This window comes from Ambystoma mexicanum, chromosome 6p, assembly GCF_040938575.1.
Source record: "Ambystoma mexicanum isolate Mex_15411 chromosome 6p, UKY_AmexF1_1, whole genome shotgun sequence".
In the NCBI taxonomy this organism is placed as follows: domain Eukaryota; kingdom Metazoa; phylum Chordata; class Amphibia; order Caudata; family Ambystomatidae; genus Ambystoma; species Ambystoma mexicanum.
The window spans coordinates 66,568,171-66,640,259 of NC_090935.1; the positions used below are offsets into that span (position 1 = coordinate 66,568,171).

At 47.8% G+C, this 72,089-nt stretch overlaps 1 long non-coding RNA gene across 1 annotated transcript; it reads left to right on the forward strand.

Moving 5' to 3' along the window:
- The first annotated feature begins 19,812 nt into the window (after positions 1–19,812).
- Positions 19,813–40,101, forward strand: LOC138510874 (uncharacterized). Its single transcript, XR_011280440.1, has 4 exons — positions 19,813–19,906; positions 20,389–20,521; positions 39,450–39,683; positions 40,019–40,101. It is a non-coding gene; the product is annotated as an uncharacterized lncRNA (long non-coding RNA).
- The last annotated feature ends 31,988 nt before the right edge of the window (positions 40,102–72,089 follow it).

Here is a 72,089-nt window from a genome sequence, read left to right on the forward strand (position 1 = left end):
AGTTTCCGTGCCTCGGCCAAGGACAATTTTATGGAATCAAATGCTTCCTGGCACTCGGCGGTCCAGGCGAAGATCATGTCCTTTTGGAGCAGTTTCCGGAGGGGTTCCGTGATGGTGGCATAGTGGGGGATATATCGGGCGCAGTATCCGGCCATGCCCAGGAACGAGCGGACGTCGGCAATCTGTTTTGGAGCTTGCAGATCAAAGATGGTGGCCACTTTGTCGGGGTCCGGCGTCAACCCGTCAGCCGAGAAGATGTGACCGAAGAACTTTAACTTGCTTTTGCTGAATCTGCATTTCTCCACATTCAACGTGAGCCCTGCATCCTGAATGGCTTTGCACGTGGCTCGCAGGGCGGTGTCGTGCTCTTCTCGAGTGCGGCCAAACACTAGAATGTCATCGCTGTAGTTCAACGTGCCCTTGATTGGGCGTATGACCTGTCTGATGGCTTCGTGAAAAATTTCCGCCGCCGACGAAATGCCGAAATTTAGGCGTCTGTATCTGAATAGGCCATCATGGGTGGCAAACGTGGTGATTCCTCTGGATTCTGGGTGGAGTACCATTTGGTGGTAGCCTTGGTTCAAGTCCAATTTCGAGAAGAGGGTGGACTTATTCAGTTGCACTATCATATCTTCGATGCGTGGCCCGGGGTGTCTTTCGCGCTGAATTGCTGTATTGGCCACGCGCATGTCAACGCAGAGTCTCAGGCGCCCACCTTCTTTAGGTACTATGACCAGTGGGGATACCCACGGGGTCGGGCCCGTGGCAGGTTCAATTATGCCATCGGTCAGGAGTTGGTTGAGTTCTGCTGACACTGCCTCTTGCAGATGGAAGCCGACCCTTCTCGGGTGTTGAGGGACCGGTCGAATCGTGGGATCAATGTGGAGTTTCACCGGCGGACCTTTCAGTTGGCCCAGACCCTTGCAGATGAGAGGAAATTCTTTTTGGATGGTAGCACTCGACATCATTTCAGGTTTGGTGAGTGTCGAGGAGAGGAACAGTATTGAGTCCCTCGTTTCTGATGCCGGGTCGGTCGAGCGTATTCTGTCCCTTTCGCCGACATGTATGTCAATGAGTCCTAGGCATGACGCCGTCCTGTAGCTGAGTAGGCATCTGCCTTTGGTGGGGCTGCGAATGACATGTATGTCTGTCGTCGTGGACTGGTTGTCACGTATGAGCCGGCGGCTGAAAAATCCGATCGACTGTAGGGGGTTTGCAGCGCCCCATTGGTAGATCTTGGAGGCCGAAGGTGTGAGGAGCGGTCTATTGGTGATCTGGTTGAACTCTTTTTCGCCCATTATGTTGACGGTGGCTCCCGAGTCTATAAGGAAGCAGAACTGCTGGCCTTCTATGTCGACGGGTATTTTGGGAGCTTCACGTGCCTCGCTTTCGTCCATGATGAGATTCACGTATTCGTCGTGTGCATTCAGGTGAAATTGATCCAGTTCCTGTGGATATCCTTGTGAGTCCCCTTCATAATGAGAGAGATGATCCGGAGGTCCGTCATACTCGTCTCTGATGTGGGATACTTGCTCTTCGCCTTCATGCTCTTGCCCTTCGTCCACGGGATATCCTTCTTCGACCACTCTCACGTATCTCCGTGGGTTTTGGGCGTATGTGCGTGGTTGGTACGTCTGGAATGGGGGGTTCCTGACGGGCGCTTTGAATTGTGCGGCGATGGGGAACTTTTGCGTCGGAAATGGTCTGCCTTCTCTACAGACCGACTGGAAGTGTCCTTCCCTGCCACAGTTGCCACATCTCTGTGATATGGCGGGGCAGGCTCCTGCATGTGGGAAGGCCATGCCGCAGCGGTAGCATTGGCGTTGTGTCCTCGGCGTCATGGCGTAGTTGGGATTGGCGCCTTTGTCCCCTTGTCTGGTGTGTATCGCTGCGACGATTTCTGCCCTCTCCTGTCTCGTCGACGCTGTGTTCGAGATTTGGGTTGCCTGCTTCTCCACTCTCTCTAGAATTCTGGCCATCTGGCTCACTTCTTCTATGGAAATAGGCTTTTTTAGAAGTTGCTTTTTTAAGGTTTGAGACAGACATCCTTCCATGACCCTCAGCCGGATGGCTTCGTCAAGGGAGAAGGCTTCGAATTGACAATAGGCCCCTTTTATGCGTAGTCGGGTAATGAATTCGTCGACGGTTTCATCAACTCGCTGTGTACACAGGTTGAATATGTAACGTTCATAGTCCCTGTTCGGTTCAATGACCAACCTCCTGTTTATGGCCGCAATCAGTGTCGGAAAGTCAGCTTGTTCTGCGGGAGGAATGGTCTTGGTGAGGACTTTTATGTCGTTGCCCGCCAGATTTAGGAACATACTCCGCAGCCGAGGGGACTTGTCTTCCCCCGCTGCATCAATGAACGTGTTAAAGTCTTCAAGCCACTCAACCCACCGTGGGCCTTTGTCAGCCTGTGGCATCATCGAAAATGGGGGCGGCATGCGCCATGCCGTCGTTGCTGTGCCGCTTGCAGGGGCGTTCGGCGGCTGTTGGGCCTGAGGCCGCTGGGCTTGTGGCGAACTCATTTCGTGGCTGTAGGGCGCGGTCTGCGCGGTGCGGGTGCGTATTGGGCAAACCCACCTCTAGAGTCTCGCGGGCCTCGTACAGCACTCCTGCTCGGAGAGGGCGAAGGGCGGGCTCCGGATGATGTTCGGTGCCGTCTCGTGGCTGCTCGAGGTGTGGAATGTGCTGGGAGGCGTAGGCCTGGTAGTTCGCTGGAAAATCGAGCCGGTCGATGTGTAGAGGAGGAATCGGGCCTGGGATCAGGCGCGTGCTGGACAGCGTGGCCGGATGGCTCGCTGAAAATCAAGTCGCGGAGGTGCGATCGACGTGTACAGGAGGAGTCGGGCCTGGGATCAGGCACGTGCGCTGGGCCGGAAGGTGCCCGCGGCGCTGGATTGGAGCAGGACCGATAAGCCAAGGAGGAGGAGTCGGTGGTCTGGTAAGTCGCCTCGTCGCCAGATGTTAGGCCCGGACTGGGCCTGTGAAAGGAGGACAGACACACCGAGTGGAAGGTAACTCTTTCTTTATTCAAATGCATACATGGACTGCCTTGCTTCTATCCCTTCCCCCTTTATAACGTCCCTGCTCCCGTGACGTGTTCCCACGTGGTACGGGCTTCACCTCTTAAAGGGGACGCGGTCCCTGTAGCGGTGTTGGACCGTAACACCTAATTACAAATCTTATTACATTCTTATTATTTACATTAACATTAAAAACATGATTAAAATACATCTTCTAATACCTCTTGTCTATTTATAGCACCATTCACGTTCCATTCCTGTACATACATCAATATTAAAAGCCTCCTAAAAACATAAAAAACCATCACTGGCGAGCATTCGCCTACTTCTGCAGGAGTCCTCCTGATACATTCTGGTATCACCAGCACCGTCTTGTGGCCAATGCTGGATTTGACTTTTATGGACTTATTTGATTCATGGGGTGTCACTCTTTTTCAACTCTCATGCTGGATTTCCATTGCATCTTGTACTCATGGTGGCCCTGAATCATGCTGTTCCCATCTTCATCTTGTATCCTGGCTTGCAACATTATGTGTTACTTCTGACTTCTGCAATTGTATTCGCTCTCCCCCTGCTACTCTACTGTTTTTGACTGCTTACTCTCTGGTCTCTCCTCCTCTCCCTTTCTCCCTTTTCCTATCTCCTCCCCTTGTCCCCTTACTTTCTTCTATTCACTTACTCTATCAAAATTGTCCCTGGACCTAGTATGATAGCAACCTCGTATGTCTTCTCCCCCTCCTCTTACTTGTTGGCCCCCAAAACTATCTGAAATGTCATCAGGCCTAGTACGATTGTCGCTTGTTTTGTTCCTCCCCTCCCTTTCTACAACCCTCTTCCTCACCTTTTGTTTTTCTCCGGCTCTACAAGAAATGTCATCAGGTCTAGAACGGTAGTCGCCTGTCTGTTTCCATTTCCTTCCCACTCTCACCCTCCCTTCCTTATCTATGTCTTAGCTCTTGCACTATCTGAAATGTCGTCAGGCTGACTACGATAGTTAATTTCACATCCTAACCGTTCATGGCCTGTAAGAATGTCATTAGGCCTCTTTACAAGTTTGCCGATTCGGTAACTATGGTACCAGTAAGCTTGCCGGTCCCGTAGTTACCGGACTGGCAAACTACGAGTTCTGCTCACGGGTGCCTTTTCTCCCGCCAGGTCTGACCTGGCAGGTGGAATGCCACCCGTGAGCAGAGCATGTCGGATGCACCGGCACCATTCTGCATGGTGCCGGTGCATTCGATCTCCCCATTACCATTGAGTCCTAGGAGCATTTAATTCCGGCGCCCACGAATGGGCAGTTGCCGTATCCGGCTGGGCCGTAATGACCCGGTAATTGCCCATTCACGGGTGCCTGAAAAAATTGCAAGTTTGACGGCAGCCTGACGGTTTTACCGGCAAGGCTACTGCCAAACTTGTAATGAGGCCCATTGGATTTTCCCTTGTTCCCTGCCTTGCCTTGAAGTGCTTTGAAACACATTGGGCCTCATTAGAAGTACAGTGATAGCGGTGCCGGTAAAAACGGCAGGCTGCCGCTGAACTTGCAATATTTTTCAGGCGCCTGGCAATGGGGAATCATCGGGGCATTACAGCCCCGGCGGTCCCGGTAACAAGGCGCCGGAAAAGGTCACTCCCCATTCCCATTCGAGTCCCACACGACTCAATGGGAATGGGGAGGACGGATGCACCGGCACTGTGTGCAACAGTGCCGGTGCATCCGTCAAATTGTGTCGGCGGGTGCCGTTCCGCCGCCAGGTCAGACCTGGCGGGTGGGAAGGCACCCGCTCAAAGCACTCGGAGTATGCCGGTCCGGTAAGCTACCGACACTGTTGTTACCGGACCGCAGGGTCGTAAATCCCCCCATTGTGATTAGGCGCTATATAAATAAACTATCATATCATTCTTAGTCATGCCAGTACCTTCCGGTAGATGTTAAGCAACAACTGGAATCCTTTCACATACATGAGAGGAGATAACATGATGTGCTGTATGTGGATATTGCCATTAGTACACTAATATAACTTAACACTTGATGCGAAAATGATAGACACCAATTGTTCATCAATGCTTCCCACTTCCTAAATCGAATCTCATTATTCTCAATTTAGAAACAAAGGGCCTCTTTATTGCAATGAAAACCAGAAACTCCTTCTTTGAACTGTTGTGACCTGAAGTCCTTGCTAGTACTAGTGGAGTGTCACCTGGTAGGAGCATGTCCTTCACGTATGCACCAGTAATACTTGCATCATTTTACAGCAAGAGATAGTAGAACCTTTATTTTTACAAAGTATGATGGCCTCAGTTAAGACACAGAGACCTTCCAAAAATTAATATTTTAGCGGAATATCACAGCCACCCAAAGTGCAGTGAACATCCGTCTAAAAAAATAACTCGTAAATTAAGTGAGGGTGTTCTTCTTCTTCTTAATTATCGGATGCATGGGCGGACCCACGCAGGCGCTTCCCCATCCTAAGTGCACCAGACCCACCAATCAATACTTAGCTTACATAAACTTACAACTCCTCCCACCGCCCCGTTTGCCTCACAAAATCCAACATCACACTATTCCTCCTCGTGCCTCTCTCCCCGTCACCTCCCAGCAAAATCTTCCCACTCAGCTCAGCCACACCCAGCGCAGACAATCGAACCCTCATCAATTCTTTCTCCTTAACATGTCTCTCACACCTAAGCAGAAAATGTCCCACAGTCTCAGGCACCCCACACACCGCATAATCCCTCGAGTCACGCTTCCCCACTTGAAACAGACAATCATTCAGTCCCGCATGCCCTATCCTCAACGGATTCAGCATCACCTCCTCCCCTCTCCTCCATTCCAGACTCCCCGCATCCACCTTCACTGACACTTTCCTACGAACACCAAACATCCACCTGCCCTTCACCCCACTCACCCACCTCTCCTGCCACTCATCCATGACCCGTCTCACCACTACCGCCTTCACCTCATCTACACTCAAAGGTAATCTCACATCAACTGCTCCCCTTCTCATACCCTCACCCACCACCAGATCCACTAACTCATTACCCAAAATGCCACTGTCACTGGGGACCCACGCCAACTCCAAATCCATTCCCCCGTGCACGCACCGATCAATCTTCCTCCTGATGTCCAAATCACGTCCTTCCTATCACCATCCCCCGCCACAATCGCCTGCAATCCACTCAATGAATCTGAAAATATCACCACCTTCTCTAACCCCAACTCGCACACCCTATCAATCGCCAATGCAATCGCCACCAACTCAGCCGTACAAATTGACACATCATTCGTCAATCGTCCCACTTTATACTCCCCAGTGCTTTCCAGATAATACGCCATACCCACTCTCCCAGACACAGGATCCTTCGAACCATCCGTAAACACCTTGCATCCTTCCTTTCCTGCCACATACGCCTGACCCAGAGCTTTGAACTCGCCTCGCAATCCTCACTTCTTCGACACCACATTTGCTAACTCCAAACACGCCTTTGGAGACCCCATCATCCATCTCGGCCATCTCTCCAAATCCGTATCCATCACAGTCATCAAATCGCCCACACCCCACTGCACTCCCTTTTCCCACATGTGAAACCCAAAAGTGCCCCCCTTCCTCCTCCACCGGTCCCTATAATAATCAAACCTCCAATTATACTTCAAACATTCACACAACGGATGAGCCACACTTTTTGCACTGCACTTCACCCATCATCTCATATTCAAGGCATCTCCCCCACAAGCACAAGCACCTGAACCGCATTCGCTGGAGAGGTCCTCATCACACCCTCAATGCCCTTGCCTGAACCCTGTCCAACCGCAACTTCTGACATGGGTGAAACCCACTGACACCTGACATCCTGTGTTGCCTGGAAAGGTTGGACAGAGCAATTGCAACCTCTGAAAATAGGACCACTTTCATACTTTATACTCTCAATAGAAAACCGACTTAGAACGTCTGGGTATATGGAAAGTGGAGTTAATTTATTTACTTCTTTGAAAATAATATTTCTATATTTGAGTAACAGATGGTATTCATGCAGAATTTTGCTATGGATTATGGGTTGAAGGATATCCTGAAGGAAAGACTGTACATATGCTCCAGTGATTGGTCGGCCTCCTGGCAGCCTCTTCTTAGAGGAGCCTGACTCTCATACTCTGTATTTCAGGATCTCACAGCAGGGAGCACAGAGCAGGGCCCCAGACTTTATTAGTAATATATCTGAGTAAACTCGGTATGCTGAGATCTAGCCAGGGTTTGGTGAGTTGCTTTATTTAAGACAAGTAATACCATCTCCAGGGATCTAGAAAACAAATGTGATGCATGTGTTTTTGGGTTGTATTTCTTGACCCTGAAGAAGCAGCAGAGAAACAGCACTAATGCACTAGGGAAGGCAGCGGCTCAATAGGCGATGGGCAGGGGTGAAAGTGGAAAAAAGGAACCAGTGGTGCTCCGGGTGCTTCCAAAAAGGCAATGGTGGGATGGTGGGATAGATGGACCGGACTGCAGAGGGTGGTAGTGTCAAGTAGGGATTGGGGGCGGGGTAGGGTTGGGGAACAGAGAAACAGCACTAATGCACTAGGGAAGGCAGCCGGTGTAACGTCTGAAAATGCTTTCCCTGCTTACTGCGCATGTATGGTGTGTCTGCGCATGGGTAGTGTGTGCAACTTTCCCTACGTTCTCACCCTTTCTCTTTTATCTTCCTCGTGTCTAATCTTGCTTCAGTCGCTACACTATGTTCTGTCCAGACTTCTATTCCACATGTATGTTCACCCATGACATACTCATGTGCAGGGCAGCATGTCCTGCCATGTATATGCCTGCATTCAGGCCCGTTTCTTGGCCCGGGCAAGGCAGGAGGGGTTCACATGTTTGGGTTTGTCGGGTGGCGATTGCAGCGGGTCGAGAGTTCGGCAGCGCCGTAGTAGGTGCTGGCGCTGCCTCTTCTGACTGTAATGTCACATAGTATGCAAGTACTACGTGACAACATGGAAGTCAGAGCAGGCTCCCTCTGAGCACTTGACTTTCGTGCCACGTGGGGTGGAGGTGGGCTGGGGTGGGGGCATGAAAGGGTGCCTTTCCTGATGGCTGTCCACCTTTGCTGCTGCCTGTATCCTGTGCTCGATGTGGCGTTGCCCCTTTAAGGGTACGCACGCGACGGAGTGACGTCAACTCCGTCGCGTGCCAGTTTAAATAAACGGGGCGGCTCCTGGTGACGTCAGTTCACCGGGGAGCCCACACCGACAACATCTCCGTCTCTGTGTCTGATTACCACAGGGGGTGGGGGGCTCACGGAGGCGGCCCATCGGAGACCGCCAACAGTGGCGACGAGACCGGGATCGCTTCCTGGGACACGCGGGGGGAGTTTCGCCGCAGCGCAGATGATCGTGTGTGAGCGCGCGACGAACTCCGACCGCAGAGAAGGGAGCGACGCACGCGGCTGGCGGCCATTTTGATGAACAGGCCTCGGAGACTCACGGCTTCATAACGAAGCGTCGGTGAGCCATCCGGGCTTAATTTTTGGAAACTTCAGCGGCGGATGGTCGCTGAACACAGCACATGTCAATTTCATGAGGAAACTTTGACAATTTCCACCATTATCGTCGAGCAGAGGCAGGGGAACTCCATGGGGAGCCTGCTGTTGCACTAGGAGTCTGTCCCTTCCTCTACTCAATTTTTGGACACATCATTGTCTGCATGCTGGCTGGAGTGACACCTTCACGAAGATCACGGCTAGTGGTGAGTTGCGGCCCCTTTCTTGCCAATCTTGTGGGGTGCCTGTGCGCTTTCCACCATGAACCAGGATGCTGCTGCTGCTGCTGCTCCTGCTGCTGTGGGTCCAGTACCGCCTGTGCTTCCACCTGCCCCTCCGCCGAAACCACCGGGGTCCCTACAGCCAATGCCTGAGTTTGATATCTCGGGTGCTCCATCGGGCCTGGGACAGAGGTGGAAGATGTGGATGGATAGGCTGGAGATGTATTTCAGGGCCACAATGGAAACAACGGACGACGGCAAGCTGGCCACCCTCCTGTACTCGGCTGGTCCGGCGGTGCATGAGGTATTTATGTCCCTGCAGCCGGTGGACGGATCGTTTGCTGCGGCAAAGGAGGCACTCCATAACCATTTTCTGCCAATGGCCAATGCGGACTATGAACGTTTTCTTATGGGAACGGCTCGCCAAAAAGATGATGAGACTCTGGATGTATTCGTTGGGCGGCTGCGGCGTCTGGCAGCACCGTGTGCTTGGAATGACCCCGAGGTCATGATTAGGAACCAACTCATTCAGGGGTGCAGCTCTGGGAAACTGAGACGCCAGATCCTGCGGGAGCCGGGCATCACCCTCCCTCGCATCCTAGAACTGGGGAGATGCCACGAGGTCGCTGAACTGCGTGCGACCAGGATGGAAGCGGGTGTTCGCCCAGCCAAGGTGGAGGAGATCTGTGCGGTCGGAAGAGGCCGCGGGTTAAGGCGCCCTATGAACAATCAGAGCCAGCGCGCGCAGGGGTCGAATATCTCCTGCCCGAAGTGTGGCTATGATCTCCCGCACCCCGCGGAGTGCCCGGCAACGGGAGTCAAGTGTGGCAGATGCGGAGGCCCTGACCACTTCGCCAGAATGTGTAAGTCTGCCGCCCCCAAAATTGTGCCGAGGGGACCAGTTCGAGCCGGCTTCTTCCGGCCCCAGAGGGCCTCCAACGTTGCCCAGCTGGACCAGGGTGACGAAGGAGCCCCTCAGGAGGAGGAGGAGGAGGACGAGGATGAGGAGAACGTGTTTTTCGTGTCCAGTGTGAGCGTGCTCAAGTCCCGCTCCAAAAGACAACCCAGGTGTAACGTGCTGGTTAATGGAAACTCTGTGCCGATGCTAGTGGACACTGGCGCTTCTGTAAATGTAATGGCCCGCCAGCATTACAAGACCATGCTGGCCCCGCCCGTGCTGGCTGCGCCGAGGGCACGCATATTCACCTTCGGCGGGGACCGGCCTTTGCCTCTAGACGGTGTGTTCGTGGCCGATGTGCAGTATGGGGACTCACACATACGGGCTCGATTCTACGTTACACCGGTGAGCGACAACACCCTGCTCTGCTGTGCCGCGGCGGAGGCACTGGGCATCGTCACGTTCGCATACGCAGTATACTTAGAGGATATCCAGGTCCTCCTGGCCAAACATGGATCCCTGTTTGAGGGCATTGGACAGCTGGTGGGTGAGCCAGTCCGGCTCCATATCGATGAATCCATACAACCAGTGGCGCTGAAGCACCGACGGGTCCCTTTCCATCTCAGGGATCTGGTGGATCGTGAACTTGACAACCTCGTGGGGTTGGACATAATTGAAAAGGTTGAAGGACCCACCCCCTGGGTGTCACCCATTGTCATCGCCCGCAAGCCCAAGCAACCCGATGCTGTGAGAATTTGTGTGGACATGCGGCTGCCTAATAAGGCCATAAAGAGGGAGCGACACCTCACCCCCACCATCGATGACATTATTGCGGAGCTGCAGGGTGCAAGGTTTTTCTCTAAGCTCGATCTGAGATCGGGCTATCATCAGGTGGTCTTGCACCCCGAGTCCAGGTACATTACTACCTTTACCACACATCGGGGTCTTTATCGATATAAAAGACTAAGCTTTGGGGTGTCCTCGGCAGCGGAGGTTTTTCAAAACATAATAAGAGGTGCACTGGCGGATCTGGAGGGCGTCCTTAATATCAGCGACGATATCCTGGTGTACGCCAAATCGGAAACGGAGCATCTGTCACGCCTGTCCAAGACTTTTGAACGGCTACGTCTGCTGGGCCTCACGTTACACAAGGACAAATGCGAATTTCTGAAGACGGAGATCGAATTCTTTGGGTTCGTATTCAAGGCGGATGGGGTGTCACCAGATCCCCGCAAAGTGAGAGACATCAAGGAGGCGCGCCCGCCCGAAAATGTCGCGGAGGTGAGGAGTTTTCTGGGGATGGTCACTTACTGCGGCCGTTTCATCAGAAATCTCGCATCCCGCTCTGAGCCCCTGAGGTCGCTCACCAAGAAGGACACCACCTGGCAGTGGGGCCCTCTGGAACAGGCGGCATTTGACGATATTCGAGGGGCGTTGGCGGCGCATGATACCATGGCATTCTTTGACCCGAGCCTGCAGACGGAGATCGTGGTGGACGCCAGCCCATATGGGCTAGGGGCAGTGCTCACGCAAGTGGGAAAAGATCAGGAGGTCCGGCCAATAGCATATGCCAGCAAGGCCCTGTCTGACACTGAGCAACGTTACTCTCAAATCGAGAGGGAGGCCCTGGCGGTGCTGTGGGGCTGTCGGCACTTCCGCCTCTACATTCTGGGGCGTCCTGTGACCGTGGTCACTGACCACAAGCCGCTGTTGCCGATCATGGCGGGCTCGTCATCTCGCCCGCCAGTGAGGATTGAGCGTTGGATGCTCGCCCTGCTGGAGTATGGGGTGTCATTGACCTATCGTCCCGGTGCCAACAATGCGGCGGACTACCTATCGCGACACCCCAGGAACGACTCGCAGGTGTCGACGTCGGCGGAGGAAGCCGACGAACACGTCTGCCAGGTCATAGAGACTGCAACACCGAACTCCATGCAGGTGGAGGAACTTGAGGCGGCTTCGAAAGGCGACGAGTGTTTCTCCATCCTGAAGGAGGCCATGCAGAAGGGTGCCTGGAAGACAGTGCTGGAGGCGGTGGAGCGAAGAACATGTGAGGCCAGGGTCACTCTCGAGCAGTTGTGGAGAGTGAGAGAGGAACTAACGTTCTCCGAGTCGGGGCTACTGCTAAGAGGGGAAAGGATCGTAGTGCCCCAGGCCAAAGTGGCACAGGTCATCGCGCTGGCGCACCAAGGGCATCAAGGGGCCCCCAAAACCAAAGCTTGCCTCCGTCAGAAGGTGTGGTTTCCTGAGTTGGAGCGGAAGGTGGAGGCGTTCGTGGCCTCTTGTGTGTGGTGTCAGGCGGCGGCCCCGGCCCAGAAAGAACCATCCATTGAAGCAATGCCCCGCGGGACTCGACCATGGGAAGTGGTGCACGCCGACTCCGGGTCCACATCCAGAGGCACGCATTTTCTAGTGGTGGTAGACGAGTGGTCGAGGTACCCGGAAGTTGAGTTTATAGACTCAGTGGCGTTTGAGAACGTGGTGGTGGCGCTAGAGAAGATCTTTGCCACTCATGGCCTCCCCTCGGTGCTGTGCTCGGACAACGGAGCCCCATTCCAGGGGGAGAGTTTCGCAGAACTCATGAAAGAGTATGGAATTCAACACCGGCGGGTCACCCCACTGTGGCCCCGCGCCAACGGGGAGGCCGAGCGGATGATGCGCACCCTCAATAAGGTGTTCCGCATTGCCCATGGAAGAGGGGAGTGTTTGCAGAGGGCTCTGTACGTATTCCTACGAGGGTACCGCACCACCCCTCATTCGTCTACGGGGGTGGCTCCGGCAGAAGCACTATTCCAGCGGTGCCCGAGAGATGTCATACCGGAGGTGGGGGACAGAGACCCCGCCGTCATCGACAATGAGCAGGTGGAAGAGGACAGACAGGTCAGGACACAGATGGAGAACATCCGGAGGGGGCTCAGACCCCCACACATCGCGCTGGGGGATGAGGTGCTGGTAAGAAATCGTCACCCTCATGGAAAACTGTCTCTCACGTATGAACCCGCCCCCCTGGACGTGGTGGCCGTAAAAGGGTCAATGGTGACTGCATCGGATGGAACTTCATCGGTAACCAGGAATGCGTCGTTCTTCAGGAAGATTGGTGACCCCAGAGTGGACAACCCGGACAACCGAGAAGGGGAAGGCGCTCTGGATGAAGGTGGGGGAGAACGCGCCGTAGTGGAATCACCCGCTCGAGGCGGACCCGGTCCAGGAACACCAGCCAGGGACGGTGGCAGGAGGTACCCCCTGAGATCAGGGCGTGGGAAACCTGCCCGTCTCAGTGACTATGTTACGGACTGAGCTGGGAGGCTGACCGGGGACTAATGGTCAGGCCATGACAGGTACACACGGGGGATCCGGGGTGGCTGTCAATAAATGGGGGTTTTTGTTGAAACTTATAGAGTGATATGTGTCATAGATGTGTGCTAGTTAAGTACTCCTATTTCCAATTTGTTGTTATGGAAAAGGAGGAGTGTGGCGTTGCCCCTTTAAGGGTACGCACGCGACGGAGTGACGTCAACTCCGTCGCGTGCCAGTTTAAATAAACGGGGCGGCTCCTGGTGACGTCAGTTCACCGGGGAGCCCACACCGACAACATCTCCGTCTCTGTGTCTGATTACCACAGGGGGTGGGGGGCTCACGGAGGCGGCCCATCGGAGACCGCCAACACTCGAGACGGCTGCTTTCCTTTCAGCGTTCCTGGCAGAAACATTTCTCTGCATCTTAGACTCATTTGTGTCCAGTGTGCACCGCTTCATCAGAAAGAAGATAGGTGCCATGTTACTTTTATTATGCCTTTGTTTGTGTTTTCCTTGTCAGAGCCGTGCTATGCATGATTGCTCTCGTCTGAATGTTTGTTCGTGTCAACGTGAAAGTATGAGAGTGTGTGCTTTCACTGGTCCTCTTTTCCCACTGTCGTGCCTCCACTGGTCCCCGTGTCCCAATGTGTGCCCACACTGTGTCCCTGTCTCCCACTCTTGTGCCCCCTCTGGTCCCTGTGTCCCACTGTTGTGCCTCCACTGGTCCCCTTTTCCCACTGTTGTGTCCCTGTGTCCTAATGTGTGCCCCCACTGGTCCCCGTGTCCCAATGTGTGCCCCCACTGGTCCCCGTGTCTTACTTGGTTCTATATACTGCATCCTGTGCCATATTCATGGTTTCTTGGTGTGCCCAGTCCTCATTATCTGCAGCCTAAGTGGGACTGTGGCATACAATTGTCTTGGGCAACAATGAAAAAGTGGCCCACCATTGGAAATGGCAATTAATTCCTTGTGTGACGGACTGTTTGACTTTGGGTAGGGGTCCCTTAACGGTGTAGTTTAGGGGTGGCGCGTGCGGTTGGGAGTGGCGCTTTGGGCGCGGTGGGAATGTTGCATGGGGTGCGGTGGTAGTGGCGCACAGGGTGAGGTGGCGTTCCTAGTGTTTTGCCCTGGGCACCAAATGGACTAGAAACTGCCCTGCCTGTATTATCTTCTCAAACTCGGTGTGAGCTCATCCTGCACGAGCAGATGTGATAACGCACCTGTTGCAGAGATCTTTATGTCACGTGCAGGTGACAACGTTGAATTCCATTAATCTCCCAACCTTCTGAAATCATCAATTGAGCACCAACAATGTTTGGCAATCGAAGCCCAGTTACAAATTTTGTAGAGCACACGTTGGATAATTGGAAACGAAAAATGACCACAGACGCCAAAAGCATTTACTCTGAATTGGTAATGACCACGTGGTATGTTTCCTCTGCAGGGGGGTTGACTGTCGCTTCTGTCGCTTTGTCATTCATTTGTTCAATGAACGTTTAACGACCATCAGACTTCATAAGAGTGAGATTCAATCCTTTGCCTAGTCTGTAGACCTGTTCTCTTTTCTGCCCACTGCTCCCATGTAATTCATGCCACTTTATTCTTCCCTGGCTTTACAGTCAACCACACTTTGCATCCTGGGACTCGTAGTTTTCATTTTTATATTTTTGGAATGGACCTATGAGTCCCCACGTGCAAAAAGCACCTGGAAAAAAATGCCACTACGAGTTCAAGGTATCATGCATAACACGGGGCGCCTTTTCAGCTGTTCCAAAATGCATTAAGGGGCGTATTCATTGGAACGACCTTAAAATCCTTGGTCGGCTGGCGTGTGACTAGAAAGACTTTCGCTCTGCCCCTATTGGGCCTGGGCTTCTTCAGGGCGGCAAGTGTGTTGTGCAAGCTTGTTTCTACCAACACTACACCAGGCATTGCTGTACAGCAACACTCGCAACGTCTGCCAATATGGTTTCTATTGGCCCAAAGGATCATTTTTTGCAGATAAATTGATGTTTGATTTTTGTGATCAATGTTCAGGGATGTTAGTAGCACCTAGAAACTAGGATGTGTTGTTTTTGTGCTGTCAAGTATGCACTCCATTGCCCTAAATTGAAATCTGAAAAGAAAGCATTCTTTTATCAGAAGAAAAAAAACGATCAAGTGTCTCTGCTCACAGTCAGCTCGTGTAGTGGAACCCTCAGTAGGAGGTTGTCTGGGCCAGATTGTGCTCTGCTTACAATAAAGCACTTCTTACTGAGATGTACATGGTGGCTGCCAGTCCCCCGCCTGAATGCATAGCTTAATGCTCCAGGTAAACTGTGCGCTCAGAAGTCTAGTTTCCTCCCTCCCTGGTGGAGGTTGGAGGAACCCACACGCACCCGCCCAACACCACACGTGTATACAGACGCACGCATACACCCCCCCACACACCATGCGAGTGCATACACACCCCCAGCACTATACGTGGGCGCACACATCTCACCATCAGCACCACGGACACTTAGATTACAACCACTCTTAGGAGCGAATTGTAAGACACGTACCTGCTATTAGGTTGGTCTCGTAGCACCCGGTAATGTCTAGCATACAAATGTGCACTGGCCTAGGTTTCTGGTGGAATGTGGTCTGACACTGCATAACAAAGGGCATTTCATATAGACATTGCAGGTACTCATTTTTAGCAAGTATGTGCATGGTGTACACAAGTGTACATTAGACATTGCATGACCGTTTGATAGCATGGCAGCATGCACGTCTATCCTTTAACCCAGAACAGTAGTGCTGAAGGTTGCAGTGTGCAGGGTTGTGCATAGTTTCAGATTGCTGTTGCTAGTTCTGGATGCACTTGTAGCTTAGTAGTGCTATGACCTACTGGCAGGTTGTGGGCTGCTACTGTTTAAGTGTGTATGTGAATTGTGGGCAATGGCAGGGAGGCCTTCATCCAACTGAGTGTAACTGTGTGCCTAGCATTTGTGAAGGTAGATATAATAATTTCCACACTTTTTCACTGCAGAGGCTGACTGTTCCTCTCTGTCGGAAGCGGCTGCGTGTGTGTGTCTGCGGTAGTGCAGCTTGACGGCGAGGCGATATTTCGTTTCATCCTTTCCTATAATTTTGTACTCAAATCTAGCTGTGTTTAGTATTGTACTCATATTGCATAATTAGGCGTAGGCCTCACTCCCACTATACCGAATTCTGAAACCTAGCTGTGTCTAGTATTGTACTCCAATCTAGCTGTGTTTAGTCCTGTACTCATTTTGCCTTTTTAGGCGTAGGCCCCTCTCCCGCTGAGCAGGATTCTCAAACCTAGCTGTGTTTAATATTGTACTGAAATCTAGCTGTGTTTAGTACTGTACTCATTTTGTGTTGTTAGATGTAGGCCTCTCCCACCATACAGGATTCTCAAATTTAGCTGTGTTTAGTCTTGTACCCATTTTGCATTATTAGGCTTAGGCCTCTCCCCCAATATACAAGATTCTCAAACCTAGCTGTGTGTGGTACTGTACTCAAATCTAGCTGTGTTTAGTCTTGTACTCAGCAATAACTCCACCCATAGGAATACAATGTTAAATGGAACAAGATGTACTAGAACCAGGATACAGACCCCACTAACCCAACTTTCAAATCCCTGCATACATAACCCTCCCGAAAACTCACACAACAATGTCCTGCCCAGCAAACCGCATGCACTTTACCACAAGATCAACAACAACCACATAAACAGCACCAACAGCACACAAGGTCTCACTCAGTCCGATCCTCACACCAAAGCTCAGCTCACAGTGTATACTGAACTGAAGCTGCCAACAGCACACCACTTCTCCCACTCTCCTACTCCCCCTCCACCTGACTAACCCTACCCACCCTCCTCTTCTTTACAGATCCTCCTGAGCACCTGGGGACCTACTCGGTTGGTGACCGTGCGCTATATAAATACCTTTAACATTAACATGTGTCATGTAAGTCTCTCCTAACATTGCCCTCCTACAAACTTCTACAAACTATTGTGTTGATCCATAGTGCTCTCCAGATTGCCGCACTCTTTAGCCGTTCATCGTCGCAAGATCTACAGTGTTATCCTGTTTTAAATGCTGTACACTTTTCAAAAGTATAATGATCGACTCATCCTAATGTTTTGAGATTTCAATGTTGTTACCAAGACTTGCACGCAATTCTGTATCTGTTATCCTATGTTCCAGTAAGCGTGCCAGCCTCAGGCCTGTATGTCTTCTTTTTAGCAATTGCTTCCATGCCACCCATTATAGCGCCAATATACAGCTCCAATTACCTGGCACAACCTTCCTGCTCTATCTGTGCTTTTCAGAAGCAGATCCCTGCAACTAGTGGCAAGCAGCTCTACTTTGTATTGTCCCTCACTTACCAGAACTGATGTATGCATTTTAGCCGCAGCTCCCTGTAACAAGAGGCGGGTTCTCCCTACTCTGTATACACCTCTACCTATCATGCCTTATGTAAGCATCGTAGATGCAGTCCCCCGCAACAAAAAGGAGAGCTTTCCTACTATGTATATGCCCTCCTCATTCATGTCTTATGTATGCATTGTAGACGTAGCTCCCAGTAACAAGAGGCAAGCTGTGTCTACGCTGTATATGTGCCTACTTATCTTGTCCACTGCTTACAAGTTAGATGCAGTTCTCATAAGGACTGCTTCCTCTGGACTGTATGCACTTTGGATGTATGTTATACCGGTAATCTCTGTAAACTGTTCTAACATGCACTTATCTGTAACCAAATTCTTAAGCTATAGCGCCTAGATGCCTTCGGGCTTTGTGCGCTTTATAACTGTCAAAATAAAAACGTGTTTGTAAGAGTAGAGGGGGCATGGGAGACTTCTCATTATCACAGCAATCCTTAAGTGGGTGCTTTCAGTGGTAACTGGAAAACCTAACTACTTTTAACATTGAAGCTTCACTAGAATAGTGTCATTGGAATGTGTAAAGAAGTTAGATGCCCCCACAGAAGTACGTTTGCCCCTGCACCTCATTCTCTGAAGTTAGCGCCTCCACCATTATTTGAAGGGTTAGCCTTCAAATAAGGCTGCTACTTTCATGACATCCATAGCCCATCTGCCTCAGAAAAATCAAATGCTCAAATCAGCCATTGCCCCACGGATGTGAGCCAACATATAACCATATAATGTGTACTTTCACATCCAAGGGTAGGGGCTTATGTTCGCACTTGTTTTTTTCTTCAGCATATGTGCTATGTGGCTAGAATAGCATTTTGGTGCAGTCAGGCTAGTCACGTATTACTGTGGCATGGCATAATAGGTACAAGTGTCATGGTGTACAATCTGTTTCTTTTTCTCAAGAATATTTTTCAAAGGTTGCTGTCCATGGCATCAAAGGTAACTTAATGTGTATGTTGCCCCTGACAGGCTGACTCTCAACAGCTGTGACTTCCACGTTACATATAACCCTCTGCCAAGCTACCCTGAAAGGCTAACCTGCTTCCTTTCTGACCCTCTGCCAAGCTACCTACCCTGACAGGCAAACCTGCAACCTTTTTGAACCTCAGCCAAGCTACGTTGACAGGCTAATCCACTGCCGTCTGACCCTCTGCCATCCTAGCCCACTGCCAGGGTGACCCTGACCCAGTCTTGGACTGGCCTGTAGGGCAATGCCCAGTCCGAACATCAAATGCAAAATGCTGGCGTGTCTCACTTTTTTGTCCAATGTCGGCCAGTATGATAAGTTGCTTCATTATGCAGCTCGTAGTTTTGACGAGTGTAGCAGAAGAAATATTGTTTTAAATCTACAATTACCATCACATTTTATCAAGGCTCCCCCATGGGTACTATTCAAACAGTGTGTCACAAAAGGAATGAATTGCCCATTGCATCCGTGGCCAACCTTTTCATTGGTGACTGAGACAATTGTATACCCCAGTCCGACCCTGGCCTCAACAGCTGTGGCTTCCATGTTACATATAACCATCTGACAGGCTAACCTGCAACCTTTCTGAATCTCTGCCAGTCTGTGCTACCCCTCTACCACTCTTTATTGCTGTGAACCCCTTGTCAGCCTAGCACCGTGCCAGACTGACTCTGAACACCTGTGGGCTCTGTTAAATATAACCATCTGGCAAGCTATCCTCCAATGTTTATGACCCTCTGCCACTCCTTATTGCTATGTTAACCCTCTGCTAGCCAAGTCCTCTGCCATTTTCTATTGCTATGCTAAATCTGCCAGCCTAGCCCCATTGCCATGTTAACCATGCCTAGATATCTTCTGCAAGGCTATCCGCTAGTTGCTTGTCCCATCAGCTGCATTACCCTGTCTAGATTAGCGAAGGGTAGGAACACAGGAAACCATAGGGCAAATAATAACTGAAAGAGGATGGCAAGAGGAAACAGTGAGGGATGAATAAACAGTGGCAGATAAACAAAGGGAGGAAAATGGATCAAAAGCAGCAATAAAGAACATATATTGCCATCAGGAGGGAACACAGGCCTGGGCAGGGGCTACTCAGCTTTGATCAGGGCAAGGGAGGAGCTCTTCACAGTGAAGATAAAATGAATTATTTTAAGTGTTTTAAGCAATCTTTTCAGATGGACAGTTATTTTATTCCGTTGGCAGTCGTTTAATTGCACTAAGAACACCCCTTCTGTTAAGATGACCACATTCTCAGTTATGAGCCTTGGGTATTTCCATGTTCAGTATGCCCAAAAAAGCACCAGAGACCACATAACGGGACAGGACTTTTGACAGTGTGAATTTAAGTTTTAACTTGCTCTGGTGCTGCACTGTTGTCTTTTGTACTTTGTGTTAATCCAAGTATTTTCACAGTTCAACAGAGGGAACGAGTGGACGCCAAGAAGAAATCGCAAGAAGCGAGATTGTTCCTGTATTCATCTTTTGCAAGGATGTCCTTTTAGCAATGCGGAATACAGGGAAGCTCGGATCATAATGACACTGCTAGTAAGCTTTCCCACACTGTCTGAACAGGCTGCTAAATGCACTGATATTTAATTATGTTTTCATTTAGCTGGATGGGAGCGCTAATGATCAGTGCCAGACGTGTGAGCGAAGCTACTGCTTTAAGCAGTGTTCATGTTCTTTTATGTTTAAGAAATACACACCTGCCATGTAATTGGGTGTGGTGAGTGTGGATGAATGCGAGTCATTACTATGAGGTGGAATTAATGTTATGTGCGTTACAGGGATCCGGCAGGCGAGGGAATTAAACCAGTTTGTCTGGGAGAGGGGATGAGGGGACATTGGCAATCCAAATGTTGCTGCCCCTTGCACCCTCGCTGCAGCGGGTGCCAAGCTCTCCAACCTGACACTGGGCTTGACACATATTGTGTTGTTAAATGGCTTCATTAATTTCAACAACTATGCAAATGGTCTTGTTAGGACTGAAAGTGTTAACACCACTCATCATTCATGTATTCTTATAGACCAGGGGAGTATCCAAAATGTCTGTGCCAGTTCAGAGAATGATCTGCAGCCTCAGCTCTCTATCCCGACCCTGGAAGACACCCAGCCAGCTCCCGGAGCAAGATGCCAGAACGTAGAGACCTTACAGCCGAGGTATGACTTGACAGCACAGATTTAATACACTAATGCAATAGATAGCGCACACAGAGAGTAAACCAGCTATATATAGGGCAATGAGAGAACAGGGAACATTTACTAATAATCTATTATTGAATTAATTAGTGAAATGTTCCTAATTCTGCAATACTTTCATGTTCTGAGGGCTTCAAAGGCCGCTAATGGCCTGGTGGTGCAACTTACATTGCCGAGTGAACCAAGGGCCTCAACATCGTACCCCTGTGCCGTTGATGGGCTGGTGAAGCCTGCAGAACTCATTATGTTATGCTTTTAGCAACTTTATCTACAAAAAGAAAGTCCGGAATTCAACAGGTGTCGCTAAACACTCTTCCCACACAAAAAGTGGAAACTCAATATCACAAAACTTTATTAAGATTCAATATATTTCATCATAAAAATGATGATAGTACATAAACCATATACATTATGTTAAAACCACACAAGTAGAATACACCGTAGGTGAGTGCTATTGTAATAACTTCCTTCGGATCATACACTGTGTGTACATATCACACTCTGATTCCTATGCCACACCACTCATGGCCTATTTCTTATAGGTGCAATACCAACAACCCGACTTGTACAAGTTTCTGTCCTTGATATACAATAATGTAGGACATTCTTCAGGGGAAAATCGACTTGTGCTGTGCTAAAAAAATCTTCTTTAGGGGAGAACCCTCTCTTCCCACTAATGAATCGTGGGCCTGTTCTGTTATTTGCTGCAGATTCACAATTTCTTCAGGAATTCTTGCGTTTCCTATTCCTCTCTTCTCTATCGTAAAGCAGGATAAAGATGTAGTCTGGCTAAAACATCTCTCTGTCCCATGTCAAATGTTCCAAAGGGAACTTCTCTTATGTGCAGATTAGCGTCAACTTCACTATCCTATATGGGTCGCAGTTTGTAGGTGTTTCTATTTTCTGCCATTCACGATTTCACCGCTGTATGGTCACTAGCCGGATTCCAAATCTTTATCCTGCTTTACGATAGAGAAGAGAGGAAAAGGAAACGCAAGAATTCCTGAAGAAATTGGGAATCTGCAGCAAATAACAGAACAGGCCCACGATTCATTTTCATATCTTTTTGTAGATAAAAGTGTATGCTCACAGAGAAAGAAGTCTGTTTGATCCCTACCTGTGACTCAGAACCATTTTGAGAATAGAATGCTTTAGCACCGTCAGGCTTCGCCTTAAGGTACTAATAGCAATTTAGACAAATACCCCAGCTGCGGATTGTTTTTCTGAACTATTTTCATTGCTGTGATGGCATTGTTTAGCTGTATGCAGTCATTTTTTTACATTGATGTTACACCCGGGCAATTGTTTTTCAGCTTTGTAAACTTTGAAGCAAAATTATGAGACGTTTTCAACTTCCTTAGTCGCACAGTCTTTCCAGATGGGTCTGCAGGTGCACAAAGGTTAAACCTGAGACATTATGGATCAAATATTTTTCTAGAAGGCGGGTATATTTGCATGTTTAATGTGTGACAATCACAATTCATTATGTACAATCAATGAATAGTACAATCAACAATGAATCAGTACAAACAACATATTATAGCACAATTCGATTTCTCCCCTCTACTCCTCCCCTCATACCCAAGGGGCAGGCCCAGTAAGTCTGTCCCACCTTTTGCTTGAGAGAATAGCACTGCCAGTTTGGCTTTGTGGAGCATGTTCTCAGTGAGAGATCTTTTCTTTGTGGAGTTTAGCCCCTTCACGTTCAACGTTGCTACCTTCCAATTAACAATTGTCCCATCATGGAAGCCTCCTGTTAAGCGGCTTCACTTCAACACTACAGCTAAATCAATGCCTAGTCTGGGATGCTGAGGGAAACCCTTATTGATATATTTTTAGGTCCAGTTCATGTACTCTGGATGACAACCCTTATATAACACCCCTCTCTTAGAATCCCCCTGACCCCACTGAGCCAAGAAGTAGGTTTGTTTTGCAAATTAAAAGGTTTTTTTGAAAAATTAAACAATATATATATATATCAGACTTCTATAAATAAATTGATAATGGATATTACACTTGTGACTATGAGCAGTAATCAGCAAGAGGTAACTTATGAAGAGGAACAGAAGAAAAAGGTGGGAAAGAATGCTTTATATGGTTCAAGGAAACGCAATGATGAATGAAATGCAGTACAGAAAATAACTTGATATGACTTCAACAAAAGACAATGTAATCACTTTTCCCCTGGTGGCAATTCACCCCCCCTATATGCAATGCAAGGAGATGGAAGTAACACACACAGTCTTCAGGAATACAATCAAATACAATACGGAATTCAGTTCCCCCCAGCAAGCTTAGAGGAAACAGGCAGAAGTTTGAAACACAGGCCCAAAATGCTTTTAAATGTGATGGCAATGGATGGGAAAATGTGCTAACTGATTTTAATTCCCTCTAGAGATTCAGGGTGAGTGAGAGATGCTTGTTGGTATTAGTTTAGGCTCACTTTAGCAATGCTCTATGAGTTATTACCAGGTTGCAAACGGATTTTAACAAAGGAAAGAATGGAGCTGCTATTTTGACAAGTGGAGAAATTGAGCCAAAATCGCAAATCGCGGTAAATATCGCGAGTGCGTAAATCGCGATTGCGGAAAAAGTATAGGGAGTAGGAAGTCGGTTCTAGGTTCGTTGGAAAGTCTAGAATCACAGCTTTAAAATGAAAGCTTTCGTTCCTAGCCCAAACAGTTCCAGAGATACGGACAATTTAATAAAGGTAGATTTTCAGATTTAAAGTAAAACTCAAAATGACTGGTGACAGCTTGCAGCTGCAGAATTGACAGGTGACAGTTGTGCAGCTTTACAAATGACAGATGACACGATTTCTAGGAGGCTGTTCTAATTAGGTTAAAATAGTTTGGATTAGATTATTTTAACTAAGAGATTGGGTTCTGCACAGTTCTGGCGGATACTCACTCCTAATTTTGAAATGAATGGGCCTCGTCACGGATCTGGTCAACACATCCAGCGGCGGTTCTCTCTGCTCGGCGGGTCAATCAGGCACCGGTTATGCTCACAGCGATCCGGATCTCTGGTTCTGCTCACAGCGGTCTGGGTCTGGTCTGTGGTTCCGGCAAAAGTTCTTGGCACAGAATTCAAACAGCTCGCCCGGCTGTGAAATAGTTTGCAGATGATTTTAAGGATGCTGAGGCCTGCTGAGAAGAGTTCTCAGTTTGTGGGTTTGGGCCCTTGCTTTAAGTTCTGAAGTAAAGTTCTGGTCTTTGGAGAATGATGGATTTGAAGTCTGGAGTCTCCCGGCAGAGCGTCCCGCAGAAAATGGAATTGAATGTCTCTACCTGTCCCAGCAGTCTCTTTTTATGTGTTTTGGAAGTGGGTGTGTGCGTGGCATAACTAAGCCTGCCCCTCTCTACTTGTCATTGGCCCAATTCTCCCCTCTCCCATGATTGGGGGAAGGAAATAGATTGTCATCATGATGAGGTCTGTTTATGGGTCAGGGGATCCTCCCCTGGTCAATTTGCCCACAAATCTATATTTGATTCAAATACATATTTCCCAGATACACAATTTGTTGAAATTACATGTACACATTATATATTCCTTATGGTCCATGCTTGTCCGCCTATGATCTTCCTGGGGGCTTGCATTCAAAAATGACAACATTTTGCGCTTTTTGACTGGTTTACCAATATCGGACATTTACAAAAAATGACACACATGTGCGCAAGGAGTATGGACATTAATTGATAAAGTGTCAGATTTTTAACATGCAGACATTTGGAGTAAGACCCTATTTTCCGCTAGCAACCCCCCAGAATACACCACAGGGTCCTAACGCCTCTTAAAACGTGCACAGAAAAATCACAAGAATAATGATATTACTTATATAATTTTGACCAGTCCGCACTATGAGTTATATATCTTTTTAACTTATGCCCTGGTCAAAAAGGGGTGTGGCTTCCCACATCACATGGGGTTTATCCACTTCCCCCAAGCTCAGCTGGCTCTCACAGGCACTTCTCCTCCCACTTCTCCCAAGAGGAAGCCACATTACGGCCCCCCCAATATAACATTTGCCTGAGTCCATTGTTCAGTTTCCTGCAGTGCCCCTCCCCTAATCTAATCAGAGAGGTGTCAACTCCTTTTGGTGGGGAAGCAGGATGCAGCTAGGCCTGGGAAGAGTGGCTGAGCAGGTTTCTCCTGTCGGGGGTAGTTGTCAGGCAGAATTCAGCTAAATGTCACTTTAGTTCCCAGTTTAAATCAAACTTACAATTTTTACCTATACATTAAATAATTACTTCCTTCAAGTCATTTCAGAATATAGTTTTACATTGTATCCACCTCTTAGCAAGTCTTTCCTTGGTCTGGTTTGGGTTCCTCTGTTCAGTTTTACACAAAAGTCTGGTGGTTTTAAAACGTCGGCTTTCTGATAGTGGTAAGTTTCAGGCTACTGTGTGTGTAGCCCAATGGTGGTTTTAGGCAGTGCCCTCCTGTGCTCACAACATAAGCAAAAATGGGTGGCAGCCTATTCTTCATGTTTTCCCTGTGCACTCTCTGGGGAATTCTGGCCATCATGATGTTTTCCATGCCAGTACTGCACAGTTTTATGGTAGGGCTTGGATGCATGGGTAAAAACATCCCACAAGCCCCCCCTCTTGCGATGGCCATTCTGTCCTATCACTGATGGAACTCGCAAGATCTGGGATGTTTGCCTCCTCTTCTTCCAATTCCATTGATGGCACAGTTCAGCATCTTTTCCTTCCTCCAGTCGAGCAATCAGTTCTCCTTGCTGGTCCTGATGGGAGGATTGGGCGGTACCTCGGGCCCCTCGGATCTTCGCTCCCGGTCCCCAGGTCGCCTTCCGTGGTCAGTCTCCATGTTTTCTTTCTCCTAGGACGACAAAGGAAAGCGGCAATACCTATTCATAGACATTTCTCCCCCACTATTGATATAGTGGGGCGACATATACATTTTATACTTTAATAGACATAGCATTCCAATTTTTAAAAACAAGATATAATTCAGAGACAGTGGCTTACAAGCGTCATAATATTTTAGAGACTATATATGGGATATTTTAGGGTTGGAACTGAATTACTCTGGAGCGGCCCCCTCTGGTATTGCAGAGGACTCCTCCAGTTGCTGCAGAGTGTGCCTGGGATGGCAACACTTCAGCTGATTAATATGGACCCACTTGTCTTCCCCTTCCGCCAGACTACCTTTGGGGATGCAGAATTTGTAGGCAACAGGGGCGATCTTGTCTATAATTTCAAACGGTCCCTTCCATGTGGGGAAAAATGTTCGCTGTTTGGCCTGGTTCCTTTGGAAATTGTATAGATAGACCCGGTCTCCCACATCATATTCCTTCCTGGTGGTTTTCAAATCATAGTGCGTTTTCATACTCTCAGCTGATCTTTCTAGATTCCGCTGAGCATAGGCAAAAGCATGTTGGAGGTGTTTCCTTAAATTCTACACATACTCATGAGTTGTGGAGGCATTTATCAGTGTCTGCTCTTGGGTCCTGTAGAGCAAATGCTGGGGAAGCACCATCTTGCGTCCGGTCATCAACTGAAATGGTGACATTTAGTTGCAGATGAAGGGGTAGATCTGATGGCCATTAGGACCAGAGGTAATCGGATATCCCAACTTGGCCCAGAATCTGCCACAAACTTTTTTAATATGCTCACAATGGTTCGGTTGTATCTCTCCACTGCTCCAGAAGAAGCTGGCCTGTAAGCAATGTGTAGCTTCCTTTTAACCCCCAGTATCTCCCACATCTTTGTCATTACTTCACTGGTGAAGTGGCTACCTCTGTCTGACTCAATCCTTTGAGGTAGACCAAAACGGGAAAAGATGTGGTTAATCATCAGGGCAGCTGCTGTTTCTGCCTTGCAGTTTGGGGCCAGGAGACATTCCACCCACTTGGTAAACAAGCATGTAACGGTCAACATGTACTTGTTTCCTCTAGACGAGCGAATTACAGGGCCTACAAAGTCGATTTGCAAATCTGACCATGGCAGTGTCATCCCCCTCTTTTGGAGAGGCACACGGTGTGTGAGGGATGATGGCTGAAATTGTGCACACACAAGACACCCCTTCAAGTATTGGTCGAGGTCCTGCCCCATGTGTGGCCAGTATGCAACCTCTCTTAAGATTTCCAGTGTTGTGTGAAACCCCCTATGACCGGCTGTGGCCGCATCATGGGCGTGACTTAACATCAGGCTTCGGAATGAGGTAGGAACCACCCACTGATCATGGCCAGCTTGGGATTTCCTTACCAACAGCCCGTCTTGGATACGGAACATCTTTGGACATTTCATCAATAATCTTAGGTCCTCTTTCCCAATGTAATCGGTATCCGTCAGGGGAAAGTTCTCAGGGTCCTCAATGTGTTGTAAAACTTACCAATTATTGGATCCCCCTTTTGAGCCGTAATCAAATCAGCATCAGGGGTCTCCTTACTCCATTGTGCAATTGAAAGATCATTGTGAGCATTTGTCTGGGACCTAGTGATAGTAGTGACCTGGATTTCCCTCAACAGGGACTCTATTTGAATTAGATCCCCTTGGATGGCCCCGGTTTTGGCCAGCTGATCAGCTAAGTCATTTCCAGTTTTGTCTGGTCCCTCTACTTTGGAATCACGCTTGATCTTCTTCCAGTAGATGGTCATCCCATTCGAGGGGACCAGGTCATCAATGTTTTGGATTAACCTCCCATGTTTCAGGGGTTTGTTATTAGCACATAACATGCCTCTGGTTTTCCAATTAACCAGGTGCTCCACAAACCCGTTCCGTACATAATCCGAATATGTGATTATGACCAGTTCGTGGAGTTGATGTTGGACAGCAGTGAGGATGGCCTGATGCACAGCCATCAATTCTGCCACCTGACTACTTCGGGGACCAATTTTGTATCCAGCGGAGGGTTCAGGGGACTCATTCACCCATGCATTCCCTACGCCGGCCACCAGTTCTTTCTCCCCGTTGTTGTCAACATGGTACGAGCATCCATCCACATAGACAGTGGGCATTCCCTCACACTTGTCTTCTTCAAAGACTTTGTGGGGGGAATTAAGGTATGCTTCCATGTTGTCCTTGATTTTTAGACTTTTGTCCTCGAGACCGTTTTCTCTGGCACAATCATGCAAGTCAGCAAGACCTTGCGCGAGGGGACTCTTCTTGTTTTGGCCATATCTGACCTCCACAGGAAAGCCTTGCATTGACAGAATCCAGGAAGTAATTCGGTAATTACTCACATTTCCAGCCCGGATTCTGTCACTTTGGAGATATTGCAGAGGCTGGTGTGGAGTCTCCACTATGATGTGTTCCCCCTGGATGAACGGGTGATAATTCTTCAATGCCCACACCGTGGCCAGGAGTGCCTTCTCACAATCGTTGAATTTTTCCTTCACAGAGGATAAAGTTTTGCTCGCGTATGAGATTACTTTATTGACCTTGTCATGCTTTAGGTATAATACTGCCGTCAAGCACGTATTAGAAAACCCTGTCTCCAGGAAGAACTCCTTGTTTCTGACAGGGTAAGCTAGGCAAGGCGCTTGTGAGAGGCTTCTCTTGAGTTGTCTTACTGCCTCGGATTGTTCTGGACCCCATTCCCACTTGACCCCCCCCTTCAAGAGATGAATCAGTGGTCTAGTGATCTCGGCGTAGCCCTCAATGAACTTTCTGCTGTAATTAGTCAGTCCAAGGAGGCTCCTTAGTTCCCGCAGAGTTGTGGGGTCTTTCAGTTTCTGAAGTGCTTCCACTTTCTTTTCCTGGGGACAGAGACCCTGAGGAGTAATCTCATGCCCCAAGAAATTAACACGGGTTCTACAGCACTGTGCTTTCTGAAAGGAAAGTTTTGCTCCGGCGGCCCTCAACTGTGTCAGAAGATAACGGTTCTCCGCTGTGTGTTCCTCCACAGTTGAAATTTTGATGAGGACATCATCTACATAAGCTAGGTCACCCCTCGCACCCAGGTCGGGCATGGCCTTGTGTAGGAATATGTTGAATTCATTGCCGGAGTTGAGGTATCCGAAGGGAGTCCGGGTCCATGTGTACTGCTGGCCCCCAAAGGTAAAAGCCAGTTTGTATTGGTCCTCCCTACCAACAGGCACGGTCCAGTATCCATTGGTCAGGTCTATTGCAGTGAATACTTGTGACCCTTGAATCTGGGCCAGCCCTTGGTCAATGTAGGGCAGAGGCCATCGGGAAGTATGGACCTGTTTGTTGAGCTCCCTAAGGTCGGCACAGAGTCTCCACTGGCCGTTTGGCTTCAATATTCCCTGCACCGGATTATTGAAGGTGCTGTGTACTGGATGGATTATTCCCCGGGACTCAAGGTTCTTAATTATTTCAGTAAGGGACTCCATGGATGCGAGAGGCAAACGATATTGCTTCACAAACACTGGAGTCATTCCAGGGTCCGTGGGAATTGTTGTGGTGTGGATGTCGGTGCGACCACAGTCATATGAGTCTACCGCAAAGAGATCTTGGAAATACAAGAAAACTTGTTTCAACTTTTGCTTCTTTTCCAGAGTCACGCAGGCATCAGCTAGGTTGACCCTCTCTTCCACCATCTGCCTGAAGCCGGGAAAGACTTCTGGTTTGGCTATCTCAGCGGCCTCCTCCAGCTGGGTGGAGAAGTCCCTGGTCAGAGTGCTGATTTGGACTGGAGGCTTCAGGTGGGGAAGGCAGCCCTCATGGACCTGGAAAATCACCTCAACCCTCCTGAAGTCACAAGTCACATCTTCCTTACCATAAGGGCAAGCAGTGTACACCAGGAAGTTCCCCCCATGCCGGGTGAACATCCTGTCTGGTGTTGTATTGTCCTCACTGTCACTGTCAAAACAGTCCTTAGGGATCGGTCCTAACAGTTCATTTCCTAAATCAATGGAAAAATGTCGGTCATCAACCGCCATTCCAATAATGGTGGCCGCGGCTAGAGTAATACTCTTTAAGTAGATGTTATCCACCTCTATTGGAATGGTGTCATGTTCTATGTTGACTAATGGTGTTGGGTTTACCCCTAACCCTTGCTGTTGGAGAGAAGCATTTAGATGTATATAAGCATCAGGGTTTTTCAATTTTTGTCCTCTTTTAACCTTCACTTCCAGGGAGAATTGTCGGGTCCTTTCTGGGATGGTGACTTCCTCTTTGAGCTGAATTTCAACTGCATAAGGTAGCAATTGAGCTGACCTAAATGCTTTTTCCGGATCATCAAAGCCCATGGGATTATCCGCTAATCGGGACCAAGCTTTGAAGTTTATTAGGTCCAAACTAATGGCAAAGCGATTGAGAATGTCACTGCCTAAGTAAAAGGCTGCAGTGACGTCTCACACGACCCAACAATTATGGACTATGCTCTTGTTGGCAATGGAGATTTTGAGCATACACCTGCTTGGCAGGAGATGTTTGGAATTAGGTGCTTCCAGGTCCATTTCCCATTTGTCTATCAGTTTGAATGTGGGAATGGCGGGATCTTTTGGGAGTTGGCGGAACATGGCTTCGCTGATGAAGCTCTTACCGTTGTTCACACACACTCGAGCGAGAACAGAGTCCTTCCCATCATTTAACTGAACAGGGATGAACAACTGCTCTCCAATTTGCTGAATATCAGCCAGGCTCTGAGCTGATTTCACCTCTTTCTGGACTATAGGAGTGGGCGTGTCTGATTGTGTTTCCTTCCAGTGTGGAATACCACCTTAAACTGGAAGGAAGGTTGATTTTCAGAAATAGAGAGGACCCCCCATCACCAGTCTGTTGTCCTACTGCTATTACTGTCACATCTGGAATCTGGTTGTTCTGGAAGTGAAATTCTACTTGGTCAGATTTTTGTTCAACCATGTGGGTGGCAGACGTTCAGGGGCAAGAGATTTTGTTTCCGGTTCCTGGATTTCCAGGGGCTGTTTACAAGTTGGGAAGGAAGCTTCCTCCAAGGCTTTACACCCCCCTTCCCCTTGTGCCTCCTCTCTGGGAACTGGTGGGTTATCGGGGTGCTGCCCCCGTCATTGTTCTGGAGCACCAGGTCCAGGGTTTGGGGCATTCTGCGGTGGCATGCTCATCTGAGGGTTCTGTTGAGCCCTCAGTATGTGACCCAGATCCCGTGCCATATTTTGGACCTTGCGCTCCAACTGGGAAACCCGCTCAGGCTGATACGGGGCTCTATTTTCTCCCCTGGGCTGATCCCGGGAAGGGTAGCTATCCCTTCTCTGGTAATACCCCGGATTGGGAAGATTTGGGTAACCCTCCACCCTTGGCCTCCCTTCTCCTGGATTAGGTTGTCTGGGCTCAGGGAATTGGGGAAAGAAGGATGGATGATTTTGGGGCTGGAAATTGGGTGGATACCTGGGGAAAAAGTTCTGCCCAGGATTTGGTGAATTTCTGCCCCCCTGGGGGACGTTAGGAGGGAGGTTCCCTGGGTCAGGTGCTTGGCTGGATCCCCCCCTTGAGCTGGAGGAGTCCACACATAACCCAGGATGGGTTGGTTTCCCTTGTAGCGGGGACTTACATAGTCAGGGGAGCGGGGGACCCCATTTGTGGGACTACCTCCTCGACTCCCTGTCTGTGACTGGCCCGAGGGCCTTCTGGGCTGTGAATTATTTGGTGCAGGCAGGTTTTTAGGCCCCCCCCATCTCCAAATCTAAAACGGGGGCAACCTTTACCTCCGCCACCTTGGCAGCAGCAGGGGTGCTGTTGGTTTTGGGGTTTTTCTGCGCATTATTTTTATTTTCGATGGGCTTCTGCACCTCATAGATCCGGGTAGCCTGTTCAATGACCCAGTCTAGTGACCTCTTCTCATGAAAATCTCTCACTATCTGGGTCATGATGTATTTGGGCAAGGCATGAAAAAAAGTATTGACAAATTCTCTGCTGTCCGTGCGCACCCTTCTGGTGGTCTGCGCAAAGGCACGCTTCAATTCTTGTACGAATTCTTGTGGGGCCTGATCCTCTCCACATTGTAAATTTTAGGCTGCCTTGCGGGCCTCTTGAGGATTTCTGTGCACAGAAAAATGTTTCAAGATGGCCGCCCTGTATGTGGACCACCTTGAATGGTTTTGATCCTCCAGCCCTGCAAAGAAACTGGAGTATTCTGGTGAGAAGGTCCATTTGACGTACTGGATGCAGCTACTGCTGTCCTTCAAATGGAAAGTCTCCATCATTTGCTCGTAGAGCTCCAAGTGTTCCCAAACAGAATACTTGGCGTTCTTATGATAAGGCGTGATGACACTCCTTATTGCCTTTATTTGTTTCAATGGGTCCTTTAGCAAGGCCCTTTTTGCCTTATTGGTCTTTTTGGTTCAGGTAACCCTGGTCCATTCATCCTCTGACTCAGAAGCACTGCTCCCAGAGGTGCCCTTCTGATCTTCCTGGTTTTCCCGGATTCTGCGAGCCTGGGAATGGCTGGCAGAATGTGGGGACCTGGTCTCCTGTGTCCTGTAATGCTCAGAGGAGTCTTCAGATCCCTCCTTGCTGCCAGGATTTGATGGGTACCCCTCCCACTGACCTAACTGGGCAGAGGTTTTCAGGATGCCCTTAATGGGCCTACTCTCCTGGGGTTCCCCACTAAATTGCACTGTGCTTGGGTGCCCATACCCGGATGCCTGCCCATCCATTCCTGGGAGGTACTGGCCTATGAGCCCCATACTTCTAGCTGGATAGTAATCTGCCATCCCCGTGGCCCTGGGCTCATGTGCGCAAGGGGACATGGGGGTGGCAGAGTCCAGGGACTGGGAGAGATGAAAGCCTCTGGTACTAGGGCTCCTGGGGTTATGCTCAGGAGTATCTCTTTCCCAGCGAACCTCATCCCTATCCGCTCCTGCTCCCTGTTGCAATGCAAGTGCCTGCGCTTTCAGTTCCTCAGTTAAGGCCTTACTAGACTCTATCAGTCTCTCCTGCATCGCTACCTGTTGCTGGAGCCTATCATTGTGCTGGCAGAGAGCCTCATTCTCTCTTTGTGCCTCCTGATTGGTCCTGGAGTACTGGGCCAGTCTTTGCTGCAAGAGGGTTACCTCCTGAGCTGTGTCCCTATTGGCCTGCACCTTTCTTGCCAGAGCATCCTTCACCCTCCTGGTGTGCTCTAACAAGTTCTGGTGTTCTTTTTGGAGGTCACCCAGTCCCTGGAGGGCCAGGTGATTTTCTTCCATTTTCCTTTTTAAGTGGCAGACTTCCTGGCCTAAGGTATCCCTTTCCTGTCTAAGAGCCTGCATCTGTGCCGCCAGGTCGTCCCTTTGCCTTTGGAAGGCACCAGCTTTCTGGCGCTCCTGGTCAAACTCTGCCTGGGTATCCAGGTCTTTCAAAATCAGTTTACTGCTCTCTGCCTTTTCCCTATCTAGGTGGCTTTGCAGGGTGACTACCTGCTCAGCACATGCCCTATTGAAATCTAATTGTTGCTCCAGCTTTTTCTGGCTCTGCAGTAGGGAGTCCAAACCTTCTTGGTACTCCTTCTGCAAGGCCAGAAATCTGGTATCCTGGTCCGCCTTTTCCTGTTGCAGCACATCCATATCCTCCTTTATTTTAGTGATGTACTGTCTGCTGTCCTTTTCTGACTCCTGGCTCCTGAGCAGCCTCTGCTCAGAAGAGTCCAGATCAGATTGGGCCTTTTCTAATGCCATCTGTTGCCTATTTGCCAGATCTTGGCCTTCAGCACATTTGTCCTGCATGGCTCCCATATATAGGTACAAATATGCCGCTATCCTGGAAATCTTATTATGTTCATCTTTGGCTTTAGGGGCCATATATAGTTCACTCAGGGCCACATGTAGGGGACCCTGATCTCTCCATATATCTGACCCTGTCTCAGTGACCTGTTGCGCGATTGCCTGCAACCAGACCGTTTGGTCCTGATGGTCACCTCACACAAATAGCTTATGTAAGAAGTGCTCTCTGGCTATTTTGATGTCTACCAGTGTCGTCATTCTGGAATTTGAGTTCCTTCCTGACTTACAGAAGTTTGTATTTTATTTTTGCAAAACAGACCGTTTCCTTAGAGCGTTCCTTTGAGGAGTGCTTTACAGCGTAACACAGCGTGGTGATCCGACCGGATGTATGTCTCCTGTCAGTTAGCACACTGTATTAATCTGCACAAGTGATAGATCTAACCCAGAATCTCCGGCTATGAGCCCCCACTTTGTTAAGCGGCTTCACTTCAACACTACAGCTAAGTCAATGCCTAGTCTGGGATGCTGAGGGAAACCCTTATTGATATATTTTTAGGTCCAGTTCATGTACTCTGGATGACAACCCTTATATAACACCCCTCTCTTAGAATCCCCATGACCCCATTGAGCTAAGAAGTAGGTTTGTTTTGTAAATTAAAAGGTTTCTTTGAAAAATTAAACAATATATATATATATCACACTTCTATAAATAAATTGATAATGGATATTACACTTGTGAATATGAGCAGTAATCAGCAAGAGGTAACTTATGAAGAGGAACAGAAGAATAAGGTGGGAAAGAATGCTTTATATGGTTCAAGGAAACGCAATGATGAATGAAATGCAGTACAGAAAATAACTTGATATGGCTTCAACAAAAGACAATGTAATCACTTTCCCCTGGTGGCAATTCACCCCTCCCCCCTATATGCAATGCAAGGAGATGGAAGTAACACACACAGAAAATGGAATTGAATGTCTCTACCTGTCCCAACAGTCTCTTTTTATGTGTTTTGGAAGTGGGTGTGTGCGTGTCATAACTAAGCCTGCCCCTCTCTACTTATCATTGGCCCAATTCTCCCCTCTCCCATGATTGGGGGAAGGAAATGGATTGTCATCATGATGAGGTCTGTTTATGGGTCAGAGGATCCTCCCCTGGTCAATTTGCCCACAAATCTATATTTGATTCAAATACATATTTCCCAGATACACAATTTGTTGAAATTACATGTACACATTATATATTCCTTATGGTCCATGCTTGTCCGCCTCTGATCTTCCTGGGGGCTTGCATTAAAAAATGACAACATTTTGCGCTTTTTGACTGGTTTACCAATATCGGACATTTACCAAAAATTACACACATGTGCGCAAGGAGTATGGACATTAATTGATAAAGTGTCAGATTTTTAACATGCAGACATTTGGAGTAAGACCCTATTTTCCGCTAGCAACCCCCCAGAATACACCACAGGGTCCTAATGCCTCTTAAAACGTGCACAGAAAAATCACAAGAATAATGATATTACTTATATAATTTTGACCAGACCGCACTATGAGTTATCTATCTTTTTAACTTATGCCCTGGTCAAAAAGGGGTGTGGCTTCCCACATCACATGGTAGAAGAACTGGTTTATCCACCTCCCCCAAGCTCAGCTGGCTCTCACAGGCACTTCTCCTCCCACTTCTCCCAAGAGGAAGCCACTTTATGGCCCCCTAAATATAACATTTGCCTGAGTCCATTGTTCAGTTTCCTGCAGTGCCCCTCCCCTAATCTAATCAGAGAGGTGTCAACTCCTTTTGGTGGGGAAGCAGGATGCAGCTAGGCCTGGGAAGAGTGGCTGAGCAGGTTTCTCCTGTCGGCGGTAGTTGTCAGGCAGAATTCAGCTAAATGTCACTTTAGTTCCCAGTTTAAATCAAACTTACAATTTTTACCTATACATTAAATAATTACTTCCTTCAAGTCATTTCAGAATATAGTTTTACATTGTATCCACCTCTTAGCAAGTCTTTCCTTTGTCTGGTTTGGGTTCCTCTGTTCAGTTTTACACAAAAGTCTGGTGGTTTTAAAACGCCGGCTTTCTGATAGTGGTGAGTACCGGTATTGCAACCATTTTTGGGATTAAGAAAATGAATTCCCCACAGTTCTGAGTTCCGTTTTGGCAATCAGCATTGCCATTCCCAATGGTTTCAGGCTACTGTGTGTGTAGCCCAATGGTGGTTTTAGGCAGTGCCCTCCTGTGCTTACAACATAGGCAAAAATGGGTGGCAGCCTATTCTTCATGTTTTCCCTGTGCACTCTCTAGGGGAGTTCTGGCCATCATGATGTTTTCCATGCCAGTACTGCACAGTTTTATGGTAGGGCTTGGATGCATGGGTAAAACATCCCACACTCCCTACTCCTCTGCTCTCAATCAGTATTTTCCTCTGATCCATGTGTGATGATATAGTGCATGTAGCTCCACTCCCGAACCCGCCTCTCTGCTCCCCTTGGCCAACTCGTTCCCTTTTCGTCCCTCCTTCCCTCCCCCACCCTTCTTGTTTTCCTCCCTCCCTTTTGCCTCTTGCTGCTTTCGGCCACCCATTTTGGAAGATTCAGGCTTAGTGGCCACCAAGTTAGTGGCCTCTGTCCTGCCTTCAATAACTCTCCTATACCTCCCCTGCATGCGTAGCATCATAGTGTTGCTTGAATCTTCCTTTCCTGTTTGACCAGTCACAGCCGCTCCCCCGTCCCCCTCTTCCTCCTCCTCTTGCATCGGGAGACCTGGTCAGGGCCTCTCTGTGAGCCCCTCCTCCGGAACTTGAACAATATTATGGCATCCCCCATGGACTTCTGGCTTCTTAGACTCGAGCGCTTTAACTCTCCCAAGAACTACCCCACCTTAACCCAGCTCAAACACAAATGTCTGCCCTGTCCCGATAATTGTTCAGCTTAGCCACCTGGCTCTTGCTCATTGTGGGACCATCTGGAGGGGCCTTCTGGGCTTGTGCCACTTGCTGTGCTTCCCGTGTGGGCTGCTGTCTCCTCCTCGTCCTCAGGTGCACTTTTCTCCCGCCACCGGATGTGGCTGTCGGGCCCGCCCTCATCTGTTCCAGGCCTCACGATCTGCCTCGCAGCTTTTTCCGCCTGCAAAGCGGGTATCAAGCTTTGGTGCTCTTCTGTACACCATCGCCACGGGCTGTGGCTGCGTCAAACTTGGTACAGTGGTGCCGCTACCACTCTGCTGCCAGTGGGCCCTGTCAGCAAGGATCCTGGCCCAACAACTCGCCTATTACTCCTCACTTATGAAGCACAGGGGCCAGAGCAATCAGGAAATTATCTCGTCTGCGCCCATTGTTTTGACTAGGATAACATGAAGTACATTTAAGTCTGCCTGAGAAAACATATATTGTTTTATTTGGAAGACTTCAGTTAGAAGTGGATGCTAAAATGTCACTGGCAAAAAGATAGTAACGGTAGAAAGTGAACTTGAGTAATTTTATGATGCACAATGTATTAGTTCAAGTCACCAGCAAGAAATGTAATTATTGGCTACTCTTCCATCAGTTTAATTACCTGTTACTCTATAACGCTCCCCATGTAGTCAGGCACCTGGATGGGTGCTGAGTGGAGAGGGATAAGTGTGATAGCCAGAAAGATTCCTTAGTGTCCAGTTACAATGGCTTTATTTGTAGGCTGGCACAGCATTCAGTTGGAAGATGTGTTGTGTAGTGTTTAAGCCTGAAGGAGTGTTAGGTGCTCAACTAGATCTGCACACAGGCAAACCACGTGGAACTTCTAGGTTTGAATTCAGGGCACAGTGCCATACACCATGGAACTCAGTACTTATTAAGGCAGTAAGCTTGAGACCGCGGCCCGTAACTGTATAAGACAGTGGTCTTCAAACTGTTTTGGCCGGGCCCCCCTCAGGAAAATGTGGGCAGGCCGGGACCCACAAAAATGCAAATGGACACTTGTGTATAGGCGCGTCATAAAAGCCATATCATATCAGTAAGTCCAAATGGCTATAAACTATCGCGCCCCGTCGCCGCACCCTGCTTCAAGTACAGTCCCTTGGCTCCACCACCTGCTCCCATCACAGTCTCTGGACTCCTAGCCCAGTCCCTGAGCTCTTCCCACCCCAGCACAGATTGCGGACTCTCCCCACCCTGCTCCCACCACTGTCCCATGGCTCCCCCATCCTGCTCCCACCACCCGCTTCCCAGCAAAGTCCCAGGGCTAGTTGCAGCTGGTTTGATTTTTCAAGTGGAGTGGCATAAACCCCCAGATATGCCATAGTGACCCAGCGTAGCGAGTGAGGCTGAACCAGTCAAGGGGGATTGGAGGGGGGGTTCTCCCCCCCCGGTAGATTGTTTTAAATAATGGGTTAAAATGCTGCATTTTAGAGCATACCTGTACTCTCTTATGTTACTGTTCCCCACCATTTCTGCTTCATTTCCATTCTCTTTTATCTCTCTCAATCTTCTTTCCTCTTTCACCCATCCTTCCAGTTCTTGCTCCCGTCCTATCTTCAAATCTTACACTCTCCCTCTCAATCTATATACCCCCGCAATTCCTTTTCTGGCCATCCCTCTCCAACTATCCCTTTGTCTCTCTCACCAATTCAGTCCCCCTCTGTGATTCTCTCTCCCCACTCTATTCTATCTCTCCTTCCTTTTGTGACCTAATCTGTCTTTCTCTCCTATTGTTTCTCTTTCTCTATCTTCCTCTCTCTGTCTTCCTCTGTGTGTGTATGTCTCTCTCTCTCTCTCTCTCTCTCTCTCTCTCTCTCTCTCTCTCTCTCCTGTTATGTATTGCTCTCTTGTGCACGTATCTGCCTCCTATCCTCTCTCTCCCTTCTATTCTGTCTCTCCTGTTTTTTATCTCCCTTTACTTCTGTCCCCATCTGTACCTGTCATTCTATGTTTCTGTCTCTCCTACCTATTGTGCCTCTACCCTCCTACTCTATCCTACTGAGTGTCTTCCTCCTAATCTGCCCCTCCACCCACATCTGTCAGAGTCTGTGTTGCATTCCAATTCTATTCTAGTCTCTCCCCCTCCTAGTTTTTCTCTCTCACTTACTCTCTCCTATCTCCCTTCTAGTCTGCCTCTCCCTCCAATCCTGCTTGGTCTTTATGTCCCTCCTGTTTTGTGTCTCCCTCTTTTTTGGTACTAATATGTATCTCCCTTGTGCTATTCTCTTATTCTGTCTCTCCTTCCTGTCTGATGCCTCCCTCTTTTTCTACCCCAGTTAGTATCTCCCTACTTGTTTGTCCCTCCCTTGCATAGTCTGTCTCTGTCTTCCTCTCAGTCTGTCCTCTCCTATGCGGTCCTTCCCTGTCCTCTCCTATGCAGTGTTTTTTCATGCTGTCCCGCTCTGCTATCATGTCTCCCCCTCCTATGCTGTCCTCTCCTTTACCAAGTGTAATAATGGGTTCTTCTGAAGGATTCAGAGAGCTATTATTTTTTTAGTCTCACGTCTCTTGCAGCATTGTTTTCAATCTTGTTCTTTCCTTTCTACACCAAAATGGTGTCCCTCCTGTTATCATGCAGCCTTTTCTCCCTCCTGTTCTGACTTTTTCCTCTGGCTCCCATTCTTCCTCTCCCGGTCCTGTTGACTGGCCATCTTGTTTTGTCCTTTATTTGCCCCTCTAACCGGCTTCCCATTCTTTGCCTTTCTCCCTCTCTTCCAACCTCATGTCCTTCAGTTGTGGCTGTACTTCCTCCTGTCCCCGCTTTTTTCGGTCCTCTTTGCCAGGAGTGGCAGACATCCATGGCATGGGTAGAGGGCATAGGTGACATTGTCTTCCTTTCAGCCATCCAGACAGACAAATAAACACAGCATGGAAGGTTGTTTATGCTGTGTTTATTACGTAAAAGTTGCACCTTGCACCGAGGCTATTGAGCAGCTAATTGTTACTGAAGCTGTGAGACTGCCAGGTATGACGTCACACTCCACTTTGGGGGCATGCCCGAATAACACTGGTGTACACTCTATTCTAGATTCTCCACTAGAAAAAGAAATTTCTTTTTTTATTTCAGACAGTGGGATCATGACCCTCTAGACATGAGGCCATGGCCCTCGGGGGATCCTGACCCACAGTTTGTATACCTCTGGTATAAGGTTATTCCCTTGGGGCCTGTATCGTGGATGTGCTGGATTTTAATGAACAGAGTTTTATCTTAATACAGATTAGCAAAGATCTCTCAATAACATCTCAATGCAAAGAAAGAATCCTACACTTTGTTTTATCTGCATCATGAAATCTGCTGATTGCATTCATGTTTTTCCCAAATGTAGGTTTCCAAAACCTGGGAACTGGTTGGGATTGATCTGCTTGGTCCCCTCCCACGTACACCTGAAGGCTATCACTTCATCTTGACTGCTACCGATTATTAATCAAAATGGGTCTATGCGTATTCTTTGCATTCAAAATCTGCGGTGGAGGTAGCCAAAAATCTTGTTACCATGATATACAAGCAAGGTTTCCCACAAAGGATTTTGTCTGATCAAGGGTCAGAATTTGTAAATCGGGTAAGTAGTGTAAGAACCGGTTTGGTAGCACCAGATAGAAATAGTGTTTTTTCACTTAATGTTCTTTCTAGATTATTAATTTGTGTCCCTTTTGGATAGGATTTGTGAATGGTACTCTGTACAATCCACAATAAATAGTAACATGGCAAAACAACATCTTTGTGTATTATGAGTGCATCTGGTGGAATCCATTTGTGTTTATTTTCGTATATGTATATGTATAATGTATTTTATATCACAAACGTACACAGTATTTTTTTTGCTCAGCTGTGCTCAGTTAAACCAAACATAGCACTTACCATTAACAATGCCATGGTCCTCTGTTTCCATTGCAGTTAAATATGGATTTTATGTAAAAGTTTAGGAATAGAGCGCAGCGTGGCAGCAGCCTATCACCCCCAGACCAATGGCTTGGATGAGAAAATCAACCACAACATCAAAAGGTAATCTCAGGTCTATTTGGAATATGTTATATATTCCCCATTGCTGTTTTTCAACCATTTGACCCTAAGGAAGGCAAAAGAACATAGCGGGCAGTGGAGGTCATGGGGTGTGACCTTGTGGGGTTCCCCTCCCTAACCAGAGAGAAAATCAATAACGCAGGACAGCCAGAGCTCCTTGGCTCCTGTGAGTTGACTAGAAGGTCAAAAACAGTACACAGTTTGTCTTCCCAAACCCTTTCGTATACCAGAGGGTTAGCCTTCCACAAAGTGAAGCTCTTGTTACGACTCCGAACTGGCAGTCCTTAAACGCAAATGCAGGGCAGCCGAACAGAAATTGAATTCTTTAGACACACCCTCTGACAAACTGGCCTGCCGCCTCCTTCAAAGGCAATATAGACTCTGCTTCTGCTCCACATAAAGAGTCTTTATTCAAGCCTGCATCGCCGCGGCATCCAAAAACATGGCTGAACATTTCAAAGTCTGCAAGGAACTAGCCAATCCTGCTGCAGCCTCCTATACTATTGCACCCTCCCAGAACCTTTACTTGCCCATGGCTTCAGACTTCACCTCAAAAACACAGGATATCCTTTCCTCTCTGTCCTTCTAGTCATGTCATGCACCAACATCTCCTGTGCCTCCTTTGGCCACCCCCGCCCCTTCCCTTCTTCTCTTTTCTCTCTCCACTGTCACACCTGAGGAGGTCATTAGACAAGTCCAGTCTAAGAAAGCCTCCTCCAAACAGGTGGATCCCTGTCCCAACAAAACTATCAAGGCCAACATTAATTCTCTCGCTCCAGCCTTGGCTGACCTCTGCAACCTCTTCTTCGCCACTGGAGTTTCCCCCACTGCTCTCAAGCAGTCCCTTGGGCCCCCTCCGCTCAGAAAACCTTCTGCTAACTCCTCCATTCTGGCAAACCATCGCCCGATCTCTATCACTCCTTTCCTGGGCAAATTCCTGGAGATGTTGGCTATCTCTCAGCTTACCCTCCATACTGAATTTGTTGGTTGCTTCCACGACTACCAGTCTGGCTTTCGAGCATCCAGAGGCATGGTAACAGCTCTTCTTTGCTCTCAATTCTTGATTCTAACTCTCCTTCTGTCCTCATTCTACTCAACTTCTCCTCTGCTTTCAATATGGTAAACATCAACACCCTGATTTCACGTCTCTATGATAACCTGTGCATCACTGATCAGGCCCTGGCGTGGCTGTCCTCCTTTTTCTCTGACCTTCCATCCCAGGTGGAACTGGGGTCCTTTCTCTCCCCTATCACTATCTCTACTTGTGGTGTCCCCCAGGGACCTAACCTATGCCCCTGGTTCTTCAATGGCTACATGGCCCCCTGACCCGTCGGATAGCCACTTTCACCACCAACTTTCATTGTTATGCGGAGGACATGCAGCTCTCTTTCAGGCTTTCCTCTGCCTCTTCCTCCTCCGCGCTCATACCTGACTGTCTGTCCGCAATTCAGTCGTGGTGTGCTGCAAATGACTTCTGCCTCAATGCCAGAAAGACAGAGATTATCTTCATCTGGACCCCTGCTCCCACTTTCCCTCTTTCTCTCCTTAAATTCCGGAAACTTTCCAAGACCTTTATCGCCTCCTCCTTCTCTCTACCTCTTGAAGAACTAGTGTTAGTAGATGGGGTGGAGGTCTAGATGAGGAAGGGTGCTAAGACATTAAGCAAGTGAATTACAGTACTATCTCATGGAAGTGGGAGAGGGATAAAGAGGTTGGGATATGGTGGAGGTCTAGATGAGGAAGGGGCTCTTAGCACTTAAGGAAGTGAATTACAGTACTATCTCAGGCGGCACTTGTAGTTGTAGGGGGAGAGAGTGAGAGCAATTTAATTCTGAAGCGTAGGTAGGTAATCACAGTGCCACCTCAGGGGGTGAATTCAGCATGAGAAGCAGAGTAAATGTTCCAGGTTAAACCTGGATAATTCACAGAGTTTGGGACGGGGAGAATGTTGCACAGAAAATCTAAGGTTTAGATGTGAAGCAGGCTGCCAGAATGATATCTTAGTGATTGAGACCGGCAGCGTCCCAGAAAGCAGAATCTTGGTGCACTATTTAGATGTGAGACAGGCTAAGGGGAACAATTTAGGTGTGTGTGACAGGCAGAAACAACACAGTAGTCTCTTGGGCACACTATCTAGATGGGAGACAGGCTAAACGGAGCAATTTTAAGTGTGTGTGACAGGCAGAAAACAATACAGTAATCTCTAGGGCGCACTAAATGGATGTGAATACTCACCTAGTAGTATCTAAGGAGCACCATATAGATGTGAAACAGTGTAACAGTAGCAAATTACTAAGTGTTTGAGAGTGGCAAAATACGACTCAATAGAGTCTAAGGTGCACTGTCTACATGCAAACAGGCTAACAGGAACCATTTCTAAGTGTTTTAGACTGGCAGAATATAACACAGTAGTAACTAAGGCGCAACAATTCTAAGATTGTGTGACAGGCAGAATACAACAGTAAACTCTTGGGCACACAATCATGCAAGACAGGCTAACAGGAACAATTTCTAATTGTTTTGGACTGGCAGAATATAACACAGATCGGCCTGAATTGCTCAATAAGGGGGGACATAGACTAACATTTAATGAGATTGGATAGTTTGTAGGTGGCCACCTAGGCACACTTGCCTTACTAGTTGCTGCTGGTTGACGGCTGGCCACTGGCTTCCCCTGCTGACGCCTGCAGACACGATATGGAGCCAGCTCTTGTAGGAGCCGCCCTTTGCCTTGGGCCCTTCACCGCAAGGGCTTCCGGGCAGAGGCTGCCCTGGGAGGGTCAGTTAAGACTAGTGATCTGACCAATCAGGGAGGTGGGTGGGCGGGGATCAGGAAGAGGAAGCAGGTGGGGAAGGCAGGCAGAGGGATTCACTGAGGCACAGAGCACAGGTTAATACAATTAAATGGAAAAAACAGGCTCAGAGGAGCTTTTAGATGCTTTCCACTCAGCTCGCTTTCACAAAGCAAAGACATTGGGTAATAATTGTATTTTTGCTGTGTTGCAACTAACCAACGATCCATCACTATTCGTAGATAAGCCTGCTGCTCCGTCCATGTTACCAAAATTGAACAAGGAGGTTTATAATTTGCTTATGCTTCCAATCTGTTCAGATCCCTTCTGGTGTACTAGAGGTGGGGGCTTGTTTGATGGTTTAGAAACCGATATTTCCGGAATTTGATTTGTCACAGTGTGCCTCATAGCCCAAATAGAACGGCTCTCCGACTTGCCTAATAGTCACCAAAGAGCAATAAACCCAATCAGAGGGTTTGGCTAGCCAACTATAATTCTGTGAAGGCCACTTGCCTCCGGAACTAATACAGTTGTGTCCTGCTGGGAGCAGTTAATGATTGTCAGGTAAAGGAGGAGTGCTTCAGTCGGACATACAATGTGGCCTTGAGAGATGCAAGGATTGCAGTGAGTGTCTTGAAAATTGTCCAGATAGCTGCGGTTTTGCGAGATGTGATGTGTAGTGTGCAGTCAGTTGTATCGTTGCTTTCAGCATGAGTGAAATTGTTTCAGTTAGGGGAGGCGGGCCAGGAATTCTCATCAATGGTGTGATAATTGCATGAGAGGGAAGCCGCACTTCTCATCAAGTGTGTGCTACTTAGCAACACTTTATGCGCCAGGGTCCCATCCAGCCCCCAGGTGGTGTTTGAGCATGAGTCCAGAGAACCCACAACCGGCCCTCTGCAAGAATGTTTAATATGTTACCCGTACCCTGCTTCAGGTACTCCCAGGGCTTTAAGTGGGGTCAAATATTAAGGGGGCGGGGGGCTCATTTGGGGCATGTCTTGCATGATGGCCATGGTCGAATACCTGATGGGCGTGGCCTACATAGGAACATTTAAAAAATGGTCTTGCCCGCATAACTAAGTGCATATCGCAACACTGTCTGCTTGCTACATTCCTTAAAGTATTAGAAATCAATGCTCAAGGTCATTACTTATATGACCCTTAACAAAAGGGTAGGTATCGAGGTACATTAACAGGTTCATCAGCATACCATTACGTAGGTTGGGCAAGACAACCCTTCAAAGGCACTACTCCTCTCCTCTGTCGGGCCCTGTAAGGGAGACCCAGGAAATTCAGTAACTTTCCTCTGCCTGCAGCACCTAAGCTAGTTATGTTTGCAAAGAGTCTCTCCCTCCATCCAGCGCCTTACTGGTGAGAGGGCAGCTGGAGCCAGCCCTGAGCCTTGAAGGGACAAGCATAGAGGAGAGCAACAGGGGGAAAGCAGGAGCCTTGAAGGGGCAAGCATAGAGGAGAGCAGCAGGGGGATAGCAGGAGCCTTGAAGGGATAAGTGTAGAGGAGAGCAGCAGGGGGACAGCAGTAGCCTTGAAGGGGCAAGCTTAGAGGAGAGCAACAGGGTGATAGCAGGAGCACCAGTGGAGCCTCATAAGGATCCCGACAAGTGCAACCCCGATGGGTGCAACAGGTGAGGCCCCTCCCCTCCTCCATTAAAACGAACACACAGAGAAAGAGATTGTAGGACATACAAAGGGAGGGGGGAGGCTTCGTGCCACAGAGCAGTCACCTATACTTAGAGGACTATCTCATAACCCCCCCACACCAACCATCCAGGAGAGGATTGCGGCCAGGAAGGGCCAAGGCACCACACCCTGGAGTCTTCGGGGAGACATGATCAAGGGCCCACAAGTGTGACTCCGGACACCCCGGTTCCCCAGAGCAGGATATAGGAGCTAAGGTGGAGCTTCCAGGGGGAGGAGTGGCCAGGCCCGCCTAACCAGACAAATGGTGAAAACCACAGGAGACAAAGCCTTTAATATCAAGAGGGGCAAAGTTGACACCCCAGGTGGGAGGGTCGCTGCGAGTTGTTGCCCCCTAAGAGTGGGGGAAGTAAAGGACTAGAGGCCCCGCAGACCTGGCCCAGGGGAGAGAGACAACCTGCTGGGGATAGCCCTGTGGATCTCCACGAGGAGATAATCCTCAAGTAGCTGCGGAACAAAGGTCCTGCAAAAGAAGGAGGCCCAGGCTCGAAGGAGGGTGACCCACCAGCACCTCATCACCATAAGACCGGGCCTCAAAGACATCACATCAAGGGGTTTCTCCCCCCCCCCCCACGAGGTGCAAAGAGGTTGTCGAAGAATAAAGGCAAAGAGCAACAAGGACCCCAAAAACTCCCAAAGAAAGCCCAAGAGAGTCCCATCCATAAACTCTGGAGGAAAGACACTGAGGCTTATTACAATGGGGAAGGCCCCCGGACTCCCAAGAAACCAGGCAGAAGCGGGAGGAGGCGGGAGTAGCCCAATCAATCACCCAGGATATTCTCAAACAGTACTTCCAGGACTTTGGGGACAAAATAGTGGGCAGAGTAGAAACTTAGCTGGCCAAGATTAGAGAAGACTGGGCCTCCACCCTTCATGAGGTGAAGAGGGACATAAGCAAACTCGAAGAAAGGGCCAACATGAATGAGACGGCACTACAAGACCTGGCAAAGATGCAAGAAAGACAGAAGACCTGGTGGAAAAACTGGCAGCTGCCACATACAATCTGGAATTACAGGTCAAGGACCTCGAAAACAGATCCAGGAGATTGAACGTTCAGATTAAAGGCCTCCCCGAAGATCTCCATGACAAGGACCTTATGGACACAGTCCGGAAAATCTTCGCCTGGATGGGGAATCCAAGCTCAAATTGGACAGGGTCCATAGGGTTGGCCCACAAAGGAATGAACCAGGAGCCAGGTCCAGAGACACTTTGGCAGCCCTCCATGAATATGTCTAGAAGGAACAGATATTGCGAGCAGCGAGAATTGCGAAACAATTCAAATATACTGGAAGCAAACTTCAACTCTTCTGTGACCTATCCTTCATGACGCTACCAAAAAGGAAAAGAATGAGGGGGGGCACTGTTGCGCACACACAAGATGGCCGCCTGAGGTTAGAGCTCCGCTCCGGCAAAGATCCTTTTCGAAATTAATCGTGGTTTGGGGGCCGCCCAAGATGCACCCGCTACATGAAATACACCATAATATGTTGAGGCACACATGGTGAAAATCCTGAAAGAAATCGGACAAACATTTGCAGTGAAATCCACCTCACCGTCTCCAGTGAGAGCCCTGATGAGGAGTTGCCGGATATGAGCTCTGTGCCGCAGTCACCAGACTCCGCCGCCAGAATAACGCACCTAGGCTCTGGATTTGGGCGGAGACGGCGAACCGACTCTCGTAGCCTTGCATGCTGCACCCCAGTCAACTAGATGATGGCGGTCTGAGCTAATGAGACAACTAACGGGAATACCATCTAACCCGCCAGGCTGGACCAGAACCGCCTTTTGTATCCCTGAGGTACTGTCAGTGTAAAGCCGCCTGTGTGAGAAGGGGAACCTTTACCCTTCGTTAGCCTTTCCTGTTGCTGGGGGCCTGTGCCCTGCTCCTGCGGCGCTGTGCCATTCATGCTGGCCTGGCAACCCTGCAGTGGGCGATCCTCACTTCCCCGGCGCCCATACCTGGTCCATCTCTATACATGGAATCGCTGAGGCGTAGACTTGCGCCGCATCGGGGGCAGGTCACCGGGCACTGCTCGGAGGAGTCGGCCTCACTATCCGAGGGGTACGTGCTGCGTGAGAGGACACAGTACATTCTAGGTGAGGAGAGAACCCCTGATAATACGAATTGCACGGCTAATAAAAATATATTCAGGCTTTGGACCTGCAGCGAACAATACGAAGTAGGCGGCCTCATCCCGAGTGCCAATTACTAAAAACCCACAGCTGACTATGTTGTTCTTCATGCGAAACTAGGGGTACAACAAATACGTGAGAGAACACAGTACATCCTAGGAGAGGAGAGAACCCCTGATACTACGATCTACATGGTGAACTACATTCCCAATAAAACCATACTCATTTGAAAACTATGCATATGCCTGAGCGAGAAACAAACCATATGTGAAGAGATTCTGTGATTCTGAATCACCCATACACATGCTCTAACCTAGTAACTTCAAGAAGCTATGTGCATCACAGCTCAAGCATAAAACCCCGGCATATCGGTCAACCCAATCCTCCCGGAACTGCTCCTATAGCACACGCATAGTCATAAGTCTGCATCACCGGCTGGTTGATACTGGCCACGCAGGTGGCCGCTAGCTGTCTATAACTACTCCCTGGGCAATACCAAGGGGAACTAACGCCAAGAAGAAGAGGACTGGACCAATGGATTTCTTCACGAGCACTCAGTCCCCGGTCAATATACCTACCTCTTTATTCGAACCTGCCACGACATCATCAGAAAATGACATATTCAAGCACCTCCTCACCACTGTACAGAATGGCTTTATGTCAGTTAACGTTAAGTTGGACGATATTGTCGCCACCATTGGGTCACTCAAAACTCGAGTTGACAAGGAAAGTGCAAGGATCACAGAAGTGGAGGGCAGGATCCGTACCAATGAGGACTCGATTGGTCAAAATACAAGAGACATTACTTCTGTGAAGAACGAAATGTCCAAACTACGACAAATGTGACGATTTGGAATCTAGATCTCGCCGCAACAATATCGTATAGTGGGACTAGCCGAATCCTCCTGCAAAGGCCCCATGGAGACCCAGATCGAGACGCTGTTGAAATCCCTGTTCGGAGCCGACTCCTTCTCGGACCACTTCCTGGTAGAGAGAGCGCACTGCACATTGGCCTCTATGCCTAGACCAAGAGTCTCTCCCCACACATCATCATCAAACTACTAAACTACAGAGACAGAGACACCGCTCTTCATCTGGCGAGGGAGATGGGACCACTCCGACATGGTGGTAACACCATTCATATATACCCTGATTTCGCCGTGGGAGTGCAAGCGCAAAGGAGATCGTATGACCCAGTCAAGAGGCATCTTAGGTTGAGAAAGGTTCCATATGCATTGATATTCCCGGCGAAGCTGCGCATGCAACATGGTGGCCGTGCGCACTTCTTTGGACATCCATTTGCAGCCATGGATTACATTGAAGCTATGATCCCACTTCCACCTCAAGAGGGGGCCCTAGACCAAAATGACCTCCGACAACCGGTTGTAGACAGGAGACATCCTGACGATTTAATGTTTGTGCCAAAGTATCCTTTTTCAGATGTTTGCTAATAGGTGATATGGGTGTCTGGATGGCACCAGCCTATGTTTATTGGTTGTAGCCGGACGAGGTGAGCTCAGCTTCACCGGCCATGGGCTGCAACGTACACATAAGTTCCAAGAGTTAATGAAAAGGGTTCATCATCATGTTGGGGTTGATGGTGTGGGAGGGGGTTGGGGTGGGGTATGGGAATGGGCCACTTTAGACACCTTCCCTAGAACTGTTGGGGATGTTCATTGGTTAAAATTGGAGAGTCATGTTACATCGGGAATTGGTGATCGGACGGGAGCACATTGATACACAGAGCACAAACCTGAATCAATAGGCATCTATGATGCAGGCTGATGGGGTATTGATGATTAAACTACTCTCCTGGAATGTTCAGGGGCTTAACAAACCTATCAAGGCTATGAAAACCGCTGCATATGTGGCTAGACATAACCCTCAGTCCTCCTTTTACAGGAAACACACGCTCTTAGACAGGTATGCACTAACTTTCTGCCACACGGGAGAACACTTCGATATTACACGGAATACTCAGCACAATCTAGGGGAGCTCTCACATTAATACATTCAAAACTGGGTTTCCGATTCCTTAACAGCAAGATAGACACCCAGGGTAGATATGTATGGGTCTGGGGGGAGATGGCAGGCCGACAAGTTGTAATAGTTAATACCTACGGACCGAATGTTGACGACCCTGAATTTTACAGCGTTATTCAAGATATGCTGATTATAGCTGATGATGTGTTAGTAATATGGGGAGGGGACTTCAACACAATTCTCTACATATCCCTAGACCGGTCTTCAACCACCCCTCGGGACCCTACAAGAGTTGCACTTTTCTTAAAGCAGATAATGCAACAAACATCTACAATCCACATATGGCGAGAATTACACCCACAGGCAAAACGGTTCACCTGCTATTCCTCGGTGCACGACTCAGAGTCACACATTGACTACTGGCTTATAAGTTCAACCCTCTCAGACACAGTATCTAAATGCAAGATTCACCCATGCACACTCTCAGATCACTCTCCAATAACACTAGTGCTTACTTTTCGAGATACAGTACCACATGCCAAACGTTGAAGGCCTCCTGCCTTACTTAGAGATACCCATACATGAAAATCCCTCCATATAGAAATAGAAGAGTTCTTCGAACTAAATGAGGGGTCAGTAGATAACCACGCGACGCTATGGGAGACTTTCAAGGTATGGGTGCGGGGAGCTATTATGGCAAAATCAATAGGACTGTTAAAATCTGTTAGGAAGGAACTGAGCATAGTGGAAGCAAAGCTGGAACTGCTTGAAATCTAATATAGCACTACACACAGCAAAAAGTCCCTCTCAGACATACATGCAACACTGACCGAATTTAACAAACTTGCAGAACGGGAGATTCTGTATATGACCATCCCAGCTCGATCCGGGTGATTTGGGGAAAGTAATAAAGCTGGTGAACACTTAGCTAATATACTTAAAGCAGAAAGTCACCACACCCCCATCACCAATTTCCAAATGCCAACAGGGACGATACTTAACTGAGACCTAGACATTAATGCCACGTTCGCCAAATTCTATAAATCCCTCTATTCCAACCACGATGTTAAAACTAGGGAAGAGGCAATCAAATATTTAGATGAGCTCAACTTTCCAACTCTAACCCCTGATACACTTTTGGCACTAGATATTCCCATTGCACTTGAGGAAATTGTTAATGTGATAAAAGCGCTAACCTCCGGCAGAGCCCCCGTTATTATGTTATTATGTACAAATAATTTCAAGACACACTTGCCCCAGTGTTATTAAAAGTTTGGGAGGAGGCATTGGATCGTGGTATACTCCCCGAATCGATGCGCGAGGTCGTCATCACGGTGCTTCTCAAGCCTCGCCGCCCTGCGCAAGACGTGGCATCTTACAGGCCCCTCTCCCTAATCAACACGGATGCCAACATTTTTGCAAAATTCCTGGTGACCAGACTCCTCTCATTCATGCCAATCTTGGTCCACCCTGACCAAGCAGGCTTTATCCCCACAAGGTACACTGCTTTGAATCTACGTAGACTTTTTGAAGTAATGGCGCTAATAAATCCGAAGGCAAAGGCTGCCATCGCAGCATTAGACGCCGAAAAAGCCTTCGACTTGGTCTCTTGGTCTTACCTATTACTGGCACTGGAGGGGTTCAGTTAAGGTCAATACTTTGTAAAATGTGTCTGATTGCTTTATACAAATACAGGGGCGAGAGGTCTAACAAACCACAACATGTCACCTCCCTTTCTACTACAGAGGGGCACCCGGTAAGGATATCCCTTCTCCCTGATACTGTTTGCACTTACTATAGAACCTGTGGCGGAATTCATATGCAAAAACCATGCACACAGGGGGCTCAGAATGACAGGATCCCCGCAGATAATATCTTTCTATGCTGAAGATACACTTTTATACATCATGAAACTGGAAGAAAATGTAATTCCCATTATGGCAGACGGTGGTCAGTCAAGATGTCGAAAAAATAAAGTCGAATAACAAATATGTCGAAAACAAAATGTCAAAAAAAAAGTTGAATGTTTTTTTTAAATTTATATATTTTGTTAGGTTTTCGTAAGTAAAAAAAAGGGGTAAAATTAAAAAAAATACAAAAAAGCGGGGTTAGGGGGGAACCCACCCATTTCGAACAAAAAACATACAAAAATATACATTCGACTTTTTTTTTCGACTTTTTGTTTTCGAGATATTGACTTTCAAAATTATTGTTTTTGACGTTTTGACTATAAATCATGGCAGACATCCATATGTTCTTGGAATACTCTGGCTATAAAATCAAATCTCGAAATCACAACCATTCCCATTGACACCCAAAACCGGAGATCTTTCTGACGTTAGCGGGTTTAAGTGGTCCCCTATACACGTCCGCTATTTAGGAATAATGGTATCTTGAGATAAAAATACATTATATACCAAAAACTATGGGGAACTGTTACAAAATGTGTCTACCAAACTGCAATTGTGGCCTAAACTCCCCATGTCTCTATACGGGCGAGTGGCCCTTCTTAAAATGGTGATCCTCCCCAAATTATTGTACTACTTTGGCAAAATTCCGATCTCTGGCCTGGAAGAGCTTTCTTTGCAAACCTTCAGACATTAGTCACCTCCATGTATGGGGGGAAAGACAGCCAGGCTGAAGTGGTCCATGTTGGAACCATTCTCGAAGGGCGGCTTGTCAGCACCTGACTTTGAGTTATATTATCTGGTGTCTCAAGCGCAGTTCACAAAGCACTGGTTTGAACCCAATGACACAGCCACACACATACCTCTAGAGAAATATGCTGCCTCTGCTGTCGATGTACGGTCGGTCATATTTGACCCCAAACACAAAGACTCTTGTGATTTTGACCCGGTAAGCACCACTAAACGGGCATGGTTCAAAATATATAAGAGAATTGAATTGACAACCCCATATGACCCGGAAGTCCCGCTATCGAATTTCCCCAACATCACACCCACATTCGACAAGGCGCTGCAGAAATCATGGGACCCAAACAAACAATTTAAAATGCGAGACATCTTCCCAGGGGGTACATACTGTGAATTGGGGGATTTTGTTGAGACGGTGGGGGATGGACATCTCCGACGCTTTCAATTCCACCGCATGAAAGCTGCATTTTCCTCTAAATGGCCAACATTCCCTCTGGAACCCTCTACACACAAGTGTATAAGGGCTATAACGGCAACTGAAGGGAAAACGATAGGGTTCTCAATGCTGAATAACTTGGTCCAGTCATATTCAGACTCATGTAACACCATTAAGGAAACCTGGGAGCGCGACCAGGGTAATGAAATAGGTGGGGCCCGCTGGCTCCGATGCTGCCAACTCACTAGAACTGTGTCAATGAACTCAGGACTGAGACTAATCCCATTCAAGATACTCAACCAACTCCACTATATCCCTGCAAAATTGGCCAAATTTGTAGTAGGCTGCACCGGGAAGTGATTAAAATGCGATGCACCCAATGCAGACGCATACCACATGTACTGGGCATGTCCATTGGTAGCAACTTTCTGGGGAGAGGTTGCAGAAATTCTGAAAGATATCACAATGATCCCTGCATCCCCATCACCATTGAAATTCTTATTTGGTGACATTGAGAAGGTGGCCGAGACCACCAGGCGACTGTTTAACATTGCATGTGTCATAGCTAAAAGGTGTATATTCAGGTGTTGGAAGTCCGCTGGAGCGCCAAAAAGGGAGGACTTTCTTAAGGACCTATCAATGGTAAATGAATGTGAGGAACACTTTGTGTTAACCATGCCCTCAACCTGTTGTCCCAAAGACATTTGGTTCCTATTCCGACTCTATTTATGTGACATGCTACCAGAAGAAGATACTACACAACCCGACATCGCCTTAATGTTATATACTCACTGTGAAATATGTACATAAGTGCCTGGGTAATGCCTGTAATGCCTAGTTTGCTGTCTATTCTGGGCTCTGCCCCAATGCAACTCTCCATGAAAAGAAAAAGATAAAAATAAAAAAAAGGATAAGAATGTGCTCCATAACATGGACCCTCACTGAGAAGGACATTAGATACCGCTGGACTTTCCCTTTTGGTCTGCTGTTTGAATGGGAGGGAAAACAACACTATTACAACATAAAGAAGGAGCCACCATCCTGGGAATTGAGGAGGAACAACCAGAACCCAGCACTAGAGGAGGAAGGGGCCTGGAACAAAGAAAACGTGGGAATGGACTAAGGTGAAATGCAAGGGCGTCAAGAGGGCTCTGAGAGGCCCAGAACCAGAATAAAAGCACCAGGGAGGCTAAACTTTAAGGTGAAATGAAAGCCCAGGGAGGGCAACCAGCACAATAGATAACACCACGGGGGGACCAGGGGGAGTCTTGGAATTTTAAAATGGGCCCGGACAAACCTGCAAGTTATACAGTGGGGAAAGGAAAGGACTCAACACGCCCATAACTATTGACTCAATCTCACCCCTAGATTGGACTGACCACCACAGCATTAAGTTCACTATATCTCTAAAGAATCTCGCCCTCTCAAAATCAACACAAAAGACAGTTACAAAACCAGAAACATGCATAAGCTCACACCTGATAACTTTGCCCCCATACTTAGTAAATCGTTAGATACCCTTTCGATTTGACAATGACAACCCTTGTACACTTGCAGATTCCTACCATAAATGTGTCACCTCCACCATAAATGCCGTAGCACCACTAACTACCAAAACACGACGCGCAGACAAACAAACCTGTTTATGGTTCAATGAAGACCTAGTACTTGCACCAGGCAGGGGAGCTCTAACTCCTGAATGTGGAACCCTTAGGTAAATATTCCAACATTCACAGAGCAACACTCAACATGACATCACCAGCGCGCAGCATCCACAAGCAGTCACTACATAACACATCTCCTTCCTTTATCACACTCAACACACACACACACAGATGCTACTACATAACACATCTCCTTCCTTTACTAAAACACACTACACTCACTCACATACATAATGGAGCATGACACAACAAAACACAACATACCACATGGGATCGCACTGGTACGACGAGGAACAAGTATGCACCTTTTATGGAGAGGTGCAACCAAAAAAAAACTATTTCAACCACACTGCCGTGGCCCTCACCGACATTCAATTTCATACTTCTGACGAAGGTGCTACCTCCTATTACACTTCATCCTTCAGGCGGAGGTGCTACCTCCAATTAACCTTCAGACTACAACCGGAGGCGCTACCTCCTATTAAACTTCATAGGTCTACCGGAGGCGCTTCCTCCTATTAAACTTCACACACAAATATCGGAGGCGCTACCTCCCCTAATAACATCATTGTGGCACTCACCCACATTCTAAATACACTCTGGGCGCTACCCATCTCACACGTATTTGTCTCACCCAAACACAGATATTTTTGCATGCGCACCCATTCCATTTTTCACAATGAGTCAATATAGCATCCTACATCTGCAACCTCTTATCTTCAACACTATTAACTATCAATGCACGTTGAATGACATTTTCATTTTTAACTCCTAATAGTCCATAGCCTGTTGTGGGCTGCAATCCAAAAATTGTAGTTCCTCAACCTAAAAGTCCATGGTGCTTATTAGCAACCTATCTGCTGCAAATACACGCTCTGGGCGCTACCCATCTCACAACATATTTGACTCACCTATACTGAAGGCGCTACCTCCTATAAGACTTTACAAAATACCGGAGGAGCTACCTCCGGTGTAGTGGGTATTGTGTGTTTTAGTAAAGGAAGGAGATGTGTTATGTAGTAGCATCTGTGTGTGTGTGTGTTGAGTGTGGTAAAGGAAGGAGATGTGTTATGTAGTAACTGCTTGTGGTTGCTGTGAGCTGGTGATGTCATGTGGAATGTTGTCTTGTGAATGGGAGAATGTTAGGGTTGAAGGTTCCATGCTCAGGCTGTTAGAGTTCCGCTGCTTGGTTGATGGGTGCCAGTGTTTTCATGTCCATTATACTTAATGTAAACTGTAACTTAAAAGTGTAATTAAGATAAAGTAACCAAGAAGAAGCCTGGAGGTCACTATTTTACACTGGCGACAAGTTGGTCTAAAGAAGAACAACCTACACGTAAGAAAAAGAAGTAAAGCTGGAAAGTCTGCTGCGGGAGGTGCAGACAGAAGAAGGAAGAGAAAACACTGCCCCCAGAGAAGTAAAATTCATAAACCTTTAATTGTCTCATACTGTTAGTATTTGTATCACGGAAGGAATGTGCCGTGCAAAACCATGAGGGGGCTGAGAGCTCTCTGTGAAATGCTATCCCACGAGAAGGCGGACATGAGCCTCCGACTTTCGCCAGTCCAAACCCCAAGTTTCTTTGTTTTTTTTTGTTTTAAGGATTTCTATTAATTTATTTCAAACCAAACAACAATACAAACCAAACACGCAGTGCAATTTACAACGGTTCCATTAATCACCATTTAGTCTTTGGTCACTGCTCCCCCAGTCCCACCCCCATTAATGAGCCTATTTGTTCTTTGCATTCCGTATCTGCTACATGTGACAGGGTCTCACTTCCTTCGGATTCTGTTGGATCCGATATTGCTCCAAACAGTTCTGCTATTAATAATTTCCATGCCATCAGGGTACCCGCTTCTTCCTCCCCCCTCATGCTGCTTGCATCTTGCCATACCATCGTTTCAGCCTCCGCCCATTTCTGCAACTCCTTCCACCATACCTCCACCCTTGGCTTGTGACACGTCTTCCATCCCATGGCAGTCCTCCGTTTTACGAGCACATATGCTAAATCTTTTAGTTTCCCAACGTGTTTAAGTTTCCGTGATCTGGGGAACCTTCCGAACAAGCAGGTCCAGGCCGTGTCTATGACGAGCGTGACCCCCTTCTCTGCTAGTTTTTGTGCCACCTCACCCCAGAAACGCTCAATTACTGGGCATGACCAAAACATGTGTGTCATGTCAGCGTTTTCCTTGTCGCATTTGGGGCATGCCTGTCGCCCAGCGTTTCTGAACTTAGATATCCTCAAAGGAGTCATATATGATCTATGCGTTATATACAGCTGTATTTGTTTTAGTCTAGCATTTCTTGACACCTTCTTGTGGTATCCAAGGGCACATTCCCACATCCCATCCTCTATCGGGGCTCCTACCTCCGCTTCCCAATCCAGTCTCAATTGTGTCAATTCCTTTCCAACCTTAGTCATCACCATCTCATACAACCTAGAAATCTCATGCCCCCCTTCCGATATGTCATATATTGCCCACATAATAGCATCTGGTTCACCCGCCAATACTATTTCAGGCCACGTTTTCTGAATTTTTTGCACCATCCTATGATACGTAACATATTGGCCCGTATGTAATCCCTCCTCTTTCCCAAGTCCTTCAAAATCCCTAATGGTCCCCTCTTGCCAAATGTCTCCTAACGTTACCAGCCCCACCGATTTGCAGTAGGTCCTGATAATCACCCTCAGCTGCTTATCTCCCCCTGCCAAAGCAACCAACGGTTCCCATGCGGGGAGCATGGGAATAGGTCCTCCATCATCCGGCATGCTCGGTGCCACATTTTCCACCCAAGCATCATCATCCCAGGGTGCTCCTTCATTTCTGACCCAGGCAACCAGATAATTTCCCTTAAGTAAAACGGGGTACAGTCCTGCCCAAACAACCTAAGTTCAGGGGTCTCTTCATCTGAGAGCCACTTGGCCACATATTGTAGTTGACTCGCTATATAATAAACCTCAAAATTTTGGCAGCTTGATGCCCCCTTTTTCATAGAAGTTCTGCAACTTCCCTACACATACTGGGCCTCATTAGGACCCAGGCGGATTTCCCGGTGCTAAATGCACCGCGAAGCACGGCGGAAAGCCGTCGATAGCGCCATGGGGGTTGGCGGATTTACCGCCCCATTCCGACCTCGGCGGAGCGGTAAATCCCCAATCCCCATTCTGCCCTTCCCCATTCCCATTCTTGCCCCATAGGGTATAATGGGAGTGGGGAAGGAGTTAATTACGCCACCGTAAAATACGGTGGCGTAATTAACAACGAGGTCCCGTAGCGCCATGGTTTTCTCCGCCTGGTAAAACCAGGCGGAGAAAACCTCCATGGCGCTAAGGGAACTCGTAGTACGGCGGACGGGTCCGCCGCGATTAGCGCTGGCGGAAACCCACTCCGCCTGGGTCCTAATGAGGCCCACTGTCCAGTTTAGCAAAAAACTTCTTGGGTATCATATATGGAATATTACTAAAATAATGTAGAATCCTAGGTAGGACCACCATTTTAAGCATTGCCCCTCGTCCCATCATTGCTAGGGGCAACTTCTCCCAAAACTTCATGCATTTCCCGATTTTCTCAATGGCTATCTCAGTATTGTGCCTATGTTCATCTTCTGCCGTGTGGCACACATCTATTTGTTTGTTTGTTTATTTTATTTCTATAGCGCTCCGGACCCGGGAGTAAAAGGGCGCTTAGTACAGGTTACAGGCACAGTACATAAGCAGTGATACTTGAACAACAGTTATATACAGAATATACAATCAGTGGAGTTGAGAGCAATGAATAATGACATAAATGAGACATGTGCAATAGGTACTTATTCCAAGGTAACAGAAAGAACTAACCGCCCGTGGTATTTGTAGCACCAGTAACCTTTCCACAGGGGTTCCCTTATAGCTACCTAGCAGGAATAGGCTAGATTTTTGGGGATTCACCGCTATGCCGGACAGCCCCGCATACCTCTCCATAACTTCCAGGATATATTGGAGATTTTCTTAGGGTGTTTCAAGTATAATAACAAATCATCCGCATATAAGGATATTAGGTGTCATTCCCCCCCTACCTCAATACCTATCGTATCATATTGTTGCCTGAGGTATTTTGCCAGGGGCTCCAGGGCTAGAATGTAAAGCATCGGGGACCAGGGGCACCCCTGCCTGGTGCCTCTACTAAGTTGCCATCTCTCAGATATCACTGATCCTGTTCGAACTCTGGCTAGAGGCTCACTGTATAGCATATTTGCCCATCTGATATAACCAGGCCCCACTCCGTACCCACCCAGGGCTGCCAACAGCAATGGCCACTTACCCGAGTCGAAAGCTTTTACTGCATCTAAAGACACAACCGCCATTTCGCCTTCATTCCTACCACCCCATTCAACCACCCGGTGGAGTCGCCTGTGGTTGTGAGTTATATTTCTATTCAGGACATAGCCCGTTTGGTCTGGATGTATTAATTTGCTAATTACTCTTTGCAATCTGTTTGCCAGGACAGCCGTCAATATCTTGCTGTACTGGTTCAGCATCGACAAAGGTCTGTAGGAGCCACAGCTATGCCCTGGTTTGTTGGCCTTGGGGAGCGGTATTATGATCGCTTCTCTGAGCGACTCTGGCAACCGTCCCACCTCAAACGCTTCATTAAGCATTTCTACCATTGGGGGGAGCACTTCCTCTCTATATACTTTATAAAATTCACTAGGGAACCCATCTGCTCCTGGGGTCTTACTGGTAGGCAACTGCCTCACCACTTCTTCTAACTCCTCCAAGGTAATTGGTGCATCAAGCTCTTCTCTTTCCTTTTCACTTATCTTGGCAGTCCTATATCTTTTAGTGTTTCGGTTATCTCCTCTTGGCTGCCTCCCTCCTCGTCTCCGTATATCGCCCTGTAATAATCTGCAAACTCCTTGTTAACTCCTTCTTGGGTGTCCGCTACCTCACCATCTTCTCCGGTTATTGTTCTAATCGGCGGCCTAGGGGTTTCGCTCTTGTATAGCCATGCTAAGAGCCGGCCCGTTTTATCCCCTCCCGCATGCTGCCTCTCTATATACTTTTTATAATTAAGGTTGCAGAGCCTTTCCCAGTGTTCTGCACACTGCTGCTGCAGTTTGAGTACTAGCTCTGCATCCACACTTCCACTTTTCAATGCTCTTTCTAGTTAATCTTCTGCTCTTTGTAGGTCAGCCAGGACCCCGCCCTGCAGGCCCTTTGATTTAGCTATGGCAACCCCCCGCATAACCACCTTAAAGGCTTCTCACAGTGTACCCGCCGAGTCAACACTACCAGTATTCACCTCGAAATAGTTAGTAATCTCATCTCTTATATCCTCTCTAAAGACTGGATCTTTGAGTGCCTCTGCTCGGAGGCGCCATGTTGGAATCCGCGCCCTCGGGGGGCAATATTACCACCTGAGGACCAGGGGCGAGTGATCCAAGAGGACCCTCGCCTTATATTGTATATGAATAATCTCTGTCATTACATCCGGCGTGGCAAATAACATAATCAAGTCTTGTATGCAGCTGCTGCGGGGCTGAGTAGTGCGAATATTGCTTCTCTTTAGGATGGTTTGTTCTCCACACATCTGCCAAGCCAAAATCATCTAGCAGCGTCTGCAATGCTTTAGCTGCTGTGGTGAGCCTATCAATCCTGCCATCAGATCTGTCTACCTTGGGGTTCATTACACAATTGAAATCGCCACCCCAGATCACCGCACTACCCACACACATACTAAGGTTGGTGGACAGAGTTCTGAAGTATGCCACCGTGTTTTGATTGGGGGCATACGTATATACAATGCATACTTCTCTATTCTCCACCAGCCCCCTCAATATGACCATCCTCCCGTCCGTCTCCACCACTTCCTGTAGTAGTTGGAACGGGACGTGCAGCACCACCCAGACAAGCACTCCTCTAGCGTAGGCAGAGTATGACAACCCACCACAGTCCCTTTCCATTTTTTCCCCACCAGCTCCATCTTCTCCCGTGTCAGATGCGTCTCCTGCAACAGTGCAATATCTATCTTTTGCCGTCTCAGGTACAACATGACCTTATTCCTCTACAAATAGCTGTTAAGTCCCCTGACATTCCACGTTATTATCTTAAGATCTCCCATAGCTCGTTACTACTCTCCTCTCTTACCTCCATCTGATCCATCCCGCCCACGCAATACAGATACAACCCACTGTCTCTTCCATATAGGCTCATGTTTGAACTTAAACTCCCCGTAACTATGTACACCCCAAACTCCCGCCTCCCTCCCCTGCCCCTCCCGACCCTTCCCCAACAACACCCTCCCCAACTGTTGGCCAGCTCCATTCCTGGATCTCAGGCACCCCCACATCTAGCCCTGTCTGGCACAAGCATATGCTCAGGGCTCAGTAGGGTGAAGCCACCCTAATGGCCATTTAACTACTAGTATATCGGGGTGGGTTGCTTCCGTCCTGTTGCTCCTATTTTCAAATTTATTACGCTTTATGTTAATGCTATGCAGCTCCCACTTGCATTTTACCCACTATATTCCAGTCCATGCCGAGCACAAGGCCCGAAAACTACTCAGTGTTCAACCGGTCTCACTTTCCCAGTATACCAGGGTCACCCTCCCACTTACACCCTCAATGTCCGTGGCAGAAATTCTTCAGTTGGCCTGCTCCTGTCGGTCGCGGTCCGCTTCTTGTTCCGGGCAACCCTACAGGTCCAGCCATGTCCCCACCTCCTTCGGAGTATCAAAGAAAAGCGTTCTGCTCTTAAGTAACACTTTCAGCCTCGCCGGATACAGAAGCATGTACTTGATGCCTGCTGCACGCAGCCTCCTTTTGGCGGCCACGTAGCTACATCTCTGCCTCTGCACCAGCATAGTGTAGTCCGGGTATGCCGTGATGTTGGTGGATGCTCTCTCTATTGTACCGCCTTTACGAAAATATTCCAGGATCTTCTCTCTGTCCCTATAGTTCAAGATCCTCGCGATGATCAGTCTCGGCGGAGCTCCAGGCCGTGGTTTCCTCATTAAGGCGCGATGCGCCTGTTCCACCGTGAACCCCTGCGAAAGCTTGTCTGCTCCTATCTCCTGGAGGATCATGTTCTCCACGTAGTTTGTGGGGTCCTGGCCCTCCTCACCCTCCGGCAGGCCGACCACCCGTATGTTATTTCTTCTCGCCCTTCCTTCCGCTTCTTCCACCCCATTTTCAAGATTGGCAACCTGCTGTTTCAGCACATGAACTTCCTTTGCATTATTCGTGCTGACATCCGTATTGGTCTTCACTGCGCTTTCCAGACCACTTGTTCTCTCCGCCAGCGCCCTAACATCTTGTCGCAGCAGGGTAAATTCAGTTCCTACCGCATCAATTTTGTTCTGTAGGGCTGTTCGTAGGTCTGCTATTGCTGAGCCCTATTTAGTGCTCAACTCAGTTATAGCCTCCAGGATCTGATGCTTGTCTCCTTCTGGGGTTTCTTCCGCGACCGTGCTCTGCGCTGATGTTGTAGGGGTCCTCTGCGCTTTCGCAAAGACCTCCATTGTGGGTTGTTTGGTCTTGGCTCTTAGTCCTTTCACCGACATAGCGCCACCCTTCACACGTGTCTGGCTCTGGCTCAGTGCCGTTGTTGTGGCATCTCCAGTTCTTTCAGTCAATCTGGTCCCTATCTTCCAACTTACAATTACTATGGCACGTGAAATTGTTATTCAGGTGGGTTGTAGCCTCCCACTTATTACTTTCCCCACATAATTCTTGTTGGCGAACGTGTCCGCTGACACCTCCCCCTATGGTCAGGTTGCCTAGGCATATGGTGCAAGCCAGGTTGGGTGTCCTTTTGAGGTTGTAATAAGCACTTAAGTGGCACTGACTTCAGCTGCCACTCAATTCAGGCAGCGCGCCACTCCGCACCCACAGTACATTGCCTCCATTCAGGGGAACTCAATCTGGCCTCCTGCTTTGTTTGACCCAGCACTGGGTCACTGTTGCGTGTGCCATGTATTAATGAGCCTCTTCCATCCTCAGCGTGCAGGGGTTGCTGCCTAAAAACCCCTGCAGCTCCATTTCGGTGTCTTCCACCTCTCTCCGCCTCTTCCCACTCTGCCTGCCGCGGATCCTAACGAATGTCAAGCTTGGCTGCCTTTATGGGCGGCAGGGAGCCGCGCCTGTGTACAGTATTCAGCTGATGTTTGTGTAAACATTAGCAGGCGCTCCATATATCTAAACAGACAATTCGGGATCTTGCTCCGCTCGTATTTGCTTCGGGGCACCGCTTCGCGTATTTTATGCGAACATGAGCCCCCGCCGCCATCCGCACTCGGGGCTATGTCGCTCGCAAGCATAGGCCACTCTCCATTGGCATCTCCATAGTTACTTTCTCCCTTGCTCGCTCTCAATTTACCGGACCTCAGCCCCCTCCAAGTCCAGCTGCCTTTGCGAGCGGCTAGGAGCCGCGCCTGCATTCAGCGTTCCTTCGCTGCTACTGTAGGCGTTTACCATGAATTCCATTTGATTCCGGGAGCGCTGACTCATCCATGCAGCAGCTTGGAGCCACACTCGGTGCCAGCTGCTGGTAGCCGACGTCCGCCCCCTCCCTGCGATGCAGAAGGGTTCAGCTGGCCTTGTGCACGGCTATGAGCCGCGCTAGCACATCGAGCTCGGTTGATACAATTGTGGCAATCTCCGGCTGATATCTTAGTTCGGGCCCAGGAGCGCTGCCTTGTTTTCTTCCAGTAGAAAGCAGTAGCGCATCACGTTGCCTCTGGTAGCTGTCCTCTTCACTCTTCGTTCAGTGCAAAGGAGTTCCTTAAGCATCTAGGCTGCGACAACACTCCCTTTGTTGTCTGCCATCTTGGCAACAATATATCCATGTGGCCTCTTCGCACAAAGTCTATATATCTTCCAATCCGCCAGCACGAATGAGTTGTTGCACAGGATTCTTACAGTACATATGTTCCAGCACCCATCCTCTCAGTTTCCAGGCGTGCGCATCATCTTTCAAAGCATAAATGCTCGGATGAAGTCGGATCGTCAGGAGCTCAGCACGAGAGCATGTCCTAGTCCATGGCTCATTAGCCACGCCCCCCCCCAGACAAGTAAGAACCATCACCCAGGGCATCAAAGAGGGAGGAGGGGAAGCTGTCACATTAGCTGGAGGAAGGGAAGCTGCGCTCATAAGCTGGAGAAGGGGAAGCTGTCTCATAAACTGGAGAAGGGGAAGCTGTCCCATAAGCTGGAGGAAGGGACGCTGTCCCATAAGCTGGTGAAGGGGAAGACACGCCCATAAACTGGAGGAAGGGAAGCTGTCCCATAAACTGGAGAAGGGGAAGTTGTCCCATAATCTGGAGGAAGGGAAGCGGTCCCATAAACTGGAGAAGGGGAAGCGGTCCCATAAACTGGAGAAGGAGGAGCTGTCCCATAAGCTGGAGGAAGGGAAGCTGTCCCATAAAGTGGAGGAAGGGAAGCGGTCCCATAAGATGGAGAAGGGGAATCTGTCCCATAAACTGGAGAAAGGGAAGCTGCCCCATACGCTGGATGAAGGGAAGTGGTCTCCTCAGCTGGAGAAGGGGAAGCTGTCCTATAAACTGGAGAAGGAGAAGCTGTCCCATAAACTGGGGGAAGGGGAGCTGTCCCATAAGCTGGAGGAAGGGAAGCTGTCTCATAAGCTGGAGGAGAAGCGGTCCCATAAACTGGAGGAAGGGAAGCTGTCCCATAAGCTGGAGGAAGGGAAGTTGTCCCATAAACTGGGGGAAGGGGAGCTGTCCCATAAGCTGGAGGAAGGGAAGCTGTCTCATAAGCTGGAGGAGAAGCGGTCCCATAAACTGGAGGAAGGGAAGCTGTCCCATAAGCTGGAGGAAGGGAAGTTGTCCCATAGACTGGAGGAAGGGAAGCTGTCCCATAAACTGGAGGAAGGGAAGCGGTCCCATAAACTGGAGGAAGGGAAGTTGTCCCATATGCTGGAGGAAGGGAAGCATTCCCATAAACTGGAGAAGGGGAATCTGTCCCATAAACTGGAGGAAGGGAGGCTGTCCCATAAACTGGAGGAAGGGAATCAGTCTCCTAAGCTGGAGAAGGGGAAGCTGTACCATAAACTGGTTTTATGGGAGGTAGCGCCTCCCGTATTAGCACTAAGTAGGGTAGAGCTTTGAGTGTGGTGAGTGTGGCAATGTGAGCCACAATGTGGGAGGTAGTGCCTCCAGTGCATGTTTTGAATGGGAGAGTGGTTGATTAGCCACAAGGTCTGGGAGGTAGCGCCTCCAGTTTTTAAAGTGTTTGAGTGTGGCTGTGTGTGCCACAGGGTTTTATGGGAGGTAGCGCTTCCGGTGTATGTTTGAATGTGAGTGTGGTTGAATAGCCACATGGTTTTATGGGAGGTATGCCTCTGGTATTAGCATTAAGTAGGGTAGTGCTATGAGTGGTGAGTGTGGTTGAATAGCCACATGGTTTTATGGGAGGTAGCGCCTCTGGTATTAGCATTAAGCAGGGTAGTGCTATGAGTGGTGTGTGTGGTTGAATAGCCACAGTGGTCTGGGAGGTAGCGCCTTCAGTTTTTAAAGTGTTTGAGTGTGGCTGAGTGTGCCACAATGGTCTGGAAGGTAGCGCCTCCAGTGCATGTTTTGAATGCAAGTGTGGTTGAATAGCCACAGTGGTCTGGGAGGTAGCGCCTCCAGTTTATAAAGTGTAAGTGGTTGAATAGCCACAAGGTTTTATGGGAGGTAGCGCCTCCAGTATTAAGTATGGTAGTCCTATGAGTGGTGAGTGTGGTTAAATAGCCATAAGGTTCTATGGGAGTAGCACATCCAGTGATAGCACTGAGTTTTATTTTTTGCTATAAGTATTTGATGAGAATTGCATCTCTCTATAAAAAAGATGACCATGACTGGTTGCATTGATTTTACTATATGTTTTCTGTACAGATGATGTGGCTCACTCCAGTCCATGAAAGGCGAGACATTATCTGATCTTTGCTTGACGTCCTGATGAAGGTCTTGAAAGAGAGGGACATGATTGTTAGTCCCATGACCGAAACACGTGTCGACTTTATACATTGTTTGGAATTATAACAAACTGTGAATGACACCAGTATCAAGGATAGGGTCAAAATATGTTGTATAAGCACTTACAAAAAAAGGTGGAAAGCCATTGCTGATATGTAAATGTGAGTGTTGTGTGAGTGAATGATGGAGATTATTTGATTTTGAGCTTGACTGTGCATAACTGTGATCGAAACATTGATTTTATGTGATTTGGTATGTATTATCATTATAATGCACATAACATATATCATTTTGTATTGATTGATTAAAATGTGTATATAATGTATTGAGTTAGAAAGTCTTGTCATTCTCTATCCACTGGTCCACCCTATTATTCCTACTGTTTATTTCCCTGAAAGACCAGGGATTATAGTGCAGGTAACCCCTTTGTGTTTGATTACACCCATACACCAGCCAAGCGTCTGATTGAACACCACGCTCAATTTTAGAAATCACTGAAAACCTTTCATTTTCCCAGGAAAACTCTATTTTTCTTTTCAGTCCTCTCCATTGTGGGTTTCTCCACCTTAAGCACAAGGATACCCTTGGGTGACCATGCAATATAAGAAATCATTAACATAACATAAGACCTTATCACTCTGAGCAGTGTGAGAAACCTGAGGGTATCCTCACACCTACTCCCCATGGATCAACTGCTCAGGTTGTCAGGGAAATGACATTGCTTTTGGATCCTAACCCTGGCTGTGGAGAAGCGAGGGAGGATCACCTGGGTGGAGGTAGGTGGCGATTGGGGAGAGGATATCTGCAGGTGAGACATGGTGTCCCCCTTTTCCTTGTGAGAGCCAACCTCTCCCTCCACCTGCCTTTATATGCTATTTTAAACCACTTTTCCTCATTTCACCTCATTCATACCATTATAGTACTGGGAGGAGGAAGAGGCGACTAAGAGTAGTGCACACTCACATGTCATTTCACCACTCTAGTACTGACACGAGGAAGAAGTCTGAAGACTGAAGACTGGTGTACGGGTTAGGCATGTCCCGAGTATTAACTGTGGTCAGGCAATTGTACCTGAGGACTCGCACCTGCAACCTGTCAAATAGTTGCAGGTGTTTAAAAGGTGGCAAGACCAGAAGGAGGCAGATCAGCAGGGGAGAAGCCGGGCCAAGCGCTTCAAGCCAGAAGAAGGAGAACCCCTGTGGAATACGAGGCAGCCGAGGAGGGTCCTGTTGGGAAATCAGGATGCCGGCAATAACAAAGGAACTGTGCGAGGGCCTCAGTGTTGGGAGCCTTGCTGGTCGGTGCCTGCAGCTGAAGCTGCAGTCCAAGGAAGAAATCCAATAGCTGTAAGGCTCCGGCAGCATCCGTGGGAAGCAAGCAGAGCTGCTGGCAACCTAGAGAGAGGAGCAAACTGCGAGCAGGGCTCATGATCCACCGATAATGTGCATGCAAAGCAGAGCGAGAGAAGACAGCCACCCAGAGTAGATTCCAGGGACCGGTGAGTGAGAAAAGGGAACCCTCAAACTGGGGCACTCCTGGGGCTATTGTATTGCAAAGGCGAATGCAGAATGAACCAAAGATGCTGTGCAAGATACAGCAAACCCACATAAACTTTAGAATTTACCAAGGGCGCAAGACCCAAGAGGCTGACCTCAAATCCAACTACCCAAAAACAGTACCGAACCCACATAAAGGGTTGTGATGATTACTGCGAATCAGAGGAGCTGTGAATAAAAGGAATATGAACTGTGAACTATTGAATACTGAATTAAAGAAGGCTTTTGACAAGCATAGGAAAGCTTTTGATAATCTTATGAACAGATGACCAGTTGGTGTAAAGTACATGCATAGTATATTGAAAGACAAGAATGCATACAATATATTGAAAGCTAAGAAGGAATTCTTCGAATTGCAATGTAAAGCAATTATGGAACATTGCTGAGGAGTGTGAGAGCATTGTGGCAACATGTGGTGAAGGGAGAAGAACACCACAAAATAAACACTGTGAAAAATACTAATTGTGGCAAAGTCAAGAGATGGACAAAGAGGAAATCATGCTGTGGAAAAGCCAAAAGTTTGGCAAGGAGACAGCCAAGTGAGTCTGAACCAGAACACAGGGGCAGTTACAGAAAACCCTCTGTGGGCAATCAAGCCTAGGGTGACCGGTTGCACAACCTGTGATGGGTGGACCGTGTGGTCTGATAACTGTTCCTAGACCGGGTACACCGTATCAGTGAAAGCTAAAGAAATGTACAGAAATAAAGAGAGTAAATAACAGTACATGAAAGGAATGGCTGACGTGAAGCAGGAGAAAGCAATCTGTATGAATCAAGAACTAAAAGGAATGTAAAGTTGACCTGTAACTCTTGAGAGACTGACCTTAAGTACCAGTCGATAAACTGTGCAAGCTGATGTATTGGGGAAGTGAAACCTGAGACCTTATGAACACGGTTTCCGCCTTTGGGAAGGGAACATCGAGGCCTCTTTTTGGAACTGTGTTGTCTTGGAGAAGGGAAGCTGGAAAGTAAGGGAAGAACTGGAAGATTCTCAGAACTTTATTTTGGAACACTGCTTAGTTGATTGTTTTTTTTTCCCCCGTTTTTTCCAAACTTTATTTTCATTCGCTTAGTGACAACATGAAAAATAAACATAGCATAGCATTATCATAAACAACCATAGAGTAATCCTTTGCACATTAATGGTGTTATACAGCAGGTGTATCTATACCAGTAGTATACTCAGACTCAGAGATTACCCGATCAGAGAGATAACGGGGAAGGTCGGACCAGATTCTTGGGTCTGCTAACGAGGTTACCCAACTTTCCATACATTTCTTCCATATCGTTTGCTCACGTAAGGTCACTGAGCCAGACTTGCACCAAGTGACCAAGTGGATACCAGGCTGCTTCCAGCTAAATTTAGCCAATAAGAGTTCAAGATTAAGAAACCTGTGCCTCTCCTCCACCATTGGCTCTGTGATTCCCAACAATATAGAAACTCGAGAAAGTGGCTGGGGATGGCCTGTCACTTCCAACAGTGTATTGAAAACCCCGTCCCAGTAGGTATGCAGATGGGGCAGGCATAGAACATATGAAACTGATTGGCCCCCCTCATCCCTACACCTCGGGCATCTGCCCAAGCTGTTGCCCCAAACCGCTCAATCCTCGCAGGGGAGTGATGTAGTCTATTCAGGACCATGCATTGAATCAGGAGAAATGTAGAGTTATAATGACATTTTCCTAGTTAACCCACATATCGCAGCCCACTCTTTGTCTGTAAATTCAGTACATAAATCCTGCTCCCATTTCTTTCTCACACCTGGGCCACTATGTGACAGTGTACTCAGCAGTCGGTCATACAACACTGGCACCGACTTTGTGGAATCCCCGACCGTAGCGCTGTGTATGTATGATTCCTCTGGGTTTATCTCAGGTTCACATGGATACTCCGGCCTTCTCAACTTAAACACAGTTCTGATCCGCCAGCAGTGAAGCCTCTGTATGGGGAAATCATCTACGTACTTTAGAAAATCTTCCCACTCTATAAAATTACCATGCGCATACATGCATCCCATAGCGACATTGCCAGTGGCCCTCCAGCTAGTAGATATGGAACGATCAAACGTTGGAGTCATCCCTGTATGACTCCATAAAGGAGCCCCTCTATCATAAGGATACACCAAGCCTCACATATGCCGCAGTTTCCACCATGGCACACATGCAGCAACCAGTGGACCTAGAGGTCCCTGAGATACATAAGCAGACCATATATTAAAGTGAAAAACAAAATTGAGGTGTGCCGGTGTGGTGAGGCGCTGGGTTAGAACTAAATTTGAGAAGACAAACTAAAGTCAATGAGACCCTTACAAACCAAATAAGATTGGGTTGTTGCACGAAAGAGGGACCAGCAGTCACCTCATAAACTGCTAATAGATACAAACACTTGAAATTGTCACCTCTAAATGATTGCGCAGCCCTGAGCAAATGGTAAATGTCCTATTCAAATTGAGTAGGACATTTACCATTTGCTCAGGGCTGCGCAATCATTTAGAGGTGACAATTTCAAGTGTTTGCATATATTAAAGTGCGCAGCTCGACTGCACCTGCCGCCGCCCTTTACAGTGCTACTTGTGGCAGGAGGTTATGGTGATCTTCCCAGTAGGAGGCAAAGAGTGCCTGTGCTGCCAAATAATAAAGTTAAAAATGGGGAGACCTGAGGTATCCTTCCTCCCAGGGCCTGGTCATGGCCTTCCAACATATGCTGACCCCTCTATTACCCCGCACGAAAGATGTGCACTTTGAATGCAGTTCTCGAAAAAAAGAATATTATTAAACAAGTATAAAAGCTTTGGAAGTATCAGCATTTTAACTATCATGAGGCACCCCAGCAACGACATCGGCACCTTGCTCCAGCGTTCCATTTTAGGCCCAGGCTGTTGCATGTATGCCGTATAATTTAAGGCTATTTGTCTCCTTCGCTGATGTATGAAACATAATGCCTAGGTATCTAAAGGAATCTGCCATCACACACAGCCCATGTCCATCCCACTGCCTCTGTCCAAACCTAGCCAATGGAAAAGTCTCAGATTTATCCCTGTTAAGACATAGTCCCGAGTATCTACCAAAATCCTCCACCGTGTGGAGAGTCGCACCCGCTTCTTTCGCCAGGTTTTGATGTAGAGAAGGATCGTAGTCCACTCTTAGCATGCCGAGTCCAGACTAAGTCAGCAAGGGGTTCTATAACAAGTGACTACAAAAGAGGAGGTAATGGACAGCATTTCCGGGTGCCACCACACAATTCTATGGGCAGCGATACCCTCCCATTAGTAAGAACTCTCGCTATTGGGTCCCTATACGACAGGCAGACCCATGATATGAAACAGGGTCCAAACATAGCATTTTCCAGAACTGCAAATAGAAAAGGCTAATTCACTGTATCAAATGCCTTCTGCATATCTAAGGAAATGGCTACCGCATCAGAGCCTGGGTTCACCCGTGCCATCATGTTACAGAAACAACAGAGATTTAATGCTGTGGCCCTGCAAGGAATAAACCCTGACTGATCGTTAGGAATGAGGTAAGGCATCAGAGGTTGCAGGCGACTTGTTCTCATTTTAGTGAATATCTTGGCATCAACGTTGATTAGCGACAGGGGACTATATGACATACACGTGCCAGCGTCTTTGCCTGGCTTCAACATAACCGTGATTATGGCTTCACACACTGTTTCTGGGAGGATTCCTGCATCCAAGGCCTCTGCTCACATCCAAAGTAAATGCAGAACCAGGATGTCCTGGAACCAGTCGATGTGGGCCAGGTGCTTTGCATGAGGGGAGTTCCTTGATTGCTTGCTCTACCTCCTCAGCAGTCAGGGGAACCTCAAGATAACAAAGAAATGGGAATCGTGCTAAGGTAGTCCCTAATTTCAGTATCAGATGCCTCACCTTTGGGGCGGTACAGAGTTTCATAGAAGGAACAAAATGCCTCACTTATACCCCTTTCTGAGCAGACCATGGTCCTATATTCAGTGTGTATATAAGTAATTAGGCTTGTAACTTCATGGTCACCCCTGTATCTCTCCTGGTGGGGCCGGTTAGAATCCATCAAGATGATGATCTCCCCCGTAATTCGATTTCTTCTATATATGTTACCTATTCCCCTTCCCCTTTCCATTCTGAAATCCTTATATTCCTGCCTAATTGGGTTTTGTATGGGGAAAAGGAAGGCGTAGAATTTTGCTTAGTAAATTAAAAAACCTCGCTGTATGGGTGGTATGAACTTTCCAGATTTTAAGAAAATATCACATGGCCTTTGTTATTAAGCAAGTACAGATGTGTTTATGTTCAAGATGAACTGGTATACTTACCTAATTGGGTGCTTCTGGGGAGTGCTATGGCTTCCCCAATTCCCTTGTCGGATATTTACCTCATTAAGAACAAGACTAAATTCATGAAATATTAATGTATCCGCCAATCTGCACCCTATCTCAAATTATATATGTTTCCATTCCTGACCAAAGTTTCTACTTTTACCTTCCTCTCTTATCCGGCTTAATCCCCTCATTAAGGTAAAAGGCAAATCGATTTTGGCGAATCCATAGCTATCTAGAAACATCAAATATTGTAACCAATTTTTTTCACAAAATGTTCCCATTACCTTTAGAGATTTTACTATCAAATACCAGCTGCCTGTCTCTGCCATAAGACAATATCTCATTATTACTGCTGCTCTGTTTGAAAATGATGAACTACTTATTCATAACTCCAGCAGGCCTGACGTGCTAAGATTGTTTTCAATATTGAAGCCTAATAGCACTGCTTCTTTCTTCTACAAATCTCTGATGTCTACTTCAGCAGCTGGTGTACCACACAATGACTGGGAAAACGATTGTTCACTGCCAAACTTTCAATATGACTGTCCTCCACAGTGGAGTTACATCTCGAAAATTACTTCATCAGCCAGCCTAACCCAAACCCTGTTTTTCCTCCACCACCAGCCTATTCTACCCCTATCTCCCTCTTCAAATGTGGCCTTCTACCTAATGACCTTTGATGGAGCTGCTCACAAGTCCCAGGCTCTTTTAAGCACATATTCATAGAATGTAAACGTGTTAAGCCCTTCTGGATCTCGGTATGGCAAACAATCAAACTCATTTTTAAAACACAACAAGATATTTGTTTTGAGATTCTCGTTTTTCGGAAGCTTCCTCTCACAAACGGCAATTGCCAATGATCATAGTAGATTGTTATTTGATATATGTCTCATGGTAGCACTCCAAACTATTACTCATAATTGGAAAAATTTACATCACATTCATTATAATTGTTGGTGGAATCAATATTTGTAATATTCATAGGTTAGAAATTGTATAGCTTCCTCCGCTGCTCTACTATGCAAACATACGTTGAAATGGCAACCTGTTCTTAACTTTTTATCTAATGCAGACTTTCATTAATGCTACTATAATGTATCCTCTACCCCTTGCCCTTCTAACCCTATGTTTGTGTTACGTCCTGTCTGTCATGTTAGTTAAATGTTTTGTTCGTTATTGTTTTGTCACCCACCTCCCATTATCTTTTAAAACTTCTTTAAAGCTAACTAAACCCATTCATTGATACATGTCTGGCATAAATATAAGTCATGTTCATTTTCTTGAACAATCCTGTTGATACTTATGTATAATGTTTGACTTTTGTTTATTATTAATTACCATAGAGTGTCATGCATGTTGATTGCTCACAATACAAAAAAGAATTTGAAACAAACAAAAAAAAAAAAGACCCCTTATCCGAGCAGAGCCTGGTTCCATCATCGGTGCGTATATAAGTAATCACGCCTATTCACTTCCCTGTATCGACGTGCCATTCCAGGCCTATCCAAGAATCTTAACTCCCTTTGAGCAAGGTCTCGAAATGTATCTAACTCAGCATTAGACTCAGAGAACACTGCAGAAGTGCGATTGTCCGTGTAACTATCTTGGAGGTCTTTCAATCCCTTCTCGATCACAGCCATATCGTGCCTAAGCTGCCTCAGGACACCAAGTTCGTTCGACATTGCCACCTCGGCACATAAACATTGAACGCCTGCCATAACACCGCTGGTGTAGTGA